Source organism: Mya arenaria, chromosome 8, assembly GCF_026914265.1.
Source record: "Mya arenaria isolate MELC-2E11 chromosome 8, ASM2691426v1".
Classification (NCBI taxonomy): domain Eukaryota; kingdom Metazoa; phylum Mollusca; class Bivalvia; order Myida; family Myidae; genus Mya; species Mya arenaria.
In genome coordinates this window covers 57,448,283-57,509,230 of record NC_069129.1, presented here as the reverse complement: position 1 = coordinate 57,509,230, position 60,948 = coordinate 57,448,283, and the positions used below count along the sequence as shown (strand labels likewise).

Below are 60,948 nucleotides of genomic sequence, written 5' to 3'. Positions count from 1 at the left end.
TTAACCTATGTGTGCTTATATGCAAAACCTTAACCAGAATTTCTGAGTGAAATAATAAAGGCAAGTATTTGCATTAAATGCAAACTATAGTTATATAACTTGGAAAATTAAGTAGGTTGGATGGTTGAGTACCATTGTATCAAGTCTCAATGCAATACCTCAAGCAGTTGCTGAGATATTAACCTATGTGTGCTTGCATGCAAAACCTTAACCAGAATTTCTAAGTCAAATAATAAAGGCCTATCATTTACATTAAATGCAAACTAGAGTTATCTTACTTGTTTAAATAAGTAGGTTGGATGGTTGAGTACCATTGTATCAAGTCTCAATGCAATACCTCAAGCAGTTGCTGAGATATTAACCTATGTGTGCTTGCATGCAAAACCTTAACCAGAATTTCTAAGTCAAATAATAAAGGCCTATTATTTACATTAAATGCAAACTAGAGTTATCTTACTTGTTTAAATAAGTAGGTTGGATGGTTGAGTACCATTGTATCAAGTCTCAATGCAATACCTCAAGTAGTTGCTGAGATATTAACCTATGTGTGCTTGCATGCAAAACCTTAAACAGAATTTCTAAGTCAAATATTAAAGGCCTATTATTGGCATTAAATGCAAAGTAGTTATCAAACTTGGTTAATTAAGTAGGTTGGATGGTTGAGTACCATTGTATAAAGTCTCAATGCAATACCTCAAGTAGTTGCTGAGATATTTACCTATGTGTGCTTGCACGCAAACCCTTAACCAAGGGGTGACGCCAACGCCGACGCTTGGGTGAGTAGTATAGCTCTCCATATTCTTCGAAAAGTTGAGCTAAAATGAGTCCCCATACTAAAGTGTTAACACTGTATGAAACTGTTAATATAAATGAAGGACAGACTATGATCAATCACAATAGTTCAACATGAGCACTTTGTACTGTGTTGAGGTAAATGTTAATCATCCAACTTATTTAAGGGTAATCTATTTTCAAATCTATAATGTATTTGTCTGTTAAAAGTTAAAATTGGTATATCATTCCAATTTTAGTGAATCTTTATGTGACGGATGTCTTGTCCATTAAGTTGCTTTCAATGAAGATTTTGAAGTCAGACTGTCTCTTGTTGGATGTGGGGAGTTTTCTGAAAGAAAAAGGAACATTAAGCAATACATGTACATAAACACAGTTCCATTGTTGGCTTCAAATATTGAACTATTAAGGAGCTTTTCATTAATTTGTGCCATTGGCTTCAATGTTAAAATTTGATAGTTACCCCATATAAGTATCATTTGAAAGGGCTTTGCATACTGATTACTTATATGTAAAATCAATGACAAGAACATATTTTCACCTTGAAAAGTTATTGCTGGCATCCCAAAATCACATTATTGTTCATCAGATACATTAAGTTATTATCTATCTTGCAAAAGCTCTATGGTTGATTTTGAAATATGATAGTTCTTATACATATTATATCTTAATATTAAAAATTAGCCACACTTTTTGTGATATAGATTTTATATATATGCACATAAAAATATGTAACAAAAAATATACAAATAAATAAGAAATGATAAAAACACACAAATCTTAGTTTATTTTACATTGATAGATAGTTCATATAAACTTTGCTAAACACAGAAAGAAAATAATTGTTTCTATTACAGGATTTGAACCTGGACAATTAATTTTAATGTGAATGAGCATATTTGAGCATGATCACAACTGTGCATTACAACAAAGGATAACATTGAAAACTAACAAAGGGCAACTACTACAAAAAAATCTTGAGTTATGGTTTCTGTGCACTGCACTTCTGCTAAATGAGATCTATCTGTACATATTTGAAGTTTGAGATCAACACCTCAAAGACTTTTCAAGTTCTGCTGCAGACAAAAACTCAGTATGAAATATAACAAAGGGTTATTACAAAAAGAACTGTAAACAGAGTTATGGTCGCTTAACACTGCACTTCTTCTCAATAGGGATCTATCTGTATATGAAGTTTGAAGTTAATACCTGGAGGATTTATGCTCAAGATTACATTCCGTGCACACGCACACACATGTGCACAATTACTGTATCCACTTTGCCTTTTGGCAAGGGATAATCAATAGATTAGTCCTCATCATCACGGTCTTAAACAAACATGATGAACATAATCATAGCATGCATAAAACAGTTTACAGTTGTATCAAATCTGGAATAAAAACTGTACCTAGATGAATTTGTAACAGGTGGCGATCAGTCATCACTTTCCTGTTTCCTGTTTCTCATTGTGTCATTCCTGTATCTCATTGTGTCTTAGTTGGTTTAGTACAACTCTGGCCTGGTCCACAATTGCAACAACTGAAAAACAACTGAACAATTAGCAAAAGAGAACTTATACCTTAAATGTACATAATATATTGCTACTAAAAAATTACTCATACTGTCAAACACTTGTTTCCATGAAAAACTACAGCTATCACCTAGTGTAATAAGAGGTTTCACTGAGAGTGATGTTTGCTTTTAAGCATACAGTAACCAATTAGGCAATAATTTTAAAACTGCCAAGCACAAAATAAACATAAGAAAATAATCCTTAATATACCAAAAACAGAATAGTGTTTTGTTAAATTAAAGTAAAAAATGAAAAAAAGTTATGAAGAGAAGAAAAAAAATAAAAAAAATATAAAGATAATAATCAAAGGTTTACAATTCTTTGACTACCATACACAATTTAATGATTCATATGCACAGCTATTTTTCTTATCACGTCCAATATGTGCATGAAGTTTGAAGTTAATACCTCAAAAACATAGAAAAGTGAAAGAAAAATAATCAAAGACCAATAACTCTAAAATACCATAAACAAAAATGTTTTTTGCACAGCACTTCTCCTCAACATATTTAATATGTGTTAGAAATCTCAGAAGCATTTGGAATTATGGATAAAAGAAGACTTGTCCAAATGAACCCTAACCATAGGGTATAGAGTATAATAGCAGAGACAAATCATACATATGTCTTTATATTTAATATGTCAATGTATGTTTGAACAGAATAATTATGTTAATTCTCATTTCTTGGCTTACCTCATATTTATATTGTTATACATAGAATTAATCCAAAGAGAACTTACCATTCACTGACAAGATTTCCTCATTATACACAGGAGTATCTTCATACTTTTAGAATCTCTCCATTTTTCTTCTCCATGGGAACTGCAATGCATAACACATAAGAAAGGAAATCAAACAATTGCATTTTTTAAAACAATTTGTAGAGAAAAATAAAACATGACTTCAGACACATGCAGAATTATTTGCATTTATTTTAAGCAAGTTACAAGAGTAACTGTACCCTATGCCATCTGAGTAAAATCTGCATGCAACAAACATGTGCATGCAAAATTGCATGGACTTTCATTTATTTGCTTAACAGTTTCAATTAAACCTAACAACCTGACCAAATACTTGAAATATCTTATACTTGAATACATTATGTTATACTAGTAAATGACATTGAGTACATGTAAATATGTGTTAAAAATCTACCTTTCAAATCCAATGCTTTCTTTGCATCAAAATGTTTGTCTGTTTGCCCTTAAATTGGTCCCTCAAGAGTATCTGGTCTGAAATATAAAATTCACCTTAACTTTTAAGCTTAAATTAGCTATAATACTAACTTGGCTGATCTTAGGAAAAATGAGTCTTAAAGCTGCACTTTCACAGGTTGACTGTTTTAACATTATTATTATCTCAGAGAATCAATGCCTTTAATTGCTAACAATAAAACAGATGTCATGTATTGAGAAATCTGCTTATTATTTCATTTTTCTGAAAGTGTTCAAATTTAAGTCACAGAACAACAATTATGAACGTACATATGAAAAACAGCTATCTGATATTTTTTCAGCAGTTTTAAATCATGGTTCGCGGACATAATTTATGCACTAACATTGCATGATTCATTCCATGATGAAAAAAAAGTTGTCAGAATGGTAAATCTGTGAAAATGTAGCTTTAATAACAATCCCCAACAGTTCCTCCCAAAGACTTGTTTAAAAAGGGCTGTAATCTGTTTAATGAAATAGCGGAAAAAAAGAAAATTGACGAAAACTGACATAAACTTGGTATCTATGTGTACAATGCATTAAAACTTACTAACTGAAGTACCACATAATTTACAATAAAAAAAATTCGCCAATATATTACAAGTTAGGTATAAAGATTAAATATTCCAACTGTTTAGGATAAGCCTTCATAGCACAGTGGATACAACACTGGACTGGGCTGTTTTAAAAAAAATGGCTAGTTTTAGTTTTTCATAAACTTCTATCACATTATGCAGTATAGGATTCTAATTCAATTGTCTAAAAATGCCAACTGGTGTCATATAACTGTATGTAAAATTTGGACAAGATATATTCACAGAAAAAAAAGTTATGTCCATAAAACATGCCAAAAATGTCAGGAGTGCAACAAAAAAGTGTGACATTTTAAGAAAAGCTTAAAATTCAAAATGTTATTTCAATGTCAAAATGTGGGTGAGAGAGTAAATTATTCATTTTTATTCAATTTGAATGTCTTGGCTAAAAAATAACATAAAACTAAATAAAATATAAAAATGTTTTAGACATGAAACAAGACTGAAAAGGAACAAGGGCGGTAATGTTATTTTCCATAAAAAATCGGTATAAATCTATGAAAATGACTAGAACTTCTTGGAACGAATGGTATTTCATAACTTACTCTTGCTATTATAAAGTTATATGTATCCATGCATTAAACAAGTAATAATTTAATCATCATATATTTAAATTCTATTTTTAGCATTGTATATTCTAAGATAACCCAAATATGTCAGGAGTGAAACATTTGCACTTAAATGAATCACTGTGTTTGAAAAAAGAACATATATGTACCCAAATGCATTTTTCCAAGAAGTGTTTGTCTTAGAGCAATCAAAAGTGGCAGTCATGATCAAAGTTATTGTTTGTGTATTGAGTATATGGCATGTATGTTAATGTCAGGAGTGAAACGCAATTTCCAATTTTGGTGCTATTTTTTAAACTAGCATATTATTAAGCAATACTGTTCAGCTGTGCATTTTTCTAATTTCTTGGTGATGATTGGTGGATAATACTACAATCTAGTTCATACATGGTAAGTGTTTTAATGCTATTAAATAAAATTGTTATAATAATAGTTTATTAGTCGAAAATATATCTGATAAAAATATATGACTAAAATGATAAACATATTTTTCTGTATGATTTTTTTATGTTTTCCATGCTTATGTTTTATCAAATGTTACTGCAGGTTACTGTAAATAACAAATTACAGCATATATCTTTTCTTCTTAGCATGATTTCTTGCATGGGTAAAAATGTTTCACTCCTGACATTAAAATGATAAAATTGCATACATTCAATTTTAGAGTAAATATAAAGCAGCCAAGATGAGCATGCTTATTGTTAGCCTTCTAACCATCAGAAAATCATTAAGAAAAAAAAAAAATCAATATAGGACACAAACCAATATAATAACATCCACAGAAAGAGTTCGAAAACATAGACAGAAGTTGAAAAAGGATGATGAACTACTTGAAATGGCGAAACTGAAAAAGCAAGAAGAAAATACAAATAGACATTAAAGAAAGAAAGAGAACCAAACACAGTTGTAGATGAAAGAATGAAAGCTTAACAGAGAATGGGAAAAGAAAAGTAGGAATTGCAAAGCTGCCAAAGCTGGAAGAAAACTGAAGAGTAGAAGCTCCCCGACAATATCAAGAAGAACAAGAAAGCAGAAAAATGTAAACATTTGCAAATCTGCCGAAAGACCATGCAGGCATCTACTAGAAAGTCCTAGAGCTTATGCAAACACTATGGATCATATAGTAAAGAATGCTTCACCAACGAAGGCTGTCACATACGAACATATTAACAAAGAAGGATACAGACAATGTTGAAGAAGTACTTGGGATTAACAAAATTGGCCGACCAAGAAAAGACAAAGAAAGTTGGCATTTTTTGGCACAAATAACACTGTAAACGGCAATGTGAAGTGGGACATGAACAGGTACATGCTTTAATAATAAATATCACAAAAATGCTTTTATAAATAAATGAATATCACAGAAATGCTTTTATAAATAAATGAGTATCACAAAATTGCTTTTATAAATAAATGAATATCACATAAATGCTTTTATAAATAAATGAGTATCACATAATGCTTCTAAGTAAATTATGCCACAGACATTCAAATAATGTTGAACAAAAGTATAATAACTTGTGAAGTTGTAAAATTACTTATAAATGATTTTTGTTTTAATTCTTATGTAACTTGTAGTAGAACAAATGCAGTAAGGTGAGTTTCAAGCATTTACAAACAATTATTTTTACTCTAACAACTAAGTTTTGATTAAAAAAAACGACAGATATAAAATGTACATGACCAAATTAATAGATTAATTTTGATCTCCATATTTCAGTTATGCACCCCAGGACTTTGTTGCAGTCAAACTGAGCTCACGTAGAAACAAGCATTATCCGTGGCCCTTATATCTGTATATATGGCTAATGTGATACTAAAAATAAGTTTTTAGAAACTGACACTTCTTACATAAGATAAGCAAATAGGATAAGATAAGATGTTAATGTTATTATTTATGTGTACTATTTAGCTCTATTTTCCATATATAATCTTGAAATTTACATAAATTTACAGGTAATTAAGTTGGATAAAACAAGTATATAGAGTTAAGGTTCCTCCAGAAGACAGGTCTGCCAGGAGTGTATACGGTATACGGTACATGGTCAAATGATGATGTTTCCTGGCAGTCAGTTCATGATATTTTACAAACTCTAACTCAGCCTACGCTGTTGCCTGGTTGTGGAATCAAAATTGAGATCAACATACCACAGGTTGCACATGCAGAAGGACTCATTCCTAGTGTTTAAGTTGACATACACGTCAGGAGTGACACATGTTGACATTTCATGTTTTCAGAAGTTATTATGGTTATATTCTGTTAATAGTACAGTGTTACTTTAATATGCAACAAATCAGTACTATAATGACCTGTTCTTATCAAAGTGTTTGTAAGTTAACTTAAAGTTGAAACTCTGTTGTTGTTTCTTGTATCAAATTCATCTTGTTATTCATAGTGATAAAAAATCAAAGTTTCAGTATTAAAACTGTCAAATAGTTATTTCATGTTAGCATTACAGTGATAAATTAAGGTATTATTACACTTGTATTCTAATTATTTCAAAAGATTAAGTTGTAATCTGAATTATGATAATAATGTGAATTATGTCAGGAGTGAAACATTTATTCATCAAACTGCTATATCTTTATATCAGTTCTGTAAGGTGAAATGTTAAGTAATGTTAATGTAATACTCTGTTGTATTGACTTGCTGTTCTTTAAAATATAAGGAAAGGCAGTTACAAATATTATACAATTTAATAAGAAAACAAACTTGCTTGTTCATAGTAGCCATTAAATTTGGGTAAATAATGGGGAAAAAATAAAAAATAAAAATTTGGTTGGCATATTGCTTGCTTAAACATTTTTTCATTCACATTAACACCTAAACTAAGAAAACTGAGCATAAAAAGACACAGAGTTTAATGATTTTGTTTCTGTAGTGACTTTGAAGATGGTACATGTTGTTTTCTTTTTTTGTTGGGTCAGCTGAATTAAAGTTCAATAAAAAAATAAGTATTTGTTATATTCTTTGCACACAACTATTTTTGTAGACTACAATGAAAGCTTATTATAATGAGGTAATCAAATGTTTACTCAGACCTGTTTAAAATTTTGACCATTTTTACATGTTTCCTGCCATTTTTTTTAAAACAGCCCGACTGCAATTTTGGCGACACCGGCTCCAACCCATTCTCTGACTTGATATTTTTTTTTACATTTTGCATTTTGGTAATTTTTTTTACCATTATGATATCAAAGCTCAAAAGATTTTTTGAATAATTGTCCTGAGATTCTTTACAGAATATTTTTTTTTGGGGGGGGGGGGGATCCCACCCCCTTTCTGGATCCGCTAGTGTGGGTTACTCCCGTAAAATGAACTGAATTTAATTTGGTGCAAAGCTCTAATAAAAATTTGTGTATTCAATTAAATTCATAAAACTAATTAATGTAAACAAACCATTTGCAACTATCCCTGAATAACTTTTAAATGATAGTGATTATTTTCATTTGCATGATAACTAAGAAAATATAAAATAACACTTGAGTGTCCTGTATGGTATCCCGATATAGTCAATACTTACAACTTACATGTGCAGGAATCAGGAAGGAGTTCCATTCTACCAACTTAATACCATTCTTATTTGTCGTCTTCTTAACCGGATGCTTGTAAACAAACCCAATGAACCCTGCATCGTTCCACTAGACTTTCTCGCTTGATATTTACGCTCGGTTGTGCCTGTATCGAAGAAAATGAAGACCAGTCCAAAACATTGCGTCATTTAGTATTTAGCACGCGCTAGAGTGATTCAAAACATCGAATTTGGCCGACACTGAACAGAGGTAAATGGCTATTTTCTTTGAAATATAACACTTTCTAGTTCAAAAGGTAATTGAATTTATGTAGATACGTAAACAATTGACAGCTTAACGAGTATATTTTATTGATATAGCGAAGTACTCATTAAAGCTGCACTCTCACATATACATGTATTTTGACAACTTTGTTATTTTTTATTTTTATCTTGGAGTTTGAATGAGCCAGTTTCTGTGTAAATATATGCAAATAAGTGATATAAGCGTGCTGACAAAAGATCAGATAGCAGATTTACATATTCCGTTAAAAAAATATTTTATGGCTAAAAGTGCTACTAACAATTGGAAGAAAAATGCATAAAACATCATTTTCTTAAAGCTGCACTCTCACAGATTGAACATTTTGGCAACTTTTTTATGTTTCGTCTTGGAATATACTAATTTTGGCGAAAATCCATGGAAAGCAGTTATATAAGACTGCTGACAAATATAGATCGCAGATTTTTATATATACCAGTTCAAAAATTGATGTTTTGTTCATTTTTCTAAAACGTTTATTAACGGTTTTAGCCATAAAACATTAATTTTCAAACGGAAATATGAAAATCTATGATCTGGTTTTTCGTAAGCAATCCTATATCATTGGTTTGCAGATATTTATACAAAAATTTGCTCTTTCCAAGACAAAAAATAAAAAAGTTGTAAAAATGGTATATCTGTGAAAGTGAAGCTTTAACTTAAATATATATGCAATCCAATGTTTTTTTAAGCAGTCTTGTGTCACTGTTTTTCTTGCACTTATGCATTAATTGGCTTGTATAAAGACAAAAAATAAAACAGTTGTCAAAACATTTAATCTGTTAAAAGTGCAATGTTTATTTAAATATACTTGATGCTTGCCTCAATCATTGCCGCTGACAGATCATCAGATGACAGCACCAACATCCAACAATGCAGCGATATTTTTAAAGTCTCTTTCACATCATTCTGTATCCTAATATTTTAATTTATTTAAGATAGTTGCTTATCAAGATGTTGAATGCATATTTTACAGCCTTTTAGGCTTTAGAGTGTATTCAATGTCATTTTCAGACAGAAATATCTTGATCAAAGCTAGGAACAAGCTCACAACTGGCATTAGTGAGTCATGCCTGTCAAAACTAATTTTGGGGTACATGCATGTGTCTTTTAAAGTAGAACAGTAGACATCAACTTTACAATGTACATGAATACATTGCATTCATACTTTAGTTATTTATGTATTCATGTACATTGTAAAGTTATTGTAGATGTAGATCGTGTCGATGTGAACCAGCCGTTCAGTTAGCTCAGTTGGTTACAGAGCCATGATAGTGTTCCAGCAGTTGTTGTTGGTTCAAGCTCCACACTGGGGCACTTCTCCTCCCAGGTTTACTTAAATGGTGGCAGCGGTACATGGCAGGAGTGCCTCCGTCAGCTTTAAACTACAGTCGAAACTCGATGGCTCGATATTCTAGGGACCAGCCAAAATACTTCGAGCCTCGAGAATATCGAGCCAAGCGGGATTGCTTACAGAATGTTATTTTTTTATTATTCGTTACAAAAAGTCTTGTTTACCTCGTTTGTTATTGGCTATGCTATCTCCGCAAGAGAAGAGTATTAATTGGACATAGTTACACGTCGTAAAGTTCGTAACATCACTTATTCGATACTTAGAAAATATTATTTGATTGTTTTTATTAATTATAAAAATTATGCGAAAACAACAAACAAGTAATTTTAAACAGTGGGTAACAAAAACATAGCTTATTAGTTATATCAGGATGCATTGAAATTTCGATTAGCGCCGTGTGCTAAATGAAGCCAACAAAACAAATCAAGGTGTGAGGTTCTTACCTGAACCCGCGAAAATGACATCGACCCAAGCAAACAAAATTGTGAAATTCTTACTTGGAACCGCGAAAATGACTTCGAGCGTGGAGAAATATCGACCCTGAGACAATATATCGAGCCATCCGATCAAATTTTATATGAACAGAGAGTTAAACAAAATCAGTTCTTTTAATCTGGTTCAAGCCAACGAGGATATCGAGCCATGAGATATCAAGCCAACGAGTTTCGACTGTAATATATATATATAAAGGGTTAATGGAGAGGAGTGGAGTGTATTGTGTGTCACTGTCAGTGTGTAAGAACCAGCCGCTCCGATGTGGAAATACTTGTACCATAAGTCATGGTTTTTAAGTTTATTGTTTAAAGTTCCATTTTCTAGTTGTTTTGACCTTAAAGGTGCACTCTCACAGATTGAACGTTTTGACAATTTTTTTGTCTTGGAATGAGGCAATTTTTGCGAAAATCCATGGAAACCAGTTATTTAAGACAGCTGACAAAAAATTAGATAGCAGATTTTTATATTTAAGTTTAAAAAGTAATGTTTTAGGCATTTTTCTTAAACCATTAGTAACGGTTTAAGCCATAAAACATTAATTTTCGAACGGAAATATGGAAATCTACGATCTGATTTTTTGGCAGCAATCATATATCATTGGTTTGCAGATATTTATGCAAAAATTTGCTCTTTCCAAGACAAAAAATAAAAAAGTTGTAAAAATGGTATATCTGTGAGAGTGCAGCTTTAAATTTTATGATTTAATGACAACTGCCTTGAAATAGATACCTGATTTAAGCATTATGCCAATGTTTATAAATTTCTATTATATTTTACTGTGAAATAATGTAAATATATACATATAATTGTTTGTGTTAGTTTAAATTTGCTTGATTTATCATTAACCTAATTATATATTATTTCATTTTTTTGTATTAACCCAATATTATGTCATATAATATATCTATGGGTATATAATACCAAGGTAAACACATGTATACAAATCACTTATTATTATGTATAGATAGTTTTTATTTCCATGTAACTCATTTGCCTACATACATTTTGGAAAATGTGGTCCATTACAGATAAAACCCAGATGTATACATGGCCTGGATTTCCATATTATGCTGCCCAGAATAAAAGACGATGCAGTCCAGATAAGAACATTGTATGGCTCAATAATCTTTACCAAACTTGGTAAAAAAAAACTTTGTCATATTATGAGAAATCCCTGTTTTTTTGTTAATTATGTTCATTCACAGTATATGCAATTCACCAAGCAACACAAGACTTAATGCCCACTTGACACATTTCTAGTATATTTGGCTTGTACATAAACATCACTTTTTCATAAGAGAATAAATCTCATGTAGGACATTTAGATTGCTCTAGAAATAATTGCCAAGATGTTTTGCATTTGAATCATGTTTAAAGCATACCCAACATTATTTGCATTTATTGTGTTCATGATTGTGTTGTATTCTTCCTTTTTAAGATGCATCAGATGAAGTCTTTGACTATCTAGAAAGGGATTTTGTAAGCTAGTACTGGACATGAAGACAGTCACTTGGAAATGATGATTGTGCAACAGCGGTTTAACATATGCAATACATCATATGGTAATTTCTTTTCACCTCAATGAATATTTAAGTGACCTACCCACAAATAAAGTGATTCTCTAATAGTTCCAATTTCCACTTTGATTTTGTAATCTGGTATTCTTCATTACTACTACCCGTAACTGGTATCTAAAAATAACATTATAATATTCATCAATAATATCATAAGACCATGTGAATATTCAGTAATTTATATATGTAATCAATTTGTTTTTGTGTATGTGGTGTTTATATGTTGGAGTTTGTAGTTCATTGTCAGTGATTTTTTTACTGTGAAAAACTCCATTTTCCCCAAAATTAAAAAAAATTACATTACATTCCGGATTCAAATAGCAATGAATTTCTTGAAATATAAACAAAATCTTGACAAGTCTTACTCTTTCACAGCATAAGGTATGCATAAAAAAGTTAAAATATGTATATTTGCCATTATATAAGCAATTTTGGCCTGATTTTGTATTTTTCCCAAAGTTGACTTTTTACCGAATTTGCGAGGTACATTGTACAGGCAGTAAAAAGAATTCATAAAAAAATCACTGATTGTTGTTAAGTGTTTTTTTTTATGAATGTTGTTCAAGTTTCGTCCTTGGGGTCAAAGTTGTCCCAACCAGAGATCCCCTGTTACTGATAGACTTCTAGAACAAAAATTGATACACATTCAAATCAGGCAATGACTTCTGCAGTAATGTATGAATTCCGTAGAAACTGATGTCTAAACTAAAAGGTATTTAGTTTCAAAGATTATGAAACAAGTTGTTACAACAATATAATAATCACCTTTTGGCAGGATGTTAAGCAAGGTTTTGCCTTGTTGAGGAAATCGTAGACCTTGTAGTACCCTTAAGGAACCCACTTGTCTGACTTAGTGACTACAATCCAAACTCACAATGTCTTCCTTAACAACCACTTTATAAGCAACCAAGGATATCCTTATCAAATACTTCATTTACAGCAGCCAATGACTTCCATAAAAAATGATGACTTCCTAAACAATCCTTGGCTTCTTTATCAACCAATGATTGCCTTAGCAACTACCTTCATCCATAGCAACAAATGAATTCCCATTCAACCAATGACTTCCTTAGCATCCAATTCCTTCCAACGCATCCATTAACTACCTTCATAGGCACCAATGCCTTATTTAGCAACCACTTTTTTTCCTGAGCAACAGCCAACATCCATAGCAACCAATTACTTCCTTAGTAATCATTTACTTCCATAGCAACATTCTGGTTCATTACCGTAACATCCATTGACCATGGGAACAACCAGCTTACCATACTTCTCATTTCTGTTAACAAAGAGCAGCCTTCTTTGAGGAGTCCTTATCAACCATCAAATAACACAGCAATCACTAACCTGCTAAGCAAATAGCAACACCTTTCATAACCAGTTGTTACCTGACTGACTTGTTCATGGTCATTTTAATCAGGTGATCAATTAAGGGCCATGCTGGCCCTTTTGTTTTGAATGTACATTTCCTTAGCTTATTCATTTAATTCAGCAAATGTATAAACATAGTGTACAATTCTGGATACTTTCAAGTTTTGTCATTATTACATATTATCAATGTTTTAATTTTCAAACAGGTGACCAGACAGGGAGGAAACTAGGGAAATGGTTATCCACCAACAGCCCAAGTGCTTGGTTGATAAGAGGAGCCACAGCATTAAACATTACTGCACAAAGTGGTGTGCTTTGCTAACACTTATGATTGTGATTTGATAAAAAAGCAATGAATGAACGCTCATTATTCATAACTATAACTAAAACATTGATGTCAAAAGTTGTCAATTTTCAACATATATAGTATTTGAGATCCTGATCTATAGTTGTGTGCAATGGATTATCAAAGAAAAACAAAGGAGTGGGCAACAAAATGAATAGCATAATGCACCAGTCAATTGTAACCACATCCCGCCCCCAGGTCCGGGGACTTTTGACTTTTGGTCCAGCCTACCCCAGGTTAAATTCCCTGAACTGATCCTGAACTAAAATCCCTGCCAAATTCCCCCATATCCAACATACCATAGGTAAGACAAAACCACCGCATTCACATCCAGTATACCCCCCGGACGGGGGTGGTGGTGGTCACAATTGACATGTGCATTACCCACTACCCATTTACACCAGTAATTCATAATTATATTTGATAGACGTGCCTCTTGTCAAAAGTTTTGAAGGGTATGAACGTCAGAACTACCTGCCTATGGCCTTTCAAGATTTTATAACATTGTTAAACTAAAGAAATTATTATTAAGTTTATACTAGATCTTTGTTAAGAGTGACCCCTTTGATAATTCTGGAGAAAAACTATTAGGATTAGGTTCTGTATTTGTCCATAATTTGTCATATGACATGTAAGCAGGTGTTCATTCCTTCAAAGAATTGTGAATCTTATATAATTATGTATTTGACATTTTATGAGTTTTATCACACTTTAACCTAGAGGCAGTTCAAATAAATACTGCTATAATTGAACCAATACTGAATAAGGGCAAGAATTCCAAACAAGACAGTATACATCTAGTATCATGTTTGTCTGATAAATTTGAAATCATAGTGATTAAATCTAAAAGGATGTTAAAGCTGCACTGTCACTGATTAAGAGTTTTCACATTTGCTTTGAAAAAAATAATTAAAATAGTCTGACTTTTGCATGAATGCCTTCAATCCAGTTATATAAGATAACTCTCAATGAAACAGAATTCAATTGTCTGAAAAACTGCCAAAATTTTCATTTCTTCTCAAGCATTACTAACCATTAAACATAGAGTTTTAAATGGTAATAGGAAAAACTGTGATTTTGTATGCAGTCTCATATAACTGTTATCAGACATGTGCACAAAAGTTTTTCATTCCAAGTTAAAAATAATAAAAATTCATATATCTGTGAGAGTGCAGCATTAACAATGAAAACAATTATTAAAAATGGTATTTCCAACTGTGTATAATAATGCAACAACAATTTACCTTCTACTAGCACATTGAATTACAAGTTCTGCTTTTTCAAAGAAAACGGGCATATGGGAAGTACCATCACTTCCAGCGATATTTTTGTTGTAGCTTTTTTTTTATAAGAGACATTGGCAAAAACTGTTCATAGATTGTGTTTTAAGGTGTATGTTTTATAGACAGTACTCCAATTCTCTTTAATATATAATATGTTTGTTTCATTTAAGGCTTTTGTGTGTTTTAGGGCTGTTTCAGACCATTCCTGATATCGTATTTTCATATAAACCCGGCAATCATAATTGCATACCTCTTTGCAAAAGAACAATAAACATTCACGGAAATTAAACAGTAACGGAATTTTTCTCAACATAAGAAGAGACTTTTGTATTTTGGCCCAGCTAATGTTATTATATTGTTGACTAACATAAGCTTACAAGCAAATTAACAGGCAGAATAGATAAAGAAAAGATGAGCATGTAGTCTTGTTTTGCATACAGAAGTAAGGGGCTTAGCTAGCCCTTTATATGTGGATTCATAATTGCTAGGTGGGTCTCGGGGCATGCCCCCTCAGAATATTTTGAAAAACATGGTGCATTCTGGGCGTTCTGAGGTGCTTTATTTTGTACTGGAAAATAAAAATGACATTTAAAGGATCATGTAGTCAAGTACGCATACTGCAACTTTGGCTGATTTTTTTATGTTTTTATCAGAATTATGTGGATTCATCCGCATACTCGTGTTATATGCAGCTTCACGCCTGGTATCTCAGACAGACATTTTTAGGCTTATGTAGATGTTTGCACGGCAAGGCTTGACAAACCAAAGCGCCTGTCTCAAAGTGCTTTTGCATGTTGTTTGCAATTGTGCATTTTGCGCGACTGGAAAATATCTGCAATATAAAAACTTAAAATTCATTGATGCCTAGGTGACCAAATTTCAAAAATTTTCATTTCATTTGTCAAACATTGTGCCCCAAAAGCACATTTCACATAAGTATGTAGTTTCTTTACTTAAGGTCTATTATACTGTAATATAAAATATATTTAAAAACAGTAATTCTGGTAATTTTATTGCAAAATTTGACAAAGTAATTGGCAAAATGCAGAAATTTTCATTTTTTTTCTAACAAATTTACCTAAAAATCATATTTTACAAAATACATAGTTTGTATATTTCAAGTATCTTATAATGTTATATAATATCTGTTTTAAAAAGTTATTTTGGTAATTTTATTGCAAAATTTGGCAGAGTTGATGCTAAGTCCAGAAATTCTCATTTTCATTTAACTTTTAAAACATTTTGCCCAAAAATTATATTTTGTACAATGTAATTGTATTATACTTATAGTATATTAAATGTGGTGTCTGATATAACACAAAACCAACAAAAAAAAATCTAAGCATTTTTCTCCCATTTTTCATTTTCACTGGACAAAGAATAAATAGAGGTGATGAGGTGTTGAAACTCTGCTTCAACACCTCTCTATTCAAATAGAGAATAGTGCACGTCACCACCATGTATATAGACTATAACAGGGGTTCATATCTACAGATAGAGAATAGTCCACGCTACCACAATGTATATAGACTATAACAGAGGAGTTGAAGTAAAGTTTCAAAATTTACATTGCATAGAGAACAGAGGTGTTGAAGCACTGCTTCAACACCTCTGAGACTGAATAGAGTATAGCGCACGCTACCACAATGTATATAGACTATAACAGAGGAGTTGAAGTAAATCTTCATAATCTCTGGCTGTATACATTGCATAGAGAACAGGGGTGTTGAAGCACTGCTTCAACACCTCTGAGAATGAATATAGTGCACGCTTCCACAATGTATATAGACTATAACAGAGGAGTTGAAGTAAATCTTCATAATCTCTGGCTGTATACATTGTATAGAGAACAGGGGTGTTGAAGCACCGCTTCAACACCTCTTGACAATGAATAGAGTATAGTGCACACTTCCACAATGTATATAGACTATAACAGAGGAGTTGAAGTAAATCTTCAAAATCTCTGGCTGTATACATTGTATAGAGAACAGGGGTGTTGAAGCACTGCTTCAACACCTCTTGACAATGAATAGAGTATAGTGCACGCTTCCACAATGTATATAGACTATAACAGAGGAGTTGAAGTAAATCTTCAAAATCTCTGGCTGTATACATTGTATAGAGAACAGGGGTGTTGAAGCACTGCTTCAACACCTCTTGACAATGAATAGAGTATAGTGCACGCTTCCACAATGTATATAGACTATAACAGAGGAGTTGAAGTAAATCTTCAAAATCTCTGGCTGTATACATTGCATAGAGAACAGGGGTGTTGAAGCACTCAACACCTCTGAAAATGAATAGAATATAGTGCACAGTATATACTGGTATAGAATATAACGCCAATGTACGTACTGTCACGGTATATCGTGCATATCCATATAGTGTATAGGTCTATGCACTGCGTTGACATCTAAGATCTCAATCTCAACTTGGTCTAAGCATTCTAGATTTAATATTTTTTTCTAGATTCAAATAATTCACTGTTCGCAAATGAAATTAAAGCTATTAGAAGGGGTCCAGAGAGGGGCTATGTTGAAGGAAAGTGGCTGCATCCATTCCACTAGTACAGAGACACTTGAAGTCCTTACAAACACTCTACCGCTAAACATCCACATTAAAACAAAACAGGCAGGGGAGGCAGTTCGGATAGCAGAGAAGGTGATCCTCTAAAGGAGGACTTTAACAGATGGTTAAACCACAGAGGAACTAAGAGAGAAAAACCAACATGTTTATCCATGCTTATGAGTAGGTTCGGAGATTTCAGGGGCCACATCTAGTTAAGTGACATTGAAAAGGAGTTTGAGTATAGCGAATCCTTCATCGGGTTATCACGAACAAGGGGGGAAATTACATGGGAATAATTCACAGAGAGTAAGGAAACCCAAGTAGTAAACATCAACAAAATACTTGAAGAATGTAAAGAAAACGTGCTGATGTTCACTGATGGGTCGACTCTAGACAATCCAGGTCCTACTGGAGCAGGTGCAGTTATGTATGTGGATGGCTACAATTCAGTACCAATACAGATCAAGAAACCTGTCTCAAAGTTGAGCAATAACTATGCCGGGGAGATTGTTTGAATAGAGACGGCCATTACTTTTACCAGCGAACTGACCACTATAGAAAGAAAAGACATCCATATGTTCACAGACTGTCAAGCAGCAATAAAGTCAGCGTTTTCAAAAGAAATTCCAAATAGACCAAAAATATAAACAATACTCAAAATTAAAACTGCAGTTGCTACTCTAAAAGAAAGAGAAAATAAAATTACTATACACTGGGTTCCAGGCCACAATTACGTTGTTGGAAACGAACTAGCCGACCGCCTGGCCAAAGAACCTGCCAGAGAAGTTCAAAATACAAAAGATGTAGCATTTCAAGAGAAAAGGGACTCGTGTAACAAGTGTAAAAATACAATGCATGAGAAGTAGTAACATGAGATGATAACGGCGAATGAATTCGTCGAAGTACAAGGAGATCAACGGCGACAACAAGCCAACAATTCGATAAAACAATAAGTGATGCCAGGTGTCAATATTTTGGTATATTTGGTTATGTTTTTAAAGTTTTTCTTTACAAACTGGTTCTATGAGAATCAGTTAAGTTTGTTGATAGAAAATATTTTGAGTGCGGAATGGTAAAAGATAAACGATGTATATTGTTATGAAATTATGTTTGTATTTTCGGACATCATGTTTTCGGATATTTCGTTTAAAACAGTTGTTTGGTACTAGCTAAAAAACTTAAGCGAACACGTTATATATTACCTTTTTTAATGTGTAGCAATCATCAAAAAATAAATATCTACATTAAAGTTATGGAAGCCAGAACTAATTTGGTACCAGAAACGTTTCAAGACAATAAAATAAATAGATTGGTTGAGAAACGGTGTACACTTAGTGTGAAGTTATTACTACACATACTGCCTTTTACTGGTTAGGTACCACATTTTAACAAGTACCAAATACTAGCTATCCTGTAAAAACTTTGTCACTGACATACAAATCCGCCTGTTCAGATGTTTTTCCCAGAAAGATTTACATAAAGTTACGATGAGAACACTTTAATTAACATACATGTATTTATTGTTTGTGTTTTTAGGCTGCGCGATTAACAAGTACTCGTCTTTTAAAAAAATGAATAAAATCTTAATCTGTTAATTAAGACATACAATTTGAGTTCTTTTTCAATTGCTTATTTGTTATCCATCAATCTGTTTACATACAGCATATTTTTCTGATGTGACATTTCATAAAATATTTATACACAAAGTCTGCAATTAATGACCTGGACATAGTAAATAAATAGCTGTAAGTGATGCAGTGAGAACCCAAGTGATTTAAGATGGTGGATACTTGTCACAAACTATGACAATATCTTCATTTTTTTCATGTTGTTATTTAAATATTTTACATTTAATGAAATGTGAGAGGTGTTAAACATAGCAAATTACTCGGCAGCTAGTTCAAGATTTTCATCTTTCCAATTATGATTAAATTAAATTGTTAACGATACCGTAGTCACCAGACTCGTGCTATCGTACATGTTGCTCTTCACTTTTACAATGAACAAAGGCCTTAAAGATGTAGTCCACAGGTACACATACAATGTAGCCACAAAGTAGTATTTCACAACCTCTGTTTTGATACCAGAACAAAACAGAATAGACATCAGCACATGTTTTAAGACTGGTTCAATTGTAATGCATCTAAACATACATTTATTCACTTCACCTTCTATAGGTTACATGCGCATATAATGCACATTGTCATTTTGCCCAATACTAACTGAATTGTGCTTAAGTTAAGTTGAATTATGACTAAAGTCAAGCATAAATGATATTTATGACTAACAACAGTCTTCATCGTAACTGGGTTGCCCGAAGCCCGAGACAAGTAAATACTGTTTTGGACAAGTCAAAAAATTTCAGTTTTCATAATTTCTTTAGCAACAATTCCCAAATACTGAATGAACTTTCTAAATATTGGCTTTCGTATATTTAGGTATGAATTGGTGACATCACAGCATTCCGCATGCTCAGCATTTCTAGTATTCATTAAATAAGCATCTAATAAGATAATAATAATAAGCTTGGTGCTTAGACTCTTATTAATTAAATAATAAATTTATAAGCTTCTAAGCGTCTGCCCGACACATGGACGCTTATTAATGAAATACTTCTCTCGTTCATGGTTTGGTTACAAATATGAATTAAAGTATTTTGATGATTCTGATGAGGATGGTCATGATGATGATGACTTAGAGATGACTGAATACCTTGTTTTCAATTTGCTGTTATCGTTTAGGGAATAAATGAACAGTACAATTTGATTTTTGTTGCGTTTTTTTTAAATTATTTTGGGCAAGTAAAACTGTTTTTGGGCAAGTGGTTTTCTTCAATTACTTGCCCGAAAGGAAAAGTGCTGAATTTTTTTTAAGGCAAAGACTGCTAACAATAACTTTTTATTAAAAGCTTCCTATTTTTATTTCAGAACAGTCAACTTGACGGCGCCAACATGACATAAATTTCTTCTAAAGTTCTTAGAACAAGGCCGATCCAAACCAGTTTCCCACATCTGTTGCATGATGACCCAGTCCCACAAGACGCTGCGGGACCTTGAGACGGCCGCCCATCTCAAACTGGTAAAACTGAGAACCTCTGTGGGCCCAGAGGCAGAGAAAGTGAAGAAATCCCTCATCTCTGTGGCATTTGTGACTCTGGCTGTGAAGACGGTTTTTCTGGTGCTATTTTACTATGTGTTTTCCATTGGCCTAACATTCTACAACCAAAGGTTTATAAAGGTACTATCATGTTTGAAATCCTTAAACTCTAACCTGTTCATTCTATAGTCTTATGAGTTATTACTAGATTTTATATGTTATATTCCAGTAACTTTTTAAGTTAACCAAGGACAGTAATTATTACAAATATGAAAAGTTGGCTGAAGTTTGACTTAATGGAATTGTTCCAAGACCAAAAGTGAAAAAAAATGAATTTTGCTTTTAGAATTACAGTAAAAACTATTTACAAAAACTACGGATTTATTATTATGTATGAAATAATAATCACTTATAATAATGTATAATTTTTTTAGCACTGGAACTACCCACTGTCCCTGACGATGGCGCATCTCCTGTTCAAGTTCTCCCTGTCTGCTGTGGTGAGGGTTGTCATGGAGTTAGTAACAAAGAAACCACGGGTCGTCCTACCCTGGGGACCTTACTGTAAACGGGTCGCTCCTGCAGGTTCGCTGATAACAATTTTATTTCCTTTTGAAATTTCTCTACATGGCTATCATAAGTTTCATGTATGCTAAGATCTACAAATTATATACAAAAATGTCTACAATTATCAAGTTAGGAAGGAAAATATTTGTTACAAACTTATAACACCGTCGAGATTAGCAGCTAGCTAACTGCTTAAAAATGATTGTGTTATTTGATACATTTGTTGTTATGCCCCCTTTTGAAAAAAGTGGGGTATATTGTTTTGCACATGTCGGTCGGTCGGTCGGTCTGTCTGTCTGTCGGTCGGTCGGTCGGTCGGAATACCAAATGGTTTCCGATCAATAACTTGAGAACGCTTTGACCGAGGGACCTCATACTTGGTATGTGTATTGGTCATCACCAGCAGATGAACCCTATTGATTTTGAGGTCAGTGGGTCAAAGGTCAAGGTCAGTGTGACCTTTACATGAAAAACGGTTTCCGATCAATAACTTGAGAACGCTTTGACCCAGGAACCTCATACTTGGTAGGTGTATTGGTCATGACCAGCAGATGAACCCTATTGATTTTGAGGTCAGTGGGTCAAAGGTCAAGGTCAGTGTGACCTTAACATGAAAAACGGTTTCCGATCAATAACTTGAGAACGCTTTGACCCAGGGACCTCATACTAGGTAGGCTTATTGGTCATGACCAGCAGATGAACCCTATTGATTTTGAGGTCAGTGGGTCAAAGGTCAAGGTCAGTGTGACCTTTACATGAAAAACGGTTTCCGATCAATAACTTGAGAACGCTTTGACCCAGGAACCTCATACTTGGTAGGTGTATTGGTCATGACCAGCAGATGAACCCTATTGATTTTGAGGTCAAAGGTCAAGGTCAGTGTGACCTTAACATGAAAAACGGTTTCCGATCAATAACTTGAGAACGCTTTGACCCAGGGACCTCATACTAGGTAGGCTTATTGGTCATGACCAGCAGATGAACCCTATTGATTTTGAGGTCAGTGGGTCAAAGGTCAAGGTCAGTGTGACCTTTACATGAAAAACGGTTTCCGATCAATAACTTGAGAACGCTTTGACCCAGGGACCTCATACTTGGTAGGTGTATTGGTCATGACCAGCAGATGAACCCTATTGATTTTGAGGTCAGTGGGTCAAAGGTCAAGGTCAGTGTGACCTTAACATGAAAAACGGTTTCCGATCAATAACTTGAGAACGCTTTGACCCAGGGACCTCATACTAGGTAGGCTTATTGGTCATGACCAGCAGATGAACCCTATTGATTTTGAGGTCAGTGGGTCAAAGGTCAAGGTCAGTGTGACTGTAAGCTGAAAAAAGGTTTTCTGATTGTCCATATTTTTTTAATGCATGCACAGATGATTGGGATTGATGTATAAATGTTTGTATAGAAATGATTTTCTTTTATGTTACTATTTTAGTTGGGCATTTATTTGCCTTCTTAAGTTATCATAAGTAGATGACCTGCCTCATATGCATCCAATGACAAATCAGCTGTCATTTCAGTCCATGCATATTTCATTCAATTGTCCAAATATTTCTGGCAACTTGGCGCTCAGGGGGCATAATGTTTGACAAACATCTCTTGTTTTATTTTGCTTAATGTTTGGGACAGTAAAGTCATCCAACTTATTTTGTACTTGAGGTGTCTTGCTTGTTATATGTAATTTTCTCATCATGAATTAGGTATGTTTTAAGTTTTTTTTACCGGTACTTCATTTGAGGCAAATGACTAAATGTCTGATTTAGAACATAGAATATTTCCTATTAATTTTGGCGAAGCAGGTGAACTAAACAGCCCATATGTATGTAGTACTATGTACTGTTCTCTTTTTCAGGAATAACAAGTGCTTTAGACATAGGTCTTTCAAACTGGAGTTTTGAGTTTATAACAGTTTCTTTGTAAGTGCTTAATTACGAAGTTACGTTTGTTACATAAATGTTATGGAGATTGAGCAGCAGCATATACAAAGATTATAGCGTGTAATGATGTAAAATTCAGGTATATACATGTATTTTGTAATACAGTCCTGGCCCCAAGATCACAAAAATACTCAAGTCAAATCTAAATCTCAGTCTCAACTCATTTTACCAGATAAAAGCACAGTAGGATTCAAAATATTTTACATTTTTACTACTTTAAAAACATATTTTTCATAGAACATGTTGATCAAAAACCTATTGTCAATATTTCAAGGACAACATGTTCTAGGGCAAAGTATATACTTGTGTGATAGTTAAAAAAAACATTTGAGTTGTACATTATATGTTGTAGGATTTTTTCTTTGGAATCTTAACTGAGATTTCTAATCAACTTATCCTGTGAGAGGAAGCGGTTTTAAGAGGTGTTAAAACATATGATTATCAATAACTTATGATGGTATGCAGTAAAATAAGTTGAGTCTGAGATTTGACTTGAGTATTTTCTTGATATTGGGGCCTATACTTAGTATTTTTGGAAAAGATTGAACTAATTCGAGGATGCATAAGACTCTATGATGCTGTTTTGCAAATTAGCGCAAGCAATAAGCCTGACACTGTGTAAATGTCTGTCAGCCTTATTCAAAGTTTACAATTTTTATACAGTAGCCAGGCCTATTACAATTTCAAAGCACAAAATTGGTGATGTACACTTGGTGATGTACATGTAAATTCTTATTTTAGTGACTGTGAGTTTATACACATTTCTTGTAATTTTCAGATACACAATGTCAAAGTCTTCAGCTGTGATATTTATACTGATGTTTGCTGTAATCATGAGATTAGAAAAATGGGTAAGGAAATGGTTAATGGTAAATGTGAAAAATAAAATAGAAAATAAAACATAAAAAAGTTAAATGTTGCAAAAAAGAATAGATATTACATGTAACATGTTTGCTTGTTATGTATGATCTGTTGAGGATTTTCTTATTTGGATCCATAAAAGATAGAAAAACATAAAACATTTTTACGTCAACAAGTTTTCAATTACTGGTATATGTGATCGATTTCCTTCTTAAATAAACGCCAGAAAGTGTCAAGAAACACGAAGTACTTTGTACCAGTACATGTATATTTTTTCGCTTTTAATTCAATATTTTTAAAAACTTTTCAGCGTTGGTCGCTTTTGTTTGTAGTGCTATTTATAGCGACAGGGCTGTTTATGTTCACGTACCATTCGACGCAGTTTAACCTAGAGGGATTTTCGATGGTCATGACCGCCTCTGTACTGTCGGGCCTTCGCTGGACTCTAGCACAGGTTGTCATGCAGAAAAACGAGCTAGGTGAGATCGTAGCTAAATGTCTCATCTAACAATAATATGTGTACTGACAGAACCTGGTATATTAATAGTTTTATCATAGTTTATTGTATTCATGTAAAAGAAAGTAGAGTCAAAGTGGCGATCAAAATCCAGCTTTTTTTTTCACCGTTTGAATTAACTAGAATGCTTTAAAAATAGACAGTAAAAATACATGTATGTTAAGTTGTTTCTTTATGAAAACGTTAACTTTTTCATACATGAACGGTTTGGGAGTCTAATTATATGACGAAATAGTAATATTTGTTTTTAGAAATAATTTCCTTATTTTTAAATTTGGCCAAAACAAAGACAGCCATTGAGGATATCTCTGTGTTTGAATAAATGCGTTTGATATAATGTCAAATTTCCATGTGTCTGCAAAAGACCTGCTACAATGCTGAAAGTCATACCTCCTTTAATCTTACTGTTAACCCCTTGCAAAGAAAGTTTGAAGTGGGTTTATTTGCCTCATTATTTGGTTGGCTGGCTGGTTGATTGGTCTGTGTCACAGATGTTTTAGGAGCACACTACCGGTACTTTCACATTTAAATACAGATTGTTCTGAAATTTGGTACACATGTTCACTATGAAGTGTTCTTACATGTGTGACACATTATTCATCAGTTGTGCCAAAGTCACTCAAGAGTAATGTCCATTTGATTAATTTTCACTTTGGTTTTAGATAGTTTGTGGAGTGAACTTTTTCCACAGTGTCTTTGTGAAGATATATATGCTTGAAACTGAACTTGAGTTTTACTGTTATGGCCTCCCTCATGTGCATTTGTGGAGTAAACCACTTCCGTAGTGTAGTTAACGAGCAATTGTTCTGAAACCATACACAAGATCACCATTAAGTATATAAGTGCAGTAGACAATTATCGTCAGTGGTGACTGAATTGTTTAAGGGTTATGTGCACTTTAATTTAATAATTATGTTGTAGCTATACTGAAGTCTAAGGGATGAACTACTTCCGCAATTTAAGAGGTATTGTTCTCAACTTGGTACATAGGAAGTGCACTTTAGGAATATATTTTATTAGTAATGACCTTATCTTATCTTATCTTATGTTATTGTACCCTCCCACTTAAATGATACATTCATAATTTCTTGTTTATGAAGTGCAGTCCTTTCTCACAGTTTTTCTATATTTCTATATTTGTTTCACAAATTTTGTTTTTCTATATTATGCATTTCCCTTTTAGCAAATCAGAATTACAGTGGAACCCCCGTTGGCTCAAAGTCCAAGGGACCGGTGAAATAACCTCGAGCCTTGAAAATTGAGAGCCAAACGGGACGTTTACGTTCAGAATATAGCAATCAGTCCTTAACATCCAGTTCGAGCCAACGGTGAATGCAAGCCAAGCGAGTTTGAGCCAATGGGGTTCGACTGTACAAAGAATAGTCAATCATATAATTGATTTATGTTTTACATCTGTGTACAATGTTAAGCCTGAGTGTGGTCTTGAGTTCTTGGGCAAACAAAAGTACCCAGATGCGACCTTCTTGTCTGGCTCTCCAGACTGGGTGGGAATCAAACCCAGGGGCCTGTTTCAATAAGATCTTAGTTGTAAAGTTTACGCTGCTTAAGAGTGCTCAAGGACACCCATAATGTTATGGGCAGAATCTTTATGTTCCTATGATATTTTTGTTGACGCCAAAATCAGGGTTTACGCCTTGAAATTTAGGATCTTAAGCTTTCCAATCTGTATTGTAACAGAACCCAGGATGCCTAGAATAAGAATAAATAAGAAGCGACTCGCAAAATTGTGGGGATGGGAGGATGTTTCATGTCGTATAGATTATAGAACGTCTCGTATGAAACACAAGAACATTTTTTTAGTCGAATACCTGATACTTGAGAATGTTTTAATAATGTGGTGTTTCCTTGGTCAGGTCTGCACCACCCACTAGACACTATGTACCACATACAACCCTGGATGATTGTCGGCTTGATCCCTCTCTCTATAGCATTTGAAGGTAATATATCTTCATCAAAACTTCTTTCAAAAATTGAAATCAGATGTAAGTGATGCCTAGGCAGGGAATTAAAATTAATTTCTTTATTTGATTACAACCAAGTGTTACAAGTAATGAATCTCCTCAGCTTGAAAAATGACATTGGATATCTCCTGTCTGTACACCATATATCTATCTGCCACCCAGGTGTACCCCTGGCTACAACAGACCAATTTTTCCGGTTCAATGACTATGAGATACTTCTAAGAAACTGCAGTCTTGTCCTCCTTGGTGCGTTCCTCGCGTTCATGCTGGAGTTCAGCGAGTTTCTCCTGCTCTCACAGACTTCTAGCCTCACCCTCTCCATCTCCGGAATATTTAAGGTACTGTATCTTAAGTTTGTGTTGGGGATGCTTCATTTGTGAAGTGTGAGAGTGCTTTAAACTTTTACCGGGTCATTCAATAAGTAGTGATGGTTAAGTGGTTAAGGTTTTAGAGAAACCTGGGTTTGATTCCTGCTGGGAACTTTGTTTACAATCAGAAGTGGATGTGATATCATGAATGAATCAAAGAAGTTTCTTGATATTATGTAAATATCCATGTATTTTAAAACTGTATATATTTTACATTTTAAAACTGTATATTTTACACTATAAAAGCTCTTGAATGATTATGGTACATGTTCATCATAACACTATTAATTTAATCTTATAAGAATCTTTAGAGAAAAAATTGTAAAGAAAACACTATTGATACAATTGTCTAGCATATCTTTGAAGTTTTTTTTGTGCGAGCATTTTTTTTTAAATTTGAATAAATAGCTTTTTACCATCTGTGATATGCTTACAGAGTTAAGATTTGTAAGGTTTGACTAAAATACTTATATGATTCATGTTCATAAATCCTTCAACTTCAGGATGCATTATTGGAGTTTCTTCCCTTGCCATTAGAGAACTTGATATTTCACCTGATTATGTATAGCAGTGTTTATTATAAAACTTCAGTTAAACCATCTGCTGTTTTGTTCCCAGGAGCTGTGCACACTGCTGCTAGCCCATATGATTAATGGAGACACGATGAATGCTGTGAATGGTGTCGGCCTCTTCGTTTGTCTCTTGGGAATCATTCTACATGTTGTGCTGAAAGCCCTACATAGTAAGTATAATTATAATTTCATTCAAGGCTTTCTGAGTGTTAAATGATACTGTGGCTCTAATATTTTATCACTTTTAGTTTTATTATGAACGCGCAAAAACTGTGGATAGTAACCATTTTATTCAAAAGTATGTTTTAGGTTTAAGTTGTTTTTAATACCTTCCCACCTTATTATGCCCCCTTTTGAAAAAAGTGGGGTATATTGTTTTGCACATGTCGGTCGGTCGGTCGGTCGGTCGGTCTGTCTGTCTGTCGGTCGGTCGGTCGGAATACCAAATGGTTTCCGATCAATAACTTGAGAACGCTTTGACCGAGGGACCTCATACTTGGTATGTGTATTGGTCATCACCAGCAGATGAACCCTATTGATTTTGAGGTCAGTGGGTCAAAGGTCAAGGTCAGTGTGACCTTTACATGAAAAACGGTTTCCGATCAATAACTTGAGAACGCTTTGACCCAGGAACCTCATACTTGGTAGGTGTATTGGTCATGACCAGCAGATGAACCCTATTGATTTTGAGGTCAGTGGGTCAAAGGTCAAGGTCAGTGTGACCTTAACATGAAAAACGGTTTCCGATCAATAACTTGAGAACGCTTTGACCCAGGGACCTCATACTAGGTAGGCTTATTGGCCATGACCAGCAGATGAACCCTATTGATTTTGAGGTCAGTGGGTCAAAGGTCAAGGTCAGTGTGACCTTTACATGAAAAACGGTTTCCGATCAATAACTTGAGAACGCTTTGACCCAGGGACCTCATACTTGGTAGGTGTATTGGTCATGACCAGCAGATGAACCCTATTGATTTTGAGGTCAAAGGTCAAGGTCAGTGTGACCTTAACATGAAAAACGGTTTCCGATCAATAACTTGAGAACGCTTTGACCCAGGGACCTCATACTAGGTAGGCTTATTGGTCATGACCAGCAGATGAACCCTATTGATTTTGAGGTCAGTGGGTCAAAGGTCAAGGTCAGTGTGACCTTTACATGAAAAACGGTTTCCGATCAATAACTTGAGAACGCTTTGACCCAGGGACCTCATACTTGGTAGGTGTATTGGTCATGACCAGCAGATGAACCCTATTGATTTTGAGGTCAGTGGGTCAAAGGTCAAGGTCAGTGTGACCTTAACATGAAAAACGGTTTCCGATCAATAACTTGAGAACGCTTTGACCCAGGGACCTCATACTAGGTAGGCTTATTGGTCATGACCAGCAGATGAACCCTATTGATTTTGAGGTCAGTGGGTCAAAGGTCAAGGTCAGTGTGACCTTTACATGAAAAACGGTTTCCGATCAATAACTTGAGAACGCTTTGACCCAGGAACCTCATACTTGGTAGGTGTATTGGTCATGACCAGCAGATGAACCCTATTGATTTTGAGGTCAAAGGTCAAGGTCAGTGTGACCTTAACATGAAAAACGGTTTCCGATCAATAACTTGAGAACGCTTTGACCCAGGGACCTCATACTAGGTAGGCTTATTGGTCATGACCAGCAGATGAACCCTATTGATTTTGAGGTCAGTGGGTCAAAGGTCAAGGTCAGTGTGACCTTTACATGAAAAACGGTTTCCGATCAATAACTTGAGAACGCTTTGACCCAGGAACCTCATACTTGGTAGGTGTATTGGTCATGACCAGCAGATGAACCCTATTGATTTTGAGGTCAGTGGGTCAAAGGTCAAGGTCAGTGTGACCTTAACATGAAAAACGGTTTCCGATCAATAACTTGAGAACGCTTTGACCCAGGGACCTCATACTAGGTAGGCTTATTGGTCATGACCAGCAGATGAACCCTATTGATTTTGAGGTCAGTGGGTCAAAGGTCAAGGTCAGTGTGACTGTAAGCTGAAAAAAGGTTTTCTGATTGTCCATATTTTTTTAATGCATGCACAGATGATTGGGATTGATGTATAAATGTTTGTATAGAAATGATTTTCTTTTATGTTACTATTTTAGTTGGGCATTTATTTGCCTTCTTAAGTTATCATAAGTAGATGACCTGCCTCATATGCATCCAATGACAAATCAGCTGTCATTTCAGTCCATGCATATTTCATTCAATTGTCCAAATATTTCTGGCAACTTGGCGCTCAGGGGGCATAATGTTTGACAAACATCTCTTGTTTTTATTTAATCATACCGCAGGATAGATATATCTGGGTGCTATATGTCACATTGCCCTTGATTTAAAAAAAATATTGTGTCACATGCAGCACCAAAAGAGTTGCACATACTTTCATGAAACTTCATAGGAGTGTTGGTAAGCATGAACCATTGTGCACCAGCCAATTCTTTCACACTTCACTGTTTAATTCCACAACTCGACATGTACCAACCATTCTGTTTCCAGCGGGTGTTTGAGGGTATTCATCACAATTGTGATATTTAAAGTTTTTACTTATCAGAACTCTCCAGATATGAAATAAAATTTCAGTATAATTTGTTGCTAAAATATTTCACTGCAATATCATTTGTTGTGACAGAATGCCAAGTTGTGGTGACTAGCATGGTAACTTTATTGCAGATCAATGTCAGTTCAATTGGTATAACAAATAACCACAATTCTAAGTGTTCAAAGTTTATTAGTTTTTTTGTTGCAAAAATTTCTTTTGGATAATCAAACTTAAAACGCTGAAAAATAATGCTCGACATTTAACACCGTATAAAATCAGCTGTTTTAACTTTAATTTTACCACAATTCAAGTGCCATTTAACCAATCACGAGCATGGATTTTGAAGCGTCAGAGGTATTCAGCAACATTACATCTGAATACGAATGCATTGGAAATGCTACACACTTATTGATGCAATCACAACAAGTATGTAAATATATGATATTGTGACACCTTAAGTAAAACATATACTCATTCTTGCTTTCCAGGGCAGGAGACGTCCAGTCCTTCTCAAAATGGAGCAGAACGCATACGAATGCTAAACCTTGACAACACCGCTAACATCAGTGAAGATGACGAAGATGAAATATTTAATGTCAGGGACAGATAACATTACACTGACAGCTTGCATTGACATTGCCTGGTGTCTGTCAGGGACAGATTTCATCAATTTTTCCTGGTTACTGTCAGGGACAAATGGCATCAACTTTTTCTGGTTACTGTCAGGCCCAGATTGAAAAATCATTGCCTGGTTACTGTCAGGGACAGATGGCATCAACTTTTATCTGGTTACTGTCAGGCCCAAATTGAATCATCATTGCCTGGTTACTGTCAGGGACCGATGGCATCAACTTTTTTCTGGTTACTGTCAGGCCCAGATTGAATCATCATTGCCTGGTTACTGTCAGGGACCGATGGCATCAACTTTTTCTGGTTACTGTCAGGCCCAGATTGCATCATCATTGCCTGGTTACTGTCAGGGACATATGGCATCACCTTTTCCTGATTACTGTCAGGCCCAGATTGCATCATCATTGCCTGGTTACTGTCAGGGACATATGGCATCACCTTTTCCTGATTACTGTCAGGGATAGATCGCATCAATTTTTCTTGGTTACTGTTAGGTACAGATGGCATTAATATTGCCTGGTTACTGTCACGGACAGATGGCATCACCTTTTCCTGGTTACAGTTATAGACAAATGGCATCAACTTTTCTTGATTACTGTCAGGGACAGATTGCATTAATATTGCCTGATAAGCTTAAGATAGTCCTGTCTTGGTATACATGAAGGATAGAGTCTTCCACAGTTACATTAACATTGCCTTGTTGCTGTGTTTACATGAGGGATTTTTTTTATTTTGATATGAGGGAAATATAGCAATTAACATTTCTTGTAAATGTGAAGGCAGATGTTATTTTTTGAGCTTTAAATTGTGTGGTCAACACCAAAAATTAATACAGCTATACTTGTGATGTTAACTGTAAAACAAGTACTTTGAAGTCAAAAGTGACACTGATATTTTTGCCCGTATCGTGCCCTGGCAATCACAGCTTATTTATTTTTTAAAGTTTCTTTAATTCTATTGTTATCATTGTTATTCATTTGTCTAGTTATCTTGTCACTTGGTTAAATTTCATGTACTGTTGTCAGGGTGAATTATTCCGCAGGACTCATTTTCACAGACAACGCCACAATTTTTGTCATAAATTTCAGGTAAATTGCTCATGTTCAGGACCAACTGCATTAATGTTTCATGTGATTCCATGTTTAGATTTTTTGTTCTAGTCATACATGTGTGTATTAAAATTGAGGAAAATTAGAGAAGAAATACTGGACATGCAAAAAAGCCTTAAACAATACTGTAATACATTCCGATACTATTGCCAAACAACATGAAATGTAGTCTACTTGATGTTTTCACTGGTCTTGATTATTATTATGTGTTTGTTGTTATGCCCCCAAGGAGCTGAGGACCTCCTTGTACTTGACTGTGTTTGTTAGCCCATGTTCAAAATGAATCTATTTTTATTAAAAATTGGATAAATATTGCTATTATTTTGTTTTCTATGATGGAAAATGCGCCTTCATATTGATGACACTGGGTCAAGTTTAGATGTCTGATTGCACTGCACCCATTTCAAGTATCAGTATAATTTTATTGGGAGATAATCTGACCTGTTAACATGTCACTTGTACTAAAAAAGTATGCTGAAATTGCTTAATCATTGCAAAAAAAACAGAATACTACATTTTATCTTTAATAGAAACATTTTTTTTTTTATTAGAGAATTGTGTTGATGTGTTACATTTTTCTGGCATTCACCAACCACTATAATATTATATAATTATCAGATGCCATTGAGGGAGATAGTATATAGTTTACATAAACAAATTCAAAGGTTAACATTACATCCTATCACCCTCCATGGCATCTTATATTTATTTCATAATACAAAATAAAAATTGGTGTTTACACCAGTCTGCAGTTGTGGTCTTTTGACAAAAAGTCAACAAGATCATATCAACTATAATCCAAATATTTTTTTCCGTGTTTTTAATACGTCGTATGATTAACTGTATCCAGTTTACTTAAATTTCTATTTCTAGATTTTTGCGTTTAATTAGATTTTAAACAGCATTTTACAAGCCTCTATTGTGTGCTTGCAACTGAGTTAGCAAGAATTTATTTTTAGACCATGGGAGGGTTATATTAAAAATTGTCACATCAAACATTAGGAAATAACTAGGCATTGGGTAACTTTATAAAGGCAGTTAGGTGAAGCATAATAATTAGTCCAAGACCATTTCAACATAGAAGGTTAAAAGTATGTTTCATTGACTCTGCCTATATAAATCTGATTATCTTGGGCAACATCGATATTGGTAAGAATGTGTATAGAAGTGTTTTTTTGTAAGCCAAGTTCAGAAGTTTGTTGTGACCCTGACCTTGAGGTAGAAACACCAATTTTCAATGGCGACACATCCTCATACTTTGGTGATAACTTCTGCCAAATAAATTTAAAATCTGACCATGAAATAGAAAGATATAGACAATTACTATTATCTTACTAATAATATGACAAAACATACTAAGTTCAGGCAGCTGTGACCTTGATCTTGATGGTAAGGACACAGCTTGTGTGCGACACATCCTCATACTTTATAGCCAATTCTGCAAAATCCTTTTAAAATCCGATCATGAACGAGACAGATATGGACCGGATAAAGACAAAATGGTTGGACATTATACTCCTATATAATAACTCCAAAACTCAAAATACAACCAGCATCATTGCTTTATTGAACAAGAGGCACATCAGTGCCTGTGCTCCACTGGCCAAAAGGTTCAAGCAAAGACCACCTAACGAACATTTTCGTCAAGTTTCATAGAAATACAATCATCAATTTTTGAGAAGTTATTTAAAAAATTTTTTTACTTTAATAGCTCTGGCTGCCATGTTGTGCAGTGGACCGAAATGATTTGGGCAATTTGAGTAAAGGAGCACCAAACAAACATTTCTGTCAAGTTTTATCGAAAAAAAGGTCATCGGTTTCGACGACAAGTCGTATAAAGTTTTTTTTATTTTTTAGCTCTGGCAGCCATGGTGTGCAGTGGACTGGAACCATTTAACAAATTTTGGTTAATGACCATCCAAGGAACATTTCTGTTAAGTTTCATCAAAATCTGATCATCGGTTTCTGAGAAGATGTTCTTTAAAGGTTTTTCTATTTTTTTGCCCTGGCAGCCATGTTGTGCAGCGGACCGGAACCATTTGAGCAATTTTGGTTAAGGACCACCCAAGGAACAATTCTGTCAAGTTTCATCAAAATCTGCCTATCCGTTTCAGAGGAGATGTCGTTTAAAGATTTTGCTATTTTTAACTGTGGCGGCCATATTGTGCAATGGACCAGAACCATTTGAGCAATTTAATAAAGGACCACCCAAGGAACATTACTGTCAAGTTTCATCAAAATCTGCCGAACTGTTTCAGAGGAGATGTCGTTTAAAGATTTTGCTATTTTTAGCTCTGGCGGCCATATTGTGGAATGGACCGGAACCATTTGAGCAATTTTGGTAAAGGACCATCCAAGGAACATTTCTGTTAAGTTTCATCAAAATCTGATCATCGGTTTCTGAGAAGATGTTCTTTAAAGGTTTTTCTATTTGTTTGCCCTGGCAGCCATGTTGTGCAGCGGACCGGAACCATTTGAGCAATTTTGGTTAAGGACCATCCAAGGAACAATTCTGTCAAGTTTCATCAAAATCTGCCTATCCGTTTCAGAGGAGATGTCGTTTAAAGATTTTGCTATTTTTAGCTGTGGCGGCCATATTGTGCAATGGACCAGAACCATTTGAGCAATTTTAATAAAGGACCACCCAAGGAACATTACTGTCAAGTTTCATCAAAATCTGCCGAACTGTTTCAGAGGAGATGTCGTTTAAAGATTTTGCTATTTTTAGCTCTGGCGGCCATATTGTGCAATGGACCGGAACCATTTGAGCAATTTTGGTAAAGGACCATCCAAGGAACATTTCTGTTAAGTTTCATCAAAATCTGATCATCGGTTTCTGAGAAGATGTTCTTTAAAGGTTTTTCTATTTTTTTGCCCTGGCAGCCATGTTGTGCAGCGGACCGGAACCATTTGAGCAATTTTGGTTAAGGACCACCCAAGGAACAATTCTGTCAAGTTTCATCAAAATCTGCCTATCCGTTTCAGAGGAGATGTCGTTTAAAGATTTTGCTATTTTTAGCTGTGGCGGCCATATTGTGCAATGGACCAGAACCATTTGAGCAATTTTGGTAAAGGACCACCAAAGGAACATTCCTGTGAAGTTTTGTCAAAATCCGCTTATCAGTTTCAGAGGAGATGTCGTTCAAAGTAAAAGTTTACGCACGCACGCACGCACTCAAGACGGACAATCTGTGACGACATAAGCTCCATGGCCTTCGGCCAGTGGAGCTAAAAATGAAATATAAAAAAGTATATACATGTTACGAAGATGGTGGTGGTGGTGGTGGTGGTGATGATGATAATGATGATGATAGAAAGTCAGACAGAAATATTAACATGTAAATAAGTTTATTGACATCTGAAGATTGAAGCAAGAAATATGATATGAATGTACAAGAATGTATGAAAAGTAAACTATTAAAATTGTAACAATGACCAACTTAAAACTATTCTAACAAGTGGAATAATTACTATCACAATGTTAAAATCCTGAAAACGCTCATGTGTATTTGAACTTAGAGGCAATAAACTAAGTATAGCACATCTGGGCTATTCTATTAAATGACAACAAAACAGTATGCCTAGCATCAACAGAAAATTGTACAAACCATTTCCTGGCTCTAAAAATACTGTGTTACAAAGCTATAAAAAGCAATTATTATAAACTATTTTGGGTTGGAAATTGTGGGAAAACCTTAGTAATGTTATATTTAAGCTAATGGAAAATCCTAAAATATACACTAAAAAAAAAGAAAAAAACCAATACGATACTTAATTTAGCTTTTAGAATACCAAGGTAGAATCCCAAGTAACAAATGACTATGAATCACACAGAACTCACTGGTATGACAATGAATCACATGTTATCTTCTTGCTATGAATTTATACATGCTGATGTATTGCACAATAACCTGGCAATTGTACAAAATACACCCCCTATATTACCAGCTATGCTGGTACAGTAGAGATAAAGTTACATGCTAAAACGTCTGTTATAAGCAGTATCATACAAATGTAACAAATATTTTACATAATAAAATGTAAAATGTCTTAAAGCACCTCCTACTGGAGATAACATCTAAATGATTATTTATAGAATAATCATTAGCCATCGTAAAACATACAATATCACATAAAAATATTTTACATGAACATCATAAAATAATACATCTTCGAAATATTATGACAAAAATAATGTACAACAATCTACATATATTATAACATTTAAAAAAATGAACTGTATTCAGAAAATAATTATGAAGATAACAATAATAAAATAGGATGATATGTATGAGCATTTTATCAGCTACACAAGCACTCTTATGACACTTATTTTAACAAGGAGAACAGCTATTACATTACAATTGAAAGACCAAGCAGACTTCAAAATCGGATAACATTATGACATTAACACTTATAAACTCATTCCAAAAAATATTGACAATTTTAAATAAGCAATTTACCGCATAACATAGTGGTGAATATTTACAATTATGTAATAAGTATACAAATTATAACACTTAAAATAAATTCATTCATAAAAAAACATCAACAAACTTAAAACTCTCAATAAAAACATAAGCATTACAAAAGAATATTAAAACAAATGAAGCCGGTGTATAGACAGTGCAAAGCAACAAGAAAGAGTCAAGAATCAAGCAAATAATCCATAACATCAAACAAATGATTATATATATATAATAACAGTACTAATGCAAAACATCACAAAAACAATAAAACACTGAAGATTTTAAACACATGTATACTTTCATACTTGTATATGAACTCTCATTGAAAAAGAGAAGTTAGAAAGATAGTTAAATAGAAAGAACAGAAAATAAAATATCAAGAAAGTTCACCCCACCCCTGTACATCTCATGAACTTATCTTGGGAAATATCAATTCCTGAGTTCTCAGAAACAGCACCAATATCCACTGACTGGTTTACAACTTTTTTATTTTTTGTCTTGGAACGAGCCAATTTTTACGAAAATCCATGGAAACCAGTTATATAAGACTGCTGACAAAAAATTAGATCGCAGATTTTTATATTTAAGTTCAAAAATTGATTTTGTATTCATTTTTCTTAAACAGCTAGTAACAGTTTAAGCTATAAAACATTAATTTTCGAATGGAAATATGAATTTCTATGATCTGTTTTTTTGTCAGCAATATAATATCATTGGTTTGCAGAAATTTACACAAAAATTTGCTCTTTCCAAGACAAAAAATAAAAAAGTTGTAAAAATGGTATATCTGTGAGAGTGCAGCTTTAAAAACATGGCATAACAGTGCTAGCTGCAATTCGTTCATCTGCATCCAGACTCAACGGATCATTTCGTAAAAGGGCACCTCAGCCAGTGGCTAGTATGGGCTAGGATTGCCATGCACACATGAGCACCTGTGGTTTAGACAGATGACCAGTGGTCAAGGTCAAGCAACCAGGTCGTAGTCACCAGCTCATTCATCGTATACAAGTAACAGACTGTCAGAAGACATAAGTAATGTTGGTGTTTTTGTTTTGTTTTGTTTTTTCATATATTTATCAGAAAATGTTTCTTTTTTGTAGCATTTATCAATGATTATGATTTGTCCCCTCTTGTAACTTATCAAAAAATATAATTTCAAATTGATGGAATTCTGACAGTCTAGTTCTTATAAAAAATGCAACACTTTTACTCTTTAATCTTGCTATACATGTATTTGATGACAACTACAATTTTGAATTATTATTTATATTAAAAAATGCAGCTTGGCATTTAAAAGGTAAAAAAAAATTGTCAAATATTTTTAAAATAAACTCAAGTGATGTGATTCGAGTTTCAATATTATATTTACAGTTGTGGTTAAAGTGTTGCATTACATGGTATGTATAATGTTTCATATAATATCATTCTGCTAAGGATTTTTTATGACATTGAAAAAAAATCATCTTCAGGAATCATTTTGAAACAATTTAAGAGAACCAAACCATATAACAAACGTTAAATTTAAAATCTGTGCAGAAAACTTACTAAATTATTTTATATATTGTAATGCCTCCACTGTTACAGTGGTGTATTGTCATTAAATGAAACATTTTCATATCAGGGACGAATGAGCCGGGAGTGTTGACTAATAAGGCTTGACCGGGACACTGGGCAGTGGCCAAACCACACAGACACAAAGCTTGACCAACACATAATATTTCAATATATTGTTTTTAATTACTTCAACAAGGAAGTATGTAAAGACTAGTATGGTTTATTATCTTTTCTTTCAACTCAATTGTGACGAGGCTGAGAGCTTAAAGAATCATCACGCAGCTGGAGTCCATTTCCTCGGTAGAAACCAGAGCCTGTCATCCATTTTTTGAGGCCATGAGAAAGTTCCTAAGGTTGGTAACGAACCCACAACCCCTTTGTTAAAACTAAATTCAAACTAAAACTAAGATTTTCTGTGCTGGTCAAGCAACTAAGAAAAGTAGTTTTGATAAATATTTGGACAAGTATCAAAGATCCATGAACCCCTTCTTCAAGAAGAAATCCTCTTTTACATGTATGATATCTTATCATAACAAGATAGTATAACGACTGTCATTGATTTGTAGGGTCTTTCAACGTCCCCTAATTTCAATGAAAACAAGTTAAAATGAATAAATCAATTTATTGTGTCGCCTGAAAAGACGACATATAGGGGTTACTTTTGTCGGTGGCGGCGTCGGCGTCCGCGTCCCATTTTCGCTTGTGTTAATATAAAATGCAATTACTGAAAAAAAAGTATCTTGAACAGCACTTTTGTGCATGGCATTTTCTGAGATCTCCCAACTCTATACAATTACCTACCGGTAAATAAGTTTTATATATATTTTTTTTATTTTTTTTGTATTTTTGATGAAAAGAGAGAAGTTCTAATAACTAAAGAGAAACAGTCAGGAAAGAGAAGAAATGTGCAGACACGCGTGCAAAACAACATTTGAAACAAACATTTAAACAAGCATCACACTCTTGCATTAAGTAACATGTATACAATCTAAAAAGAAATGACTCACACTTAAATAATGTTTACTTATGCCAAGTTTAAAATAATTATCTAAAATAATTGATTATGAAAATCATATTTCATTATTAAAATTTCATCAGCTTAAATTAATCAACAACATTCAAATCAATGTTAAAAGGAATTCTTCAACATGTCTTAACATAATTAGGCAATTCTTATTGACTGTTTCAGGCATAAATAAACATTGATGTTCAAAACACGACAATCATAAAATGATATATATGTAATTGCATAATGCCTGCTCCACACTTTTTGTACTTTTCAGGTTGACTCATATTTGTTTATGAAACATCCATTCCAATGTCCAGGGATCCCAGTTGTCAGTATTGCAAAATGATCACCATTCTTTAAATAGCACTTTGTATTTTTTGCATGCAGATGAATTTTATTCAATTACTGATCTTTTTAGAAAAATATTAGGGGCAATATGGTGGGGCTTGAGCTATTTAACCCACATTTGGGTAAGATCAGTAGGGCAAGTTAGACAAATCTGAAAAGTTATTGGAAGTTTATCAATATTGCATTTTTGTCCATAAAAATGACCTTCATTTTGACTATGCACTGAACTAGGCCCAATACCTTGAAAGTTCTTAAGCATATCAAGCTTAAGTAGTATATTTCATAAAGCTGAATGTCTTAATCTTGATTTAACTAAATAAATATAAGTTTCACATCATTAGCATAATTATGATTTCCTACTACCTTAAAATTCAAAAACTCTTAAAAATGTAAATATTACACAAATTCAACCAAATCAATTATACCGAGCTTAGCTTAATCCTGTTTTTGAAGGCTTGGGATGTTTCAAGAACTTAGGGCCTGGGCTTCACATTGAATAGGTAATGGATAATTTAACAAAAGCGCCACAGGATAAACGCCAACACTTGAAGGTGGTTATTTTTCAAGTCAAACAAGGGGCATAACTCGATAATTATAAGAGTTATGGGCATTAATATACATGTACTTATTGTGTCTGGTAATATGTATTCCAAATTTCATTTGAATAGCCTGTTCTTATAAAACCATACAAGCTATTAGCCTTGATAAATTTGTGCTGGCATGAGATCAGAACTGCTGTCATAATGTGACAGCCATATTAACCCTTGAATTTTGGTAAGTTCCACATGACAAGCTTTTCCATAGTGCTCTGTAATTCTACAAGTTAAGTGTTGCACATTCACAACATGAGCTATCACAGTCATGATGTATACCCCCAAAGTTGTCTGGAAACAGAAATGGGTATGTCTGGACACAGAGTGGGTATGTCTGGACACAGGAATGGGTATGTCTGGACACAGAATGGGTACATTATCTAGTTGTGGAATTCAAGAGTGAAAGCTGACTAGCATTCCTATAAAGTTTTTTGTGTGCAGGTGTAATAATTTTGGAGGAACATACAACTCAAGATTCTTTAGACCATTTTTACATAGTCAAGGGCAATAACTCTTGTAAGACCAAGCGAAATGTTTCAGTTATGACAGGTGCACAGCAGCCCATGCTGACAGGCATACTTAAGTTTCATATAAAAAATGCAATCCATTTGGCAGTAATTGTGGCAAGACATAGGCAACTTCTACATGGGACTACTCCCTGCCTAGGGGTATATTAAGAAAGTTTTGCTCTCACACATTTTTAATTGCATTGTATAGCACATTAATCTTGCTCTTTGCTAATATGGGGGGTTTTCTACATTTTTGAAGGGTTTGATTTCAAAACCTCCCATTGATATAAAGAAGCTATCAAGGAGAGTCATTTCCAAGTATTGCTTTGAATCAGACTGATATCTGAAACTTGTAGAAAGTGTGGAACAAACATTAGGCATTGGCCACAGTCAGGTCTGCTATCTAGGAAGTTTCGATTCTACTCATTCACACCGAAAAAAATGTTTGGGATTTCGAATATATGTAGTTTCTCTTAAGCATGTAAAAATATTGGAATGTCATGTATAGCATTGAGTTTATGGAGTTCAACCAAATAATGGAATGGCAGGCTGTAAAACAATCGTGATAACCAATGAGAAACTTCCTAGATCTACAGAAATATGAGAATGAAAATACCACATCTCACTTACTGATAAGCTAACAATCACACAGATGCGACTATATGTACTTTTTTTTTGGTTTTAGTATGTTTTTTATGTGTTTTTTTTTTCATTTTATGTATTTTATTTTTTTGTACATTCATATATATATTTTTTATGATAAAATTTAATAATACTTTCATTACTTACTGTGGCCACTAGGGGCTATTCCATTTAAACATATAAACCCCCGGGGGAAGGCACTTTTTAATTATGCCACCCCCCTACATATGCAAATTTGATCTTTTGGTGTCAAAAAATTTGCAAAAAGAGACACCAAACCATTTACTATAAAAATAATTGCCTCCCCTGTGGGGTATATATATGCTTTCCAGGAAAAGCCCTAACTAAAACTATACAACAATAACTTGTTAAAAATCATCCTTTGTATCCCATCAATTTTTTTTATCATAAAGTTTATGAGAATATCACAGAGATCAACAGATATGGGACTACTAGGGTATCATCCATTATTACAGATATATCAGTAATAATTTTCATCTTAAACCTGAACCAAGATAAAACAACAACTGGTCCTGGTTTCTTAGCGCAGAGAAAAGCATTCTATTCTGCTTTTTAATCATAACGGTACTAACTTTTTACCTATCTTTAAATCTTGTCCATCTTCCTCTAAGGCTCTTTAATGAAGATTGCAAAAAGGAATGCCATCTAAGGCTTCAGCTGAAGTATATGTAAATTAACATGTATTAATTTTAACTAAAACAACTGAATGTCATGTGTTGTTGTCACTGATTGACAAATAGAGGTTGAGAAGCTCATCACTTTAGGAGTTTAACATAATTGATGTACTGCAGGTTCGGGACATTGTTTGCAATAATATGTTAAGGTAGTATTTAAATAATAGGTGCATACCAAACAATGAGTCAGTTGATCATGAAAACAGAAAATAAACATTACCTTTTCTTATAAGTCTTGGTATATCATCATCAACCAATTCTATGTTCTGTGAGCCAGATGGCTCATCTCCAGCCATGTCTTCATTAACAGGCTGGGTGTTGGGCAGATAGTTGTCCGTTAATCCTGGGGGTGGGTATGGTGTATGGGTTGGAGACGGTGTATGCGGTGGTGTCGGGTCAGCATTAGGGGCTGTTGGCTGGATAGGGGTAACAAGCGGTTGGTCTGAAATCGTAGCTGCCTGTGGGCTGGATGTATTCCTTAACTCCAATTCCTGAAACCAAAATCATATGCATTCTTAAATTGTAAAATTCAAATTAATTAATGTACAGGCCCCTATCTCAAGGATAAGGGTTTAATCAACCACTTTTGCAGCATTGGTAACATGAGCCAGACAGCTTGTCTCCAGCCATGTGTTCATCAAAAGGGAAAGTTTTTGGGCAGGTAGTTGTCCATGACTCCATAGTGTGGGGACTTGGTAAGCAGGGGTTTGCAGAATGTTGGGTGTGAAGTTGTCAGTCACTCCATGGGCTGGGGACAGTGTACAGGGAGGAGTTGGAAGGCTGGAGGGGCTGATAGAGTTACACACATTTGGTTTGGCTCAGTACCTGCCTGCAGACGGATGTAGGCCTTGACAAGTTTCATCTGAAATTAGGTCCAAGGAAAGTGTCTGGAATTTGGGAGGGTGAATGGGCATAACTCAACAAATATTAAATTTAGAGTTGTGGGCCTTGCCATACAAGTGCTAATTATGCACACCTATTACGCCAACACTATGACAATAGATTAATAGATTAATAACTTTTTTCTTCTGTGATTCCAAAAATGAATACCAATATGACATTTATCCCTACATAAAAGTTTTTTGTTTATTTAAAGAAGTGTATTCTACAAACAAAATCATTGTACCATTAAATATATATCACTGGAAAATATTTTTCTAACAAGAAAATCAAATACCGGAACAATTTCTCCCCATATAGGATGATAGATATGTTGACCTTGTCGTTTGTGTTGTTGATCACTTCTGTATTTTTTGTAGCAACATATGGCAATTGTAATTAGAGCCAGGATCACACCAAAAGACCCTGCCAAAATATAGTAAGTGTGTTTTTGATTGAAGCTTTGGGGAACCGGTTGTGTTGGCCTGTCTCCTATTGTTGGAGTTTGGATTTCCAGTGATTTAGGCTCTACAGGTTTGGTCACGTACTTCATTTCCCAGGCATCTTTTAGATGTTGTAGGTAATCTGGAAGAAATTCATACTTTTAATGAAAACTTTTGAAGTTAAAAAATGATTTCAAAACATACAGGTTAGACTTACGATCTATATTGTCAATTACGTCATGCTTAAGAGCTGAATGCTGAGCATTGTACACATATATAAGATGTCCAAAAAATCCTGTGGTAGAGAACTTTGTCTTCCTCTTTGCTCAATTCATTAGCCTTCTTTTCAAATGACACGCCGTCATAAGCCTTCATAGCAGTCTGGTAATACTACTGGTTCTGTAAGCAATTTCGGACACTTACTTGGGGTTTTTTCATCTCAATTATTGTTAGTTTGAAAAGGATTCTCAATAAAAGTTGGCATGCAATATCCTGGGCATCTCCTTAAAATATATAACTTAAATAATTTGATTGACCTTTGCTTGTTAATTAACAAAATACTGGATGCCGACTAACATGTCCCTACTTTCCTGTTTTGGGATAAATAAAGTTTTGGACGTGCTACAAGATTTGAAATAAATGGAAAAGTTTACATCTTTCCACAAGATTTATTTCAGAGCTTAGATCCCAGACTTATTTCATTGTCAGAGTCTAAAGCAGATTTCTTCCTCGAAATATAATCTGGACGGGCCTCATTTTGGCCCATGCAGCATGCACACAACAAAAATACACCGCTTGATGTTTGTTTACATGCTGAAAAGGACAGATTTTCTATCTTCTCAAGCGTATGAATAGAATTAACTTGATCCACAGAAAATTTGTCAGCAGATGTAAATAAAGTGCCTGTAGCAATCTTTGTAATATAAGATTGGTTTAGCGGAGATGCTTTCATTTACTTGTCTAAATCATTGCTTTTTGTACAAAATTGCTTACACAACAAGTAAGCCTAAAATTAATAATCTAAATAGAAGCCTTGTTTAAAGCTTGAACTGTGGCCTTGTCAGGAACCTTCAACAGAATACCAATGATAGAGTAGCAAAGAAGATAAAAAAAATATATGAAAATAAATACTGACATGAGCACTGTTTTCCCTGCTCATTACAAAACGGGGGGTTTGGACCGTCACCGTAACATACTTCTCCACACTTTTCACACCGTCTATCCCTACTGTAGTACTTGTCTATGTCACATATCAGAGATGTATCTGAAGGAAAAAAGTGTCACCAATAGTAGAACTATACAATATTTTTCAAAAACATATTGAAACAGTGAGTGTTAAAACAACAAGAGCTGTCACAGAGACAGTGCGCTCGACTATTCCGCCCCTTTTCGTGTATGGATTGAAAAGTTTAGGCAAAACATGCATGGATCACTGTTAGATTAGATTTCAATGCAATACATGATGTACTGAGATATTTACATAAATTGAATTGGAAAATGTTTGAGGTGGTACGTAAACTTTAACGTAAATTCTAAGTAAAAAAAGAGGCATAATTCTGTCAAAATGCATGATAGAGTTACCTCCTCCTGTGTAGAGGTTGGGGGCATGATGGTGAACAAGTGTGCAAAGTTTCAAAGCCAAATGTCAATGGACTTTGAACATATTTGAGGTGATACACAAACTTTAACGTGAATTTTAAGTAGAAAAAGGGGCGTTATTCTGTCAAAATGCTTGATAGAGTTACCTCCTCCTGTTAGAGGTTGGGGGCATGATGGTGAGCAAGTGTTCAAAGTTTCAAAGCCATATGTCAATTGACTATGAAAATATTTGAGGTGGTAGGCAAACTTTAATGTAAATTCTAAGTAGAAAAAGGGGTATAATTTTGTCAAAATGCTTGATCGAGTTACCTCCTCCTGTGTACAGGTTGGGGGCATGATGGTGAACAAGTGTGCAAAGTTTCAAAGCCATAATTATGTCAATGGACTTTGAAAATATTTGAGGTGGTACGCAAACTTTAACATAAGTGGTTAGGCCGACGCTCGGGTGACTAGGATAGCTCTCCTTATTCTTCGAATAGTCAAGCTAAAAAGGAATTTATTTTCTTCAAAGCTGGAGTAGTTTTTTACAATGTACATTACCAAAGAACATTCCTAAAAATATTCCTGCATGGATTCTCTAAATGCTAATAACTGTTGTATCATTTTTTAGAAAATATTATTGTCAGACAATACTTAATTGTTAATGAATTCAATTCAGTTGTAAACCAACCAACCTTTAGTCAGCCAATGTGGCAGTGTTTTAAAGCTATCTGAACCTAGTATGTGTTGGTTGTTAGTTGCCATCTGTAACCATTTGGACACATTCAGCTTTCCATCGTCCATCAATATCACATATGACTTCTTATTGTGATTGTCAAAAGTCCCAAGAATGTCCGAAGATGACAGGGTGAAAATGTAGGAAATCTCTGGCTTTGATGGAATATAATAAGGCGACTTAATATCAGGAAAGCAATCTTGAAGATTATTCTCCAAACTAAGCCCCAAAACAGGTCCGTCATGCTTTGACATAATTGTCATGTTCAGAACAGATTGCTCCCAGTCACTCTCTGCCTTTGTAAAACTCAGCAGAGGTATGGTCTTTTTCCCGACTGCCATCAAAACAAATTCACTTCTTTCTGGTAGGTCATTTATGAGCTTGAATACTTTATTCTTTGTCTCCAGCCACTTCTTCCCTTCCATCCCCTTCGTCATAAACTGGATGCAATGTTTGGCCGCTTTTAGGTCTATTTCTGTAAATACATAAATTATAGATTGATCAAACTATATTCATGACAATCAAAAAGTCATAAAAAATACCTAATAAAATTAATTGAAATCCCAACCGTTATTGTGACAGAAGTTTCCACTCAGCATCAGCTAAGTTATGGAATGCCCTCCCATCTGTCATCAGAGACTGTAACACCTTGCAAAGTTTTAAGAAGGCTCTGAAAACCCACTATTTTATACAGTATTATGGACAATAAGTGTTTTATTATTTTATTTCCAAGTGCATAGATCTATCCGGGATTTAACTGCTTGTTGTTACTTTATCTTTAATTTTTAGTGGTTTTCACTAACTCTGAAATTATTATTCTATTATTTTATAGTTATTTCAAACATTTTATATTATATTAATTTTGTACATATGTACTATGCATAAACACTTTGTTTTAATTGACTAGCGTTAATATTGTTATAAGCATTTTAGTTTGTCTATTGTTTTATATTACACTGTAAAGCACTTTTGAACATATTTTATGTATGAAAAGAGTGCTATAGATATATGTATATAATAATAATAATAATAATAATATTAATAACCAAAAATCCAAAGCTATGGGTGAGACAGCAAATATAGCTAGCTATAAAATTTAATTTTGGCCATGTTTACCTCCCAGGGTGAACCTATCCTTCAGAGAGAAGATCACTTATTTTATGCATGATAACTCTTTTTGCCATGCTCTACAATTATTTGTGCACGCGGTAATTCACCTAAGAGTTTTGGCACCTTAAAATATTTTTTTTTCGCTGTCTGAATTCATAGAAAATTACCAATTTTACATTTTATCTATGTCCGAAATAAAAATAAAACCTGCCTTTTTCTTCGTGTTTTTGCGTTTTACCACTTACCTGTAGTTTAGTTAATTAAATTTCCAATTAAAAGTAAGGGCCGTTACATAATTAATATAACATACGATCCCTCTTGCAAAACATTGACCTCTGACTGTGACGTTGACCTTAGAGATTATGCACCAGTCAATTGTAACCACGGCACCCCCCAGTTCCAGGGCGGAGATTTTGCCCGGGCTTGGCTGGACTGAAAGTCAAAGTCCCCTCTATTCCCCAGACCTGGGGGGCCATGGTAACAATTGACTGGTGCATTACAGATAAAAAATAAATAAATGTGACACAACTGTGCTTGGTGCTCAATCATTCTGTGTAGTTTAATTGAATTTACATTAATATTTTGTGAAACATTGAGCGCCAAGTATGACCTTGACCTATATGCGAACAATATGAGGTGAGCAAACACATTTCCAACAATTTTGTGATGTATGAATGACATGTTTTACAGTTAAAGCACAATCTTACTGAGCAGACAGACACATCAACATTCATGTATAGCGTGATTACATAATATATCTTCTAAGGCATAAAACACAATAATGAATGCTTAAAATTGGGCATCTTATTAATTCTAACTACATGTATCACAAATTGTGAATACAGTACAAACCTAATTTATATGATTCATATTCTGGGCACTTGTATCTTAATTTGTGGCCATGTCAAAACGCAAAATCAAAAGGCGAGAAACTGAAGTTGTAGGATTTTTTCTTGATAAAAATACTATATTTGATAAACTTATCATTTTCAATCCAGTTACAAAGTGATATATGCATTTTCATTTTTGAATCCTTAAATCCCCATAAATTCAACCAACTCCCACTATCTACATCCGAAAATTATTGTTGGGATTTATATCCCAAAGCGGCCTGGTTTGAGAAATTGTATGTGTAAGAAGTCATATATATAAAGAAGGAGTATAATTTTATTACTATTCACTGCATTGATCAGTGATGTCTGATTTTTGATTTGCTTGTTCATCAAACTTTTCGCGGCATTTGGTCCCACACAATTTAATTGCATCATTCTCAGATATAGGAGTAGGAGGCTGGATCTCAAAAGTCAAGGTTTTTCGCTTTGAATTAAAAGAAGCATATCGTTAATAAGTCAAGCCAGATCATATTTTGTTTATTTTACTCAAATTGGGCTTACTGGTTAACCAAACTTAATCCTCCAGTCATCAAACTCTGGCTTCTCATAAGTCAACCCCTTGTCCAACAAACGTTTTCAGCATTCAGAGTTTTGACTAATAACGACTGTAAAAAGCCAGTCAAGAGCCAACTTAGCGATACATTTGCTATTTTCCATAACATTAAGCACTCAGATGATAAATTTATTGTTTTGGTAACAAAAAGTGAGTCTTATAAGAGTACAGTGCAAGAATAATGGTTCCCCCTGACATATGGCGAAAGCAATATATTTTCTCAAAATAAAGTAAGTGGCGCACTTAGCGTTCAGTCTCTGCAGGTTATCAAGCATGTAGAATTAGGGTATGACTAGATTAATTAATTTGGAACTTTATGGCAGTAGCAGTTTAACAATAACATCCTTCTATGCATCAGTCAATTGTAACCATGGCTCCCCAGGTCCGGGGGTATACCGGGGATAGCCAGATAAATGGGCCAAGTTTTTACCTTTCACTGGTGGCCCCGCAGTGCCGGGTGCATGTGGTGGTTTTGTCTTCGCGTCAAAAATAGTGGGGGATGGGCCTTATCGAGGGTTCCTTGGGTGCAGGGGCATTTAGCGGGGATTTGACTATCTGTTCATCGCCGCAGGGCGGGGATTTTAGCCAGGGTTGGCTGGAACGAAAGTCAAAGTCCCCGCTATTCCCTGGACCTGGGTGGGGGGCCGTGGTTACAATTGACTGGTGCATTATTATTATGGCTCTTTATAGCAATATGGTTCGCCCTCAAGGATGTTGTCTGGTATTTGGGGATAACACTGTTTGTGTATTGCATTTAATGAATTTTACTTGCCGGAGCATTGCATAGCCATTTTAGACAAAAATGGTAGAAAGAAATTACTTTTAGCCATTTTCTGTTTCTTTAATGAATACTGCAAGGTCAAATCAGTCCAGACTGGCAAATTGTCAATTTTTAGAAGCCCTGCCATTATTAGCATAAAATAGCCCTTATAGGTTCTATACAAACCAAAACAGTGACCAGTAACTCATTGTTGCTACAATAGATTCAAACATACAAACAGGTGATCAATTCTTCTGCCAACCCAGTTCCAAACAAATTGCATTGTATGAGCTAGCTACAATTAAAGCCCATTCAGAGTCAAACATTTAACACCAGAGCAGCATAACAAGCCACCTTCTTAACCATAATAAAGCCATGGAAAGCATTGTAAGGCTGTAGGAATGCCAAGTGCGATTTTACTTTTTTTTACAATTCTGTTTACAGACAATAAAAATAGAATCCAAAAAATATTTTGAGTGGCTCCAAACTGTAAAGGTCTGATAAGGCCTAAAAAAAAAATTGTTTGGTTAGGGTTACATCCTTTTCAAAAATAGGTAGGGTAGGTAGGCTTTTTTTTTTTTTATTAGGCTTTATATAAGAATGTTATTTTCATCATTGGATAATGGTGTTAAAATTATCTTCTGTATAAACATTTAAGGTTTTAAACTACATATTGAAAAGAAATTAAAAAAATATTTTTTTTTTTTTTTTTTTAGTTTTTCATTTTTTTTTCAAACTGACTACAAAAACGGTAGGGTCGGCGCCTATTCCGTAAGTAGGGTCGGGTAACCCGAACCAAATGTATTTTTTTTTTAGGCCTAAGTGCCTATCATTACCTAACATTAAGAACAAGTAACTAAATTAATTGCTGCATGGTGTTAAGTTAATAAAATCAATGAAACCCTATATTTCTGTTTTGACTATTTGTAGTAGTACTAGATAAAGGTAGGGTCTTTTAGTCAGCTCATTTCCATTCCCTTTATGTTTTCCCCTTAGTTCCTTATCAAGATTTATTGAAGGTTCTACAGCTTACTTTCAAATTAACATTAACTAAAGCAATCTTGTGAACATATCTAAATAAAATGGTCTTTTCATTCCCACTATTTTAAACAGAATAAAAACCATGCATCCCATTCTGTAACCCTGGCAGTGGCACATCAAATTCTTTAACATGACAAGACAAAAAGTTTATCTGAACTACTTACAGTACACAAAACGAGTAAGAACCACTTTCCATTTCCCTCTAGGATTCTCGTTGTCGTTATGATTCAACAAAATGAATTTATCAACTGTGCACATTCCCCTGATATTGGTTTTAAGGCCCTAAGAAAATCAAAGGGCATAGCTGTATGGTTTTAGCTTGTTTTCTGCGGAATCTTCATAAAAATGTCAATAGTTATATGTCACTATAGCTATTTTAACTACCAATAACAAGGGATGTTTATAAAACATAATGCACCCTGAGCACCAAGTTGACAGGATTATTAGAACGAAATAGGCATGGACCGAAATAACAGCTGATTTGTCATTGACATTTGATGCCTTTGGGGCAGTTTAAGATTATGACCATTTAAAGTGTGCAGATAATAGGTACAGTTTTTAATATAACATGTTCAGATGATGACTGATATTTGCAGATAAAAATGTATCCTCTTAGCAGCAGGGAATAAGTTAACATGACAATATTTAATGAGGAATATGAGTTATGACCATGACCTTTGATCTCAAAATCCATAGAGGTCATCAACTGGTCACTCCCAACCAAAATGTCAAGTTTCAGGGCCATGGGTGCAGGCATTGTCAAGTTATCACACAGAAAAGCTTTTTTCATTACCTTTAACCCCTAAAATCAAAAGGGGTCATCGTTGAGATATCACTGGGAGTAACTTTTTTTGCGTTAAAGGTCACTGTGTAATTGACCTTTGGCCCGTTAACCTCCAAAATCAATAGGGGTAATCATCTAGTCAGGCCCAACCTTCATGTCAAGTTTGGTGACCATAGGTCCAAGAATTGTCAAGTAAGCCTTCAAGGTCACAGTGACCTTGACCTTTGACAAAATGACCCCTAAAATCAATAGGGGTCATCTTATGTTACGGCCAAACCTCCAAGTCAAGTTTGAGGGCCATGGGTGCAGGCATTGTCGAGTTTACACTCGGACAACCTTTTATCATTGAAGGTCACTGCGACCTTGACCTTCAACCTGTGACCCCTAAAATCAATAAGGATTATCTACTGATTAGGCCCAACCTTCATGTCAAGTTTGATGACAATATGTCCTGGAATTGTTATCACTCGGACAAGCTTTGGTCTACTGACCGACCGAGGACCGACTGCCTTGTGTAAAGCAATATACCCCACTATCTATATATCTATCTATCTATTCTATTTCGGCCAAATCAGCCGGTTTCTATATGCAGTTTATGAGATTACCTTCTTAGCTTAGAGTTAGACATTCTTAGTTTCTTTGGTAAATAATCTAGGTAAAGTTCAATTTCAAATGTTCCTTAATGAGTTTATATGTGCAAAGAGTACTACTATTGCTTATTCCTTCAAACTATGATTGCTTAAACATATCCAGCACTTTATTCGAAAAAGTATATGAAAGTTTTTATACATATCTAACAAATATTTTACCTTATTGGCCCAGTTTTTACCATACTTAAGGTTTCCTAACATGTCTTTATATAATTCCTTTGTGATAATATTGTCGGTAGAAATAGTTTTACATTAAAATTAAATAATTCTAGCATATCTATTTACAGATAAAGGGTATCTAACTATTTCACTGTAAACAGCCATGAACTCGTTTTAACAACTAGAATATATTTACAAAATTTTAGATGAATTCTCCCGATCTCTTTCCATTTTGAAAATCCCCATATCTCAGAACCATGATTCAACGTGACCCAAACAGAAGCGTCAAACTATTGGCAAAGAATGATTAAGAATGTAATGCTTTGTATTTTTTATAAGTACATAAAGAGGCTTAATACCTTTTCCTGCTATGGATTCTTGATTCAGAAGAAAAGAGCCGGTGTAGTTGAAAACTGTTCCAAGGTAATTAAAATCATAAACTGTTTCAAGATATTTATTGCCATATATATCTATTTTTCATTTTAACGTAAAATTGTGCATTTTCCAACATTCCATTATCTTCGTCTTTTCTATGTTAATTTCTAGTCCCTATTTCAAACAATAAACATGCAACGAATTTAAGTTATTTGGAAATCCATCAACAGTATTGCCAAAAATGTACCATATCGTCGGCAAATAACATTAGGATAACAGTGATATCATTCAAGGTAAGTCAGTTTACAGGATTATCTTCTAAAAATAGCTCAAGATCGTCGACGAAAAGTGCGAATAAAATCAGGGACATTACTAGTATTTCCCCCTGTTTTATTTAAGGCCAAAGATATGCAAATATCAACATTTACTGAAGGGTTCTAGCTTTTGGTGCACTACAGTCCAGCCATATACAATGTATTGTGACAATTTTTTTATACAATTCATATTGTGCACTTTGGGTAAAAATCATGAAACTTTGCCTGATGATACATATGTTTGTTCAGGTTAAAAAAAGCTCAGGACCCACCACAATTTCGTCCAAGATGGCAGTCAAATTCAAAGATGGCTGTCATGACCCTTAATATTATAGAGACCAGGGCTGTAGCTAAGCCTTTAAAACTTGTATGCCCGATGGATATATTTGAGTTTGGGGATAAGCCCCCTCTCCACCCCAAACTTTCTTTATAAACAAGAGATGTTTGTCAAACATTATGCCCCCCCTGAGCGCCATGTTGTCAGGATTATATGGACAATTGAATAAAATATGCATGGACCGAAATGACAGCTGGTTTGTTGCCGTTAAGGCAGTTTTAAGATTATGACCATTAAAGTGTGACGATAGAGTGTGTTATGACCATGACCTTTGACTCTATGAACTCAAAATCCAGAGTCATCAGCTGGTCACCAGAAACCTAAATATTAAGTTCGAGGGCCATGGGTGCAGGCATTGTCAAGTTATATCACAGAAAGTTTTTTTCGTTCAAGGTCACTGTGGCCTTGACCTTTGACCCAATGACCCCTTAAATCATAAGGGGTCATATACAAGTCAGATGCAACTCCAAGTCAAGTTTGAAGGCCATGGGTTCAGGCATTGTTGAGTTATCACTCGGACAACCTTTTACCATTCAAGATCACTGTGACCTTGACCTTTGGCTCTATGAATCTTATAATCAATAAGGGTGATCTACTGGTCAGGCTTAGCATCCATGTCAAGTTTAATGATCATAGGGTCAGGCATTGTTGAGATATCAGTGGGAGAAGATTTGTTAACTTTTTTGCGTTAAAAGTTACTGTGACATTGACCTTGGCCTGATGAACCCTAAAGTCAATAGGGGTCATCTACTGGGCAGGCCCAACCTTCATGTCAAGTTTGATGACCATAGGTCCAGGAATTGTCGAGTTCGCTTTCAAGGTCACTGACCTTGACCTTTAACCACTAAAATCAATAGGGGTCATCTACTGGTCAGGCCCAACCTCCATGTCAAGTTTGAGGGCCATGGGTGCAGGCATTGTTGAGTTATCACTCAGACAACCTTTTATCATTCAAGGTCACTGTGACCTTGACCTTTGGCCCGATGACCCCTAAAATCAATAGGGACCATCTTCTGGCCAGGCCCAACCTCCAAGTCCAGTTTGAGGGCCATGGGTGCAGGCATTGTCGAGTTATCACTCGGATAACCTTTTACCATTCTAGGTCACTGTGACCTTGACCTTTAGCCCAATGACCCCTAAAATCAATAGGGACCATCTTCTGGCCAGGCCCAACCTCCAAGTCAAGTTTGAGGGCCATGGGTGCAGGCATTGTCGAGTTATCACTCAGACAACCTTTTACCATTCCAGGTCACTGTGACCTTGACCTTGGGCCAGATGACCCCCCAAAACCATAGGTGTCATCTCCTGGTCAGGCCAATTCTCCAAGTCAAGTTTGAGGGCCATGGGTGCAGGCATTGTCGAGTTATCACTCGGACAACCTTTTACCATTCAAGGTGACTGTGACCTTGACCTTTGGCCCGATGACCCCCAAAAACAATAGGGGTCTTCTACTGGTCAGGCCCAACCTCCAATTCAATTATGAGGGCCATGGGTGCAGGCATTGTCGAATTATCACTCGGACAACCTTTTACCATTCAAGGTCACTGTGACCTTGACCTTTGGCCCGATGACCCCCAAAAACAATAGGGGTCATCTACTGGTCAGGCCCAACCTCCAATTCAATTATGAGGGCCATGGGTGCAGGCATTGTCGAATTATCACTCAGACAACCTTTTACCATTCAAGGTCACTGTGACCTTGACCTTTGGCCCGATGACCCCCAAAAACAATAGGGGTCATCTACTGGTCAGGCCCAACCTCCAATTCAATTATGAGGGCCATGGGTGCCGGCATTGTTGAGTTATCACTCGGACAACCTTTTACCATTCAAGGTCACTGTGAACTTGACCTTTGACCCGATGAGCCCCAAAACAATAGGGGTCAGCTACTGGTCAGGCCCAACCTCCAAGTCAAGTTTGAGGGCCATGGGTGCAGGCATTGTCAAGATATCACTTGGACGACCTTTTACCATTCAAGGTCACTGTGACCTTGACCTTTGGCCTGATGACCCCCCAAAACAATAGGGGTCATCTACTGGTCAGGCCCAACCTCCATGTCAAGTTTGAGGGCCATGGGTGCAGGCATTGTTGAGTTATCACTCGGACAAGCTTTAAAATTATTTTACCATTAAAGGTCACTGTGACCTTGACCTTTGACCCGATGACCCCCAAAATCAATAGGGGTCATCTACTGGTCAGGCCCAACCTTCATGTGAAGTTTGATGACCATACGTCCAGAAATTGTTGAGTTATCGGACAAGCTTTGGTCTACCGACGGACCGACCGACCGACCGACCGACATACCGACATGCCTGTGCAAAGCAATATACCCCTCTTCTTCGAAGGGGGGCATAATAATAAGAAGCCAAATGGTGAAATTAAGAAGCATTTTAGGAGTAAATCCATTTTATATGCAAATTACCCACACTTTATTAAATATGCAATGATCAAAATAAAATCACCTTTCACATAGTTTAAATAAGCACCGAACTTGCATTGGTCATAATTAAACAAACTTTTGAGTTATTCTATGTGTTTAAGTAGCTATTAGATTGTATTGCTTTTTGGGTTACATGTATTTTTAATTTTGTCATTCTCCAAAAAGGTTGTAGGCCCCGGGCGACAAGGCCTATATGTAGCTACGCCACTGGAGACTGAGAAACTTTCATATTAAATAAATAGTGACATGACCTCAGTAAATACATTATTTAAGCATATTTATTAATTATATAATACTAATTTTCTTTCATGTAAAATTGTGGAATATTTTTTTAAATGACATATATTTACTTTTTTGACTAAAATGAATAATAATTAAAATAAAAAAATAAAAAAAATAAAAAAATGTATTACTGTATCCAGGCAATGTGACGAGCACCTTTGGTAATTAGTAATTTTACTAAGTAAGGTACAGTGAACTCGACAGTTCCGGGTCAGTAAAGAAATAAACGAAGCGTGTCTGTTGGAAAGGAAACAATAGAAAAATAAAACTACATAAATTGATGAACAAATACTTAAACTAGACTGTGATGCTATGAAACACTTGTGTTTCTTTGTTGAAATGATTCGTCAGTGTCTGCAACTGGAAGCTGTAAATATGACAGTTTCGGGTCGGACTCGTCACTTCCGGGTCACGTTAAAAATACACATTTCTGAAGGCAGGGGTAATCTCAAACAATGTTTATAATCAGCTGTGAGTAGAGTATTGGTCTCAGTAACTAGCAACACTACAGTTGTAACTTAGTGAAATTGACTTTCAGAAAATGGATTTTTTTCTGATGTTTTAAGTTTATAGTATTTTACTAAGTAAGATAACTCAGTAAAATTGCTATAAACTTTCAAACATCAGAAAAATGCCATTTTTCAAAAAATGATAATATCAGTAAAATTGATATTATCACTTTTTTTCAAAACTGTTTTCCCGTGTACTTAACTACTCTACAGCACAGGGGCAGGTTGCATTGTTTTGACACACCACGCCCGGGTCCGTTTTTTTTTTCTTTAACAATTTTTAGTAAGAATATGACATAGTAACGATAACATGTAAAAATTAAAAAAAAATATTATTCTTTTATTTTTCATTTTATTATCTTTGTATAAAGAAAAAAAAATAATAAAAAAAATAATACAAAGATAATAAAACACAAATTTAAAAAATAAAAAAAAAATACCAATTTTTACAAGTTACAGTTACCACATCATATTCTTTCTAAAAAATGATAAAAAAAAGATAAAAAAAAAAACGGACGGGGGCGTGGTGTGTCAAAACAACGCAACCTGCCCCTGTGCATTACTGTACAGTATGTCTAAAATCTCTGATAATAATATAATTAGTTCATGTACATGTTTAAATTTATATGTTTTGGCCTAAATTTTGCTCCTTTAAGTTAAACTTTAGAGTTGCAGCATGTGGTGAAAAAATACTTCAATATTTTTTAAATGCGCAAAATATATTTTGAACTGTACAGTAGACTTGGAATCCCACGATAAAATCGCCCATGTTCTTTCTACGTCTATTTATATACACCTCAGTAGTAAACAACTATCGATATAAGAATAATGATTATGAAGTATTTTCTACAAATAAGTTATGAGAAATTTTACCACTATGTCACAATTTACCTTCGTTTTTCTGGCAAATTATCCAATTTATCAATGAAAGACCAAAGAAGAGCGTGAAGAAGATATTGACTGCAGTCATTTTCCAGTCCAGCTTCGCTCGCTGCCTTATACCCGAATGACTGACTATGTTATGATCGCTGTTCAATATTCTATACACACTCGCACAGTGACATTTGGAATCTATACAGCCATAATAAAATGTCGTAAAATGTATAAACCTAACTTTCTACACGATTTCTTGAAAAAAGAGAGACTAAGGATGACTAAAAAAATACTGAAGACATAATCATTTCTAATCATTTAATTGCATATTAAGTTTATAAGTGAAGAGAAGATTAATACATGAAAATCGGATTAATTTACATTATATATATCACAAGACATAATCATTTCTAATCAATTAATTGCATATTAAGTTTATAAGTGCAGAGAAGATTAATAAACATATGCATGCATAAATATTAAACAATATCAAAAGAGGTTGGACTGCTACGTTATTCATCCAACAAAGAACAATTTTTTACAACACTTGGTTTTACATAGTAGGTTTTCAAATATACCTTTTCCGAATATTTTCATACGTTTTACAATTCAACTCAACTCAATATTCTTTTATATTATATCACAGTTTACATTTAAAAAAAGCATGTGAAAACGCAATATATATATATGTTAACACAGGTATAAATGTGTGGGTTAGTGGCGGCTTCACAACAGGTTTAGAGTTTATCATTATACAAAACAAATATAATTAGTAAGGGGAATGTGGTTAGTTTAAATAGTATTATTTTTTTATGACAAAACAAATTCATTTATTTGAATTAGGATACAATATAATCGATATATTTATGAGATATCAAATGAAAAACTATGACAAACATGATCAGATTCGTTTTAAGTGATTAACTAAGATTTTAACAAAAATTGCTGTTTTCCTTAAGGTATCCGGGTTCTTACAATTTAAAACATCACTAAAGTGTAAGACATTAGGTCTTGAGTAAAAACGACTACTTATGTATTTTTTCTGGTAGGATTAAAAAATGGACATGTAAGTAAATAGTGCAGTTCGTCACCGATATCGTTTAGATTACAAAACGTACACTTTCTATTGACATGTGGTACAGCATTTTGTCTCCATCTACCGACTTCGATAGGGAATTTATGATTACTAGTGCGGAAATGCAAGAATGTAAAACGTAGAGATTTGGGTTAAATATTAAGGTACTCCTCAAATTTAATATCAGATTTAAACAGAGAATACATTTTACCCTTAGACGAAAGATTAAATTGTTCAAAACAGGTTTGCTGAAATTGGTCTACAAGGTTAGATTTCACAAGTTCACTGACGTGTTTTACAGGTACTCTTGTTTGGTTATGCCAAACGTATGAATAACCCGTTTAATCAAGTATTGACTTGATGTAACTGGCCCAGACTGAATTATTACTATGTAAAATGCCTTTATATATCAAAAAACTTATTTTCGAGTCATGGGATGAAACGAGTTTACGCCAGTAACTAATCATTCTGGTTTTAACTATGGTGTTAAGGGGGTATCTACCCAGATATGAGTAGAGCATGTAACGTGGAGTACTTTTTCTAGTATATGTAATCCGTCGCAAAAAAATACAGTGAAGTTGCTCCAACAGATCAAGGTTTTCAAAACCCCAGACTTCACATCCGTACGTTAGAATCGGGACAATGGTAGAATAAAAAAGCTTCAGTTGTATGCCCAAAGGCAAGTCTAGGTTATTAATTCTAAGAAATAGAGCATACATTGCTTTGTTCGCCTGGCTTATTAAATATTTACGGCAGTATAAAAAGCTACCGGTGGACGAGAAATATACACCTAGGTATTTGTATTCCTTGACTATCTCTAGCGCTTGGTTAGCAATGCTAAAGTTAAATCTCTTCAGATTTCTGGCACCAAAGACAATTATTTTAGTCTTTGAGGGGTTAATATTTAGTTTCCATTGCAAACAGTAGTCTTGGAAACAGTTAAGACTTTTTTTGAAAATCACGTTCATTGTCTGCAAAGAGTACAGCTAGTGTCATCGGCATTCAAGAGAATAAGTAACTGAAGGTACATAATTGTCTCATTAGCATCTACTTCTATAGAAACACTAGAACATGTTCTTTTAAGGAATTCTTCTAAATCGTTTAGGTATATAGAAAATAAAATCGGAGAAAGATTTTCTCCCTGACGAACTCCACAAAAGCTTGGGAACATAGGAGACAGATGCCCATTGATGGAAACGCATGATTTTATATCATTATACATGTTTTTTATGACTGTGAGAATTTTACCTTGTCAGCGAGTTTGCGTTAGCTTATGACACAAGCCAGCTCGCCAGACAGAGTCAAATGCGGCAGAAAAATCAATAAATGAGCAAAACAGTTTCTTTTTCTGGGCCCTTAGTTTACTAATAAGGAAATGCAATGTAAGAATATGATCGCAGGTTGAATAATTTGCGCGAAATCCGGCTTGGTTCTCGTTTAATAAGTTATTATTATAGAGGAATGTGTTGATGCGTTCATTAAGGATAGACGTGAATAATTTGCCTAAACAACTAAGAATGGTAATCGGCCTATACATAGCGTAACGTCGTGAAGCGTGTATTGGGGATCTGATTTTAATGAGATTGCGATTAGCCATACATCCGGGAGAATACCAGTGTCAAGAATTATATTGAAAAGTGTACAGAAGGTTGGGACCATATTGGCGCGCGAGGCTTTAAAGTATTCATTGGTAATATTATCAAACTGCGACGATGTTTTACCATTCTTACTTTTCAGTATCATTTTGTTAATTTCGTCATGTTCTATTGGCCTATTTAACAGATCGGTTTCGGCGCTAGAGAAGCTCGGGTGGTTATTATCCGATATATGATCATTCGCGTCAACGACGTCATTGATTTTTTTTGAAATAATGATAAAATTCGTCTATAGCGGGTGACTTATGTTTAGATACGTTGGTAACCTTGTTCAAGTGGTTCCAGTAATCTTTAGGATGTTTTGAATGGAGTTCTCGAAGTTTGTATTCTGCTGTATGCTTGTGTTTTGCGACATACGTATTCATTGTAACTTTATAATGCTTACTCGCAGTATGTAATTTTTCTTTGTTCGAAGTCGATTTATTCATATTATAAGCTTTCCGTGCTTTATTGTATAGCGACCGCGCCTTCTTGCACTGTAGGCCAAACCACGGCCTTTTCGTGCTATATGTATATTTTATTGGATAGGTGTTATTACTTATTTTTTGAGAGAATGTTTTAAAAGCCGATTCTTTGAACAGATTAGCAATATCTTCTGTAATTGTATTGAGAAATAATCGCGTATTTGACCGTGGGGGATTACGCAACCGGTTATCAATAGATTCTTTGTCGGTACTGTTCAGGTTGAACACGAATTCCTCGTGTTTTTCCTGCTGCCATTTAGGATGACGGGTTGTATTTCGCGAGCTAGAGGTAATGTTTACATTTGTTTGTGTATTGGAAATATCGATAATGACAATTGTTGACAATAAGCTATGACCATCCGAAAAAAGTGGATCGACTTCAATTATTTCGAAATCATTCACAGAATTATTTCGAAATCATTCACAGAACAGAGTAAATGAGACGATGCAATACTATAGTCGATAACAGAACTATTACGAAATGTGTAATTTCCAGAGTGGGCATCGTTACCAAGACGTCCATTTAATAAAAAAAGATTGTTGGACTTACATATATTTAACAACTTATATCCATGGTTGTTAATTTTACGACATTGTGTGTGCGTGACAATGGCAGATTCAGGTCAGTTAAAACTCGTGATGTATTCTTCGTCTAATCTGAAGTGCTTTGATAGAAAATCATCAAAATCTTCAAAATCGGGCATATTAGATGTGTATGCATTACAGTCTCCTGTCAGAAAAATCTTTTTGTATGTTATACACTTGTCAGAGACATCATTTTGAAATTCTAAAAATTCGTCTTCGTTAAAAAATCTAGACTGATCGGGTGGGACATAGATGTTGCCTATTATTATACAATCGTTATTTGATAAGCTTAACTTTAGCCAATGAACATATTCATTATTAGATTGGATAATTTCCACTTTATGATTTAAACTATTGTGAACAAAGAAACCGAGACCCCCGGATTTCCGGAGATACTTTTGTGACCTTGGTTTAGAATAAAAGTGATAATTATCCAAACTTATGATATCAAAATTGTCAATTTTAGTCTCCTGGACACAGAAAATATGAAAATTCTTAATTAGATCAACAAATTCTGGGAAGTTAAGCCTTGTCTTTAGGCCACACACGTTGAGTGAACCAATATTTAAATCTAAAGCATCATAACAGAGGTCATTCGACAAATTATTATTTCTATTTTCAGGATGCTGTATACTACGCGAATCACTTTTCCTCGATTCGTTATGGGAATTAATCAAAGATTGGAATTCTTCAGAAGAGATATGGTCACAATGGAGTTTCGAAGATGAGCACGGGCGTGTTACACAAACGTCACAGAATGCCACATTCCCCGCGCAACCCTAGAGCTTGGAGCTCTCCGTATGAGGAATACTGTTAGGTTGAGCCAACTCGAGATCGGGGGAGCCATTGGGGTTCGAACC

At 34.6% G+C, this 60,948-nt stretch overlaps 2 protein-coding genes and 2 long non-coding RNA genes across 5 annotated transcripts; 2 read left to right on the top strand and 2 right to left on the bottom strand.

Moving 5' to 3' along the window:
* Window positions 1-254: 254 nt before the first annotated feature.
* LOC128243014 (uncharacterized) lies at window positions 255-8,336 on the bottom strand. Its single transcript, XR_008262753.1, has 5 exons — window positions 8,267-8,336; window positions 3,522-3,598; window positions 3,107-3,188; window positions 2,201-2,331; window positions 255-1,123 (listed from the first exon to the last, which is right to left on the bottom strand). It is a non-coding gene; the product is annotated as an uncharacterized LOC128243014 (long non-coding RNA).
* Window positions 8,337-8,469: 133 nt separating this feature from the next.
* On the top strand, window positions 8,470-16,114 carry LOC128243015 (uncharacterized). The gene is made up of 4 exons (XR_008262754.1): window positions 8,470-8,525; window positions 11,454-11,536; window positions 11,864-11,987; window positions 13,577-16,114. It is a non-coding gene; the product is annotated as an uncharacterized LOC128243015 (long non-coding RNA).
* A 2,272-nt stretch (window positions 16,115-18,386) lies between these two features.
* LOC128243013 (solute carrier family 35 member C2-like) lies at window positions 18,387-32,089 on the top strand. Of its 2 annotated transcripts, none has more exons than XM_052960479.1 (10): window positions 18,387-18,544; window positions 20,495-20,804; window positions 21,098-21,248; window positions 23,086-23,149; window positions 23,949-24,021; window positions 24,342-24,510; window positions 26,423-26,506; window positions 26,693-26,868; window positions 27,517-27,640; window positions 30,525-32,089. In XM_052960479.1, the coding sequence occupies exons 2-10, from the start codon at window positions 20,586-20,588 to the stop codon at window positions 30,644-30,646; spliced, it is 1,182 nt and encodes a 393-aa protein (XP_052816439.1). In that variant the 5' UTR covers window positions 18,387-18,544; window positions 20,495-20,585; the 3' UTR covers window positions 30,647-32,089. The 2 variants fall into 2 exon arrangements, with proteins under 2 accessions (XP_052816439.1, XP_052816441.1); XM_052960481.1 differs by having other exon boundaries at window positions 18,434-18,530.
* Window positions 32,090-35,050: 2,961 nt separating this feature from the next.
* LOC128243138 (uncharacterized) lies at window positions 35,051-56,465 on the bottom strand. The gene is made up of 6 exons (XM_052960701.1): window positions 56,328-56,465; window positions 45,190-45,705; window positions 44,052-44,180; window positions 42,772-43,058; window positions 41,815-42,085; window positions 35,051-41,577 (listed from the first exon to the last, which is right to left on the bottom strand). The coding sequence occupies exons 1-6, from the start codon at window positions 56,404-56,406 to the stop codon at window positions 41,537-41,539; spliced, it is 1,323 nt and encodes a 440-aa protein (XP_052816661.1). The 5' UTR covers window positions 56,407-56,465; the 3' UTR covers window positions 35,051-41,536.
* Window positions 56,466-60,948: the final 4,483 nt, after the last annotated feature.

Coding starts and splice junctions, on each gene's coding strand:
- LOC128243013 (XM_052960479.1), top strand. CDS start 20,586: ATGATGACCCAGTCCCACAAGACGCTGCGGGACCTTGAGACGGCCGCC. Junction 26,507..26,692: donor TCTCTCTATAGCATTTGAAG/GTAATATATCTT, acceptor TCTGCCACCCAG/GTGTACCCCTGGCTACAACA. Junction 26,869..27,516: donor CCATCTCCGGAATATTTAAG/GTACTGTATCTT, acceptor TTTTGTTCCCAG/GAGCTGTGCACACTGCTGCT.
- LOC128243138 (XM_052960701.1), bottom strand. CDS start 56,406: ATGACTGCAGTCAATATCTTCTTCACGCTCTTCTTTGGTCTTTCATTG. Junction 43,059..44,051: donor GCAGGGAAAACAGTGCTCAT/GTCAGTATTTAT, acceptor AATTTCTTCCAG/ATTACCTACAACATCTAAAA. Junction 41,578..41,814: donor ACCAAGACTTATAAGAAAAG/GTAATGTTTATT, acceptor CATATACTTCAG/CTGAAGCCTTAGATGGCATT.